Here is a 72,089-nt window from a genome sequence, read left to right on the forward strand (position 1 = left end):
ACAGTGTACAGGAGTGAGGAAATACTGGCCATTTAGTCGGATAGTTTGGTTTGAGGTAGGATCTTCTTGTGTAACACCCACTGACTTGTAGTCCCCTTTGCCTTAAACTCAGCAACCATCCTTCTACATAGACATGTGCCACAATAGCAAGTTTCAAAAAAAAAAAAAAAGAAAGAAAGAAAGAAAGAAAGAAAGAAAAGAAAGAAAAATTAGTATAAAATGTTTATTTGGGAGATAGGAAGGGATTAGAGGCAAAGAAAGAAAGGGGACAGAGAAGAACAGAAAGCGAGGGGATAGAGAAAGAAGAGGCTGGGAACACACACACACACACACAGAGAGAGAGAGAGAGAGAGAGAGAGAGAGAGAGAGAGAGAGAGAGAGAGAGAGAGAGAGAGAGGATGGAGAGAGGATGGAGAGAGGACAGGGAGAAAGAGCTCACAAAATATTTTTATGTGCTAATAAAATATACACTTCAGTTCGGATCGCTACTGAGTTACCAAAGCATGGAGATAGCTTCTCTGAGGAGGGAATCGAGGTGCCAGAGAATGAGCAGGGAGTGGCCAGGCATTATTAATTGCTCATCTCCTATGTGGTATGTGGTATGCCTGCTCTACAGGTGTTGATGGTAAAGCTCAGAGCATAGCAGAGCAGGGCTTAGCCCAGGTAAACCAGCCAGTCATGACAGGCAGAACGGCATCCCTATCCTTTAGTCATAGCTCAGTCTTCCCCCTCCAAGATGGATCAGCGAGTGCACACTAATGGTGGGCCTCATTCTTCTTAGATGGAGCATGGATCATGTAACTGGAAAGATTCAGATCCAATCTGAACAGCATCACTATCATGCAAGAACTCAAACTTCTTCTTCCTTTGGGGGAGAATGGAAAAAGGTCATCCAAATCTTCAACCCCCCCCCCTGTAATTTATGGAAAAAAAAGTAGAACATTAGAAACACACTCCTGGTGAGTTTCTACTGGTACTCACTAGAAAAAGTACCAGTAATGATTTTATATTATTTTCAATTTTAAAAAAATCTTTAAATGTTAACCAAAAGAGGATCTGATTTCACCAAAGCTAGAAAGCAACTTGTCGACAACATTGTCCTTTTTAAATCCCCAAAAGTCCATTTATGGGGTCACGTAGTGAGTGTTTGCTTCCTATTATATTTGGTCACAGTAAGGGGACCTTGGGAATAGAAAGGTTAGCACTATAAAAGTTCTGTCATCAAATATGGCAAACCCTGGTGGAAGAGGCTGCAGTGAAAAGAGCAACTTGTTTTTGATGCAGTTCTGTGAGGGGACATGTTGGTCACCACATTCAGCCCTGAAAGCAAAGGAAAAAGCAGACCACCAGGCCAAAGAACTGGGCGATGATAGCCTTTGGATCGACTCTGTGATAGTCAACAGCCAGGTACCCAGACAGGCAAGTGGCTGCTGAGTTCCAAGAGAGAAATGACAGAGGTTGCCAGGAATTCAGGGAAGAGATAGGAAGGGACAGCACTGGAAGAGAAGCTGAAGCCAGAAACAAGTTGCAAAGCTTGATTCTTTTACAGCCATGGAGAGGTGCTGAACTATTTAGAGAAGATGCGCTACACGTCAGAATTGCTCTTTGGGTACACGACTGAAGATCTGGATGTGGATCAGGAAATGTTTACAGCAGGATTCGTATGACGAGAACATGTCCAAAGCAAAGGAACACACACACACGCACACAAACAAAAAGCTGAGTTCCACCATGTAAAATATGACCTCATTAACATACCCCTTGCTATGAAGAAAATTGGTGTTTCAACCCAGGTTGAACTAAAGTTTACCTTTGAATTGTTGCAAAATTGTTTAAGGGAAGTGTCGAATGGAGAGACTCTTTTATAGACAAGATTGCTATGCTTCTGCTTTTTAAAGAGAAGCTGCTTTTTTTCTTTCTTTCTGACTTCAGTGCAGTCCTGGGGTAACCATTTAAACATCAAAAATGTACTTGGATAATTACAAATATTGAATGTTAGTTATTCATTAAGGCAGACCTGGCATTTCACTGATCTTAAAATTATAAACCTGCAATGAAAAAAAAAAAAGCCTAACACATCAGTAATTTAGACCTGGCTTCTCTCCAAAGGTAGGGTTTACTTTACCGGCTTTAACTGATTTGCTCACAATGTTATCAGGCAATTTTGGAATTGTGTAGCCAAAATCTAAATGGCTTTTAATAGCCTCACAGAATTAATATGTCTTCTATAATGTGCACAATTTATTCCCTCATGCCAGTGCATTCTGGTTCACTGATTATTAGATTCTGGGATCATTTGTAGGAAAAATAGATGTATGAAAGATCTCTTGTAGATTTTCCCCTTTTTGTTTGATTTTGTTTATTTTCCTTGGGTCTCTTCTGTAGATAGTCATTCATTTCTCAAATATTGGGCACATTGTGTGCCAGATGTTGCAATGCATTGTGGGACCTGGGTGAAGAAGATTTAGTTCTTGTCTTCAAAGGATCCACCCTATGGTAAGGGATACTAGAAGAGAAATGAGATGTATTTAAAGGATGCAATAAATCCCGTGGCAGGAGCTTAACTCAGGTCTTGAGGAACATGGAAAAGCTAGCCCCAACCTGTGGACCTAGCTTCTCTGAGCATGGTTGTTTCTTTGAGAGCCTGATTAAAACCTATCACTGACAAAAGGCATTTTGGACAAAGAGGGAGACACAAACAAACAATATATGCTAGAGAAAGTTAATTAGCTAAGACTGAACAGCGGTGTTTTGTGTAGAAAATGGAAGAGGTGTGAACTGCCAACAGAAGTGAAGCATCTGACACAGGCTTTGCATTCCATGCTAAGTATCTTGGCAGCTGGGAAAGTGTCTGAACCAGAGTTCCAGGCCAGCCTCCAGCTTCCTAGGCAGAGGATGCCCTTTTTGTCTGTCCTCGTCATTCCCTGAAGGTGTTGGCATCCTGATCAAGTGACAGAGCAACAGTAGATTAGGAGAAATCAAGAGGCGAAGCCCAAAGATACAAGTTTCTGACCTGGATCTTGGCAGGGAGATCTTGAGAGGTAGTGGCCATGAAAAACTTAGGCCCAGGCAAGGTAGTACAGGCCTTTAACCCCAGGACTCTGACTTCAAGGTTGGCCTGGGACAAAACAAGTTCCAAGTTCAGGTGTGGTGGTACATACCTTTAATCTGGGCCACACCTTCTGCTAGAGACCTACATAAGGACATTGGAAGAAGGAAGATTCACTCTTCTTCCACTGCTTGCATCGACCTGGTGGAAAATCTGTTGGAACCTCCTTCTACAGAAGTCCAGTTGAAACAACTAGCCTCCTGGGACTGAGCAACTACTTCCCATGCACAAATGACCTTTGTTAGGTTATTGGACTACAGACTGGTGGCTGCCACAGTTCCAGCTCAAAGAACTCCAAAGCCTAGAGGGCCATTCAGTGCACCCCTGTGCACTGAGCATTTTTTCCATTGTGTTCCTCATTGAAGGCAAGACTTGCCCTCTGGAAGCTGTTATTTGCTCTTGAAGAAGCAGAAGAAGATGTCACTCACCAGGTTCATGAACTGTCCTAGCAAATGAATCTAATCCAAAGAGAGGAAGACAGTGTTAGGTCCCAGTGGCTGCACCTGTAGAGAGGGTTTAAAAGTTTCACACTCTTTACATGTTAAAAGTTCAATTTTGAAATCCTCCCTGGGTTCAGCATTTGAGCTACAAGTTGTGTCATCATAGGTTTGAGGACATTGGAGCTCCAGCCACAATGATTGAGGTGGTTTGCAACAACCGTCTAGGAAAGAAAGTCCGTATTAAGTGCAACATGGATGACACCATTGGCAGCTCAAACTGGCACCTGTTGGAATAAGATTGTTCTTAAAAAGTGGTACATAATTTTTAAGGACCACTTGTCTCTGGGAGACTATGAAATCTATGATGGGATGGACCTGAGCTTTATGACCAGTAGAGGGAATTTCTTCCTCCTCCTTGCCTCGCTCTGCCCTGCCTTCCTTTCCCACCCTCATCTGACACTGGTATAAATGGTCATTTTTAACAGTGAATAAAAACTTTGCTGCTATCAAAAAAAAAAGTTCAATCCCTTTAAAATATTCAATATCTTTTAAAATTCAAAGTCTTTTAAAAATTCAAAGCCTCTTAACTATGGGTTCCACTAAAATGTGTTCTTACTTCAAGAGGGAAAATTATCAGGGCACAGTCACAATCAAAAGCAAAATCAAACTCCAACTGTCCAATGTCTAGGATCCACTCACGATCTTCTAAGCTCCTCCAAGAGCTTGGGTCACTTCTCCAGCTCTGCCCTTTGTAGCACACACCTTGTCTTCTAGGCTCCAGCTGCCTGTACTCCACTGTTGCTGCTGTTCTTGGTGGTCATCTCATGTAAAAGAACAGCAGGCTTGGAAGATCCCACCATGTATATCCAAGTGGAAGAACCCGAAGGGTTATAAAATTCCACTGGATAAATGGCTGGCTTCTGATGAAAGGCTTCACATGAGTCATATAAGTGAAAAATTTGACAAACTGGCTGAAGTGCTTTCCAGAGCAGCTGTGAGCCCACATCAGTTTACCTCAGTTCCAGAGGGAAACTGACGTGTGTGTGTATGATAATAGCAGAAGAGGTTAGTGCAGCTAAGGAGGTTTGACGAGCTGAAGGAGTTGAAGCTGAGTAAGGAATTCCAGGACTTAGAGGAAGTGATGGAGAAGAGTATCAGAGAAGCCCTGGGCCATCAGGAGAGGCTGAAAGCTGAGCATCGACACAGAGCCAAGATTCTCAAGCTAACGCTTCCAGAGGCAGAGCAGCGGCAGCAATAGCAGCAGCATCGTGTGAAGCAGCCAGAGCAAGAGCAGCTTCTGAAGGAGGAAGGCCAGATCTGGCTGGGAGTCATGAAAGTGCAGAGATGGAGTTGTAGACCTGCAGGCTGGGGACAGTGTCTAGCCCAGGCAGGGCCAGGGTACAAAGCACGGGGGGCGGGGGGGGGGGGGGGGACCAGCTTGTCCTAGCAGAGATGATTCTGTCCTTGACTTGTTGGATGCAGGCTCAGTGGCGAATGTGGCTGGGAGCACAGAGAATCCTTCTATGGGCTGTGGCTCCGTAGGGGGAGGGCCTTCTTCATGGCTCCCCATGGTAGATCCTGGGGAGAAGAGCCATTCCATGGTTCTAAATAAGTTCTTTTGTCAGGGCAGAATGTGGATGCATAAAATCATACCCCACTTCTCAGGGAGGGCTTGGGGTTAAACACCTTTTGCAGGGAGGAATGTCTGGGAACAGAAGCTTCTTGGTTAAGCCCTGCAGGCCTCTGGGAACCTCGTTAGCATGAAGAATGATGTTGGGCCTACTTTACTGTGGCCATGGCTCTTTTTTTCTATTGTCTTGGTCTGAGATGTTAGGAATGTTGCCTCATGTACAGGAGAAAGGACTTGGGACTTTGATGATCTTTCATGACTGATGTCCACAAAGCTCTCTGGGGGTCTGAGGTGACTTGACCAGGGGCCTGGTGCTGGAAGCAGGTGATGCTCCTATTGTTCCTTCAGGGTCTCTGGGGCTTCTAGCCTTTGGCTCAATCTTACCAGACTTCCTCTTGAGGTCCACCACTGCTCAATGCAAGTATTAAGAAACCCATTGTAAATGATCAGTATCAAAGCCAAATCTGACATATACAGCAGAGGCCTGCTTGGTCTGGCCTCATTCAGAGGAGATGTACCTAACCCTCAAGAGACTTGAGACCCCAGGGAGTGGGAAGGGGACATCCTATTAGAGATAGGGAGGAGGAGGAATGGGATAAAGAACTGTTGGAAGGATAACTGGGAGGGGGATAATGACTGGAGTGTAAAAAATAAGATTAAAGATAATAATAAATATGAAAAAAGTGAAGCCCAATGTCCCTGAGGCGGGTTCCACTACAATCATGTCATGCTTGCCTCAGAATTCTGTTTCCAATCCTTGATGTGTACCCTCACATGAAACCAAGAAAAGGCTTTGGGATTTAAATCCCAATGATGTAATTTAAAAAAAAATCAATGATAGAACCAAAACAGAACTAAAACTAAAACAGAAGAATGGTGCTTTTAAGAATAGCTTCTCTGGGGCCCAACACTCGGCCCAGGATAAGTCCGGTTTCTTCTGTGGAGGGTACACAGTTAAAGCCTTGATTTCCTGGATCTGGTAACATGGCAAAAGATGTGTGGCGTCCCTTGTCACCATCCACCGTTCCACAGTGAACACACTTGGAAAGCAGCTTTTGCCAAAAACCTTCGGACAGTCCAATGTCAATGTCACACAGCAAGTGGTGATTGGCACGCCTCACAGTCCTGCAGCATCCAACACTATTGTGGTAGGGAGCCCACACTCTCCCAACACTCACTTTGTGTCCCAGAATCAGACGTCTGACTCCTCACCTTGGTCTGCTGGGAGGTGGAACAGGAAAGGCGAGAAGAATAGCAAGGGCCTGTGGCATTTCTCCATGAAGGTGTGTGAGAAGGTGCAGAGGAAAGGAACTACCTCCTACAGTGAGGTGGCTGACGAGCTGGTGGCAGAGTTCAGTACTGCCGACAACCACATCCTACCAAACCAATCAGCTTATGACCAGAAGAACATCTGGAGGAGTGTCTATGATGCCTTAAATGTGCTAATAACCATGAACATCATCTTCAAGGAGAAGAAGGAGAGCAAATGGATCGGCCTGCCCACCAACTCAGCTCAGGAGTGCCAGAACTTAGAGGTAGAGAGGCAGCGGAGGCTGGAGAGGATCAAACAGAAGCAGTCACAGCTCCAGGAGCTCATCTGCAGCAAATTGCCTTCAAGAACTTGGTGCAGAGAAATCACCAAGCTGAGCAGCAGGCCTGCAGGCTGTCTCCTCCCACCTCTGTCATCCACTTGCCCTTCATCATTGTCAACACCAGCAGGAAGACAGTCATTGACTGCAGCATCTCCAATGACAAATTTGAGTATCTGTTTAACTTTGACAACACGTTTGAAATCCATGATGACATTGAGGTGCTCAAGTGCATGGGCACTGCGTGTGGGCTGGAGTGTGGCAACTGCTCTGCTGAAGACCTCAAGGTGGTGAGAAGTTTGGTACTAAAAGCTCTAGAACCATAAGTGACAGAAATGGCTCAGGGATCCATTGGTGGAGTATTCCTCACGACAACAGGTTCTACATCCAATGGCACAAGGCTTTCTGCCAGTGATTTGAGCAATGGTGCAGATGGAATGCTGGCCATAAGCTCCATGGGTCTCAGTACAGAGGCTCCAGGGTTGAGAGCCCTGTGTCCTACATTGGGGAGGATGATGACAACAATGACTATGACTTTAATGAGCCTGTAGGCCCCTCTCCCCTTCGAATCAGCTTCAGGAAAAACATGTATAAAGAAAAGAAACTTAAAGTGGGGCTTTCTGTTCTTTTTGGCCTACTCCCAAGAAGATACCCTCGAGTTAGATGTGCAGCTCCAAGTAAGGAGTAAGCACAGTTTGAGCCTAGCTGCAGATGTGTTGTGAAGCTGGCGTGCTAATGCAGAGCCTCTACCTTTTAGGATTTTATGGTTTCTCTCTCTTTTCTCTTCTTTCCTTTCCTTTCTTATTTGAGTTGGAAGCACATATTTTGCCCCTCAACAGGTGTTGCTAGGTTGGCCGAGAAAGACTGTACTGTGCTCACACCAGTGACAACAACAAAATGCTGCCCTGCCTCTGATGTCCAGCACCCAGGTGGTGGACAGCCAGGCTTTAGGATGAATTTTTCCATTTGTTAAATCATGCAGTGTCCAACGAACCAAGCCGGTAGTACAGCTCTACTTGTTGAACAAGCGCCATACATCTTGTTATGAGTACCTTTCTTTAATTCTATTGACTGTGGTAATTCCATCAAGTCTGGACACCTTTTCTCTATTGCAGCAACAAACTGCACAGTAGATTTTTTTGTTTGTTTGTTTTGGTTTTGTTTGGAAGAAGTTTACTGCCACGCTGGTGCAGCTATGGAAATTGTCTAGAAAGTTTGCTTATAGTAAATTTGCCCGATTTCTTACAGGCTATGTTTGGAAACTTTTTATTATATAGTTGTTTACATACTATTAAGTCTATCATTTAAAGACCTGTACTGAAACAAATATTGTATTTGTTTCATAAGCATCTTCCTGTAATCTATTATAAAGTTGAAATTAAACATAGAGAATGTTTTAATAGTTAAAAAAATAAATAGATAACTTCTCTGAGTGGGTTTTTTTGGGCAGACTCTAAGAAGCCTGATGGAAACTTAGAGCAGACTTTGAAACATTTGGTACCTTGCAAAGACATAAAGACAATGGAGAGTGGGAAATGAAATACAAAGTGATATCTCAAGTCATGCATGCATATGTCTGCATACATGCTTGAGCAACATGTCATATGTGTAGACATGTGAGTGCTTGTTTTCTTTTGCACCATACCATTTAGGCAGAGGTATGGTTTTCCAGATGTGGTAACTGTTAGGAGGGTAAGGTATCAACCACAAGCATTCACAGAAAAAACATTTCAAAGACTTAATTTGAATATTAAGAGCAAACACAGGAAGCCTCAAAGGAAAGCAATGACATCAGCAATCTAAGCATGGGGAAGAATTCAGAGAGGAGAGACCTCCCCGGGAGCTGTGATCTGGAAATACTGTCCATCTGGGACAGGAACATGGGAAGGAAGAACTGGGCTTCCTGGAGACATCTGGTTGTCCTCTCTGTGACTCACTTGATTTGCTAAAATACAGAAAACACACAACTTAAGGAAGGAAGCGTTTGCCGTGGCTTACAGTTCAAGAGACTACAACCCATCATGCAGGAGAAGACAGGGGCAGGACCAGGGTGACAACTGGTTACATTGCATCCACCATCTAGAAGCAGAGAATAAACATGGAGTGGGGCCAGGCTATAAAGCCTCAAGTCCTGCCCCTAGCAACATATTTCCTCCAAGGAGTCTCTGAAAACAAGGCATCAATTTGAGACTGTTTAAAACATAAGCACTTAAGGGGGTACATTTCACATCTAACCCACAACAGCCTCTGATCCTGCCTTATGGGTAGGATGGAGAAACTTAAGGCCTAAATAAAATGGTTGACATGTAGGATCTGGGTGGGATGTCTTATTTTACTTTGTCTAAGATTCCTTTCTAAATCACGTTTTCTTACATTCACAGTCCTTCCCATTACAGAACCTAAGACTCTTATGAAGAGAGTGTGAAAGAAGGGAGTCCTCTTTTTAGAAAAACAAACAAAAACTAAAGAACAAAAATACATCATACATACCTTCCAAATCAATCACTCTTTATAATTACCCCAGATATCAGGAAGAACGTTTTTCTGGTTATGCAAGTTGTCAGATGCTCTCTGCCATTCAGAAAAACTCAACTCTGTTCTCTAAACACCTAAGGCATAAACGCCTTTTGTCAAGATGAAGACAGGTATCAAAAAACCCTCAGAACCAAAAACCAGGGCCAACTGGTCAACCATAGGGTTGGGGGAGGGTCAATGTAGCCCTTGTGTTTAACTGTAAAAAAACAAAACTGATCTCTACAAGTCAGAACCAAGAGAGAAGCATGAAGTTACTAATTATACACTCAGGGGTTTATTCTTCCCTAGATACGGATCCCTAACTCTCTTCAAAATGAACCAGAGTATAGTCAAAGGTGGAGGGGAGACTGGGCTCTGAGGCAGCAACTGCAGAGGTAATGAAATCCTCTTATAAGCCCATGTTGCCTCATAATGATGGGGTATTTTCAAAGCTGGGGTTTGTTAACTAGAAAGGACTCAATGCGTCTATTCACTATATTGCCTTCCAAGGAAAAGCCCCCAGTGTGCATTGAATATTTTAGTATTTTCTTAGAAATGATTAGTTTTTTTAATTGCTACAAAAAGTGTTTAGGCAAAACCTCTTTCACAATTATTCCAGTAAGGAGTAAAGTCAGGAGCTAAGCAAAAACAGTTTTACCAAATTTTTAATTTTGCTCTTTTTAACCACATCAGTGAACAAAATAATGAAATAATCTTTGTGGTATGTACAAGAGGCGAAAATGTTGCATGTTATACAAGCCAATCGTGTAATACACTTTTAAACAGAAACTTGAATTGACACTCGATGCTCTTATACACATTTGAATACAGTGTCCTCCTGGTTAGAGGCTAATGCTTGAAGAGAAACTAAAGCTACAAGTAGAAAAACAACCTCACCCCTAAAACTCTACTAGCTCCAGATTATCAAACTCAAGCCAAGGTTTTCTATCTTTCAACTGTTTTCCCCAATGGATACTTTTACAAAATTAAGATTTTGGATCTATACAGTTCTGATTTATACTTTTTAATGTTTAATAGGTATACTTTATTATATTTTTATCATATAATTTGTGAAAACATTATTTTAATCAACCAGGTCATTGAAAGTGTTATTTTAATTAATTTAACAAGCAGGGCTATGTGGATCCTGTTTCTCCTTCCCTTTACTATTTAAGTAGACCAAGATCTACAATCTTGCCCATAACTTTTTCTGTGTCAAATAGTAAATTCATTTCTATGACTGAGGTTTCTTAGAAGGCCATTTTGATACACAATGCCTACTTAAAATTTTAAGACAATAAAACCAGGAAGACAGTTAAAAATCAGTCTATCACCTACCTTTTGCTATTGTCTTTTTAGATACAATGCACTACTAGGTTCTCAGTATGTTTTCAGAAATATGATGGCATGAGATTTTTAAAAAGACTTTGATACATTACAGTAATTCTTTTAAGGTTCAATTTTGTGTTTGTTGGATGATGAATGAAGTATTGATAGTGAAGGATCTAAAGACAATGAATGGGAGGATCCATTGCTCTGTATACCATACTTACGTGCTAATGTTCACTCTCCCTCTTCTTCTTCTTCTTCTTCTTCTTCTTCTTCTTCTTCTTCTTCTTCTTCTTCTTCTTCTTCTTCTTCTTCTTCTTCTTCTTCTTCTTCTTCATCTCTTCCTCCTCCTCCTTCTTCTTCTTCTTCATCTCCTCCTCCTCCTCCTCCTCCTCCTCCTCCTCCTCCTCCTCCTCCTCCTCCTTCTTCTTCTTCTTCTTCTTCTTCTTCTTCTTCTTCTTCTTCTTCTTCTTCTCATTGGTGTTATGCCTCCATGAATGTCTATATGAGCATGTCAGATCCCCTGGAACTTGACTTATAGACAGCCCTGAACTGCCATGTGTGTCCTGGGAGTTAAACTCAGGACCTCTGGAAGACCATCCAGTACTCTTAACCACTAAGTCATTTTTCCAGCAGTGAACATATCTCACTGTTTTTCCTAAGAAAGACAAAGACATCAACCAAAAATGGCATAACAAAGTACAATAAGATCAGTGAAATACTATTGCATCAAACTTAATAAAGCAACTCAGTATGAGGAATAGAATGCCACAAATAGGCAAAAGAGTCAGGACGATCCATACTCTCACTATTATGATTCTCATAAGAATACCAAGCTACATATATGAAAAGGACCCAAGTCAGGCTCCTACAGGCTTCTTGATCTCTGTGAGCCTCCATGCTTATGAGTCCTGGTCAGTTGACTCTGTTGACTGTGTTCTTGCGGTGCCCCTGACCCATCTGGTTCCTCTGATCCTTCCTTCCCCTCTTCCATAGGACTCTCCGAGCTCTGCCTAAAGTTTGGCTATGGTACCCTGCATCTGTTCCCATCAGTTGCTAGATGAAGTTCAAAGTCTCTCTGGCCTTTTAGATGTCAGGAAGTAATATATGAGAGAGAGGAGGAGGAAAGATCATGAACATATTTCTATATTTCTAATAAAAAATTAACATAGTAATCAAAAAGAAAAAGAAAGAAAGAAAGAAAGAAAGAAAGAAAGAAAGAAAGAAAGAAAGAAAGAAAGAAAGAAAGAAAGAAAGACAAAACCCCAGTACCAAAGCTGGGCCACCCAAAGAGTGCAAGCCACTCTTCTCCCTCTAATCCAGAGATTGCTTTGAGAGAGACATGTGACAATCAAGGTGGGAAATCAAAGGCCATTGTGGTATTTGGATATTGTGACTGGGACAATGACATGGAATCCCTTCTGATAGTGCTATAAACTGATGTGTCTAGTCACCATAAAAGGAATGAGGTTAATTTACCAGAACAGAAACAAGAAATACAACTGAGCATCCAGAGGTACTGTTTGAACCTGCAATCCAGGAACTGGATTTAGTGACTAGGTTCCAAAAAACAATGATACTGTTGAAAAGCTAGCTTGAGCTAAGCTTCTCTCACTTGTGTGAAAGGATCTCATCCTCTATGCTAAGAAATGGCCTTTTCTTGTATAAGAATCACAGGTTAGGAGCAAATAAGAGAAGCTGAACTTAACCTCAGATGGATGCCAAGGTGAAATACAGCACTCGAAAAGATTTCAAGATTGCCCAATGAAATAGCAATAACTTGAGAAACTGAGGCAAAATGTAAGACAAACCTTAGGCTGTGCCTCTTGAATGTGCAGATTGCTGCATGCATCGGAAGAGTGGGGACTTTTGCAAACACTGCCTGGTGCACCATCCAGAGGGCAACTCCGTAGCATCTGCCCAACCAAGTGAGCTTTATCAGGCTTTCTATTTGCATATGATCTTTGGTTTTCTGTTGATGCTCACTTTCATTATTTGGAGAATTTAGAAAAGCTCCCTATAAATCCTAAGCCACAGAAAGAGAGGCATAGGACTCAATGTGATTGCAACAGTCCTGCATTGCCGGGTAGAGCAAAGTAAACAGAAGGCTCTGTTCAAGTTTCCTGCATACCCACCCCTGAGATCCCCAGCAGTCCTTTTTACAGGTGAAGCTTGCAGGATTTAGAAACAACAGCCCATCATTCATCTTTGAATGAGATCAGCAGGGCTTACTCTTAGACTTGCACAGAGTACAGTGAAGAATCAATTCAATACAAGAAAGATCTAATTGATATAAACATGTATCCTTGCTCTAAGTCCACACCTACCCCCCCCCACACACACACATACTCACATATGCATGCCCATGAAAGCTCACACACTCAAAGGTATAAACACACCAGCCATGATGTCAGTGAACTATCACAGTGATAACAGTTGTGGGAGAGGTAGAAAGAATTGGAAGCCATCCATAAACTTATAACGTTTCACTTGCACTTGAGTTTACACTGGTAAGAAGGAAAATGAAGAATGTCCTAGCATTCTGTCATTCCTTGACAGTCATTATTTGTAATAAATCCCCAGGAAATTTGTCCTCTTTAATGCTCAGATGCTCCCGATCTATTTGCACGATTTAGCTGAGATCTACAGATACCCCACCCTATCCTCTCACATCTTGCTTTCTGTCTCCTTGGTTGAATTGTAGGAGCAAAGTAAACAGAGGGCTCTGTTCAAGTTTCCTTTTATACAAATGAGCCATAAAATTGTCCATTAATCAGCACTGGTTCCCAGGGGCCAGTTTGCATTGTGGACATTTCCCTTTCCTTTCCTGATCCCCATTTTGTTGAAGAGATTATTCAGAAGGGGGTGGGGAATGGCATGGCATACAGTAATAAGCCCCAAAGAACAGAGTTAGAAAGGGCCAGCTTTTGTCTCTTCCTGTGTGCAGCTCCTGGCCTGAGCCAAATTCTCATCATTCAGCTATTCAAATCCCAGATTGTACTCCTGCTCACTTGAGGTATACTTTAGCATTTAAAATACTCTTTCTCTTTCCCAGAGGACACGGAGAGCCCATTTACTCAGACAAGTGCTACATGTAAGTTCTTTAGTCCTATAAACATCCCCAAGGGATGATCGTCAGGAAAGGAAGCCAGGAGCACAGAAAGACTGAGACAACAGGAGGCTTCAGAGTCCTGCATGTCAGGGCTCTCGCCCATTGAGTTGCTGCCCAGGGCATCAGTTCTGGTAGCCTCTGCACTTATCTTGAGAGGGTTTCTTGTAAGAAACAGAAGGAGGAAATCTATATGATGGTTGAGTTGTCTGGGAGCACAGCAGGTCCAGACTGCCCACCTTCTAGCCATGGCTTTCTCTGGGAAACTAGAGCAGAGACCAGCATCCTACCTGCCTCCCCCTAACCTCCAGTTGAATGAGACTCTCACACTCAAACCCAGACACTTCTACATCCTCATCAACAGACAAGCTGTTTAGCCATCAATAGATTTACTATTCATTGGTTTTGAGTGCAATAAAAAAAAGATATGCTAAAGTCAGTACAAAATTGGTGCAAAGTGTTGTTTTGTTTTGACTCTGTAGTATGGTCTGCTATCATCCTGGCCTTGAACTTGCTATGTACCTAAGGGTGACCTTGAACTCCTCTTCCTCCTGCCTCTGACTCCTGAGTGCTGGACTTAGAGGGTATTACCATTCTCTGTTTTATGTGGGGCTAAGGATGGAACCCAGGGACTTATGCTTACTAGGCAAGCACTGTGAGCCGCATCCCCAGGACCCCAAGATTGTTTTTGATGGGTCTTTCACAAAAGAAGTTCCTTCACTTGGTTCAGAGTAGCTGGTGCCTTGTAGAACCCCTCTCTTTCTTTTGCATTTAGCCCCATATTTATGTTTAAAATAAAGCTCCCATACCTTCTCTTAAGGGATTTCTTTCTTTTGCTTCACCATTTTCAAAAAGCTAAACTGTTTGTCTAACCCTGTGGAGAGGGAGACCCATGAGGATGGAATAACTGGCAAGAATCTGTATTTCTAAAAGAAAGTCACCCTGAGGTTAACTTGAATGGTTTTAAAAGTTTATCTCACAATCTTTAGGGCCAAATACTGATTACCCTCGGTAAACTAAATACGTTGTTCTGAATTGATGGGTGATGGCATGAGATTTTAAAGAAGAAGAAGAATTGAGGGGTGCAATTGCTTATGAATCTTCTCCTGAGAGAGGGGGTGGCTTCATGGTCAGCTCTCTACTCCATAAGCATTCCTCCACTATCAATGCCCATCTGAACGTCTGGACTTGCATTGACATGACTCACTTGCACCCTGAAATCCATTGCTCTCATTCAGACAAGTGTGAGCTTCTTGAATCATCAATGAGAGCACAAACATGTCTGTTTTCGCTAATGTAGCCTACCTTCCTTAATATCTCCTACAGGCTTTGGCAGTTTGGCACATGTAATTGAAACACACTGGCTTCTATAAAAATTAAAAAGAGAGAACATGCTTAAATCCAAAAGGAATTTCTCATAATCTCTCTAATATGAGCACTTGGACAGTTGACAGTCCCCACTGCCTTGCATCCCACAGCGTTGTTTATGAAGCTCGGGATCTGGTCTCATCTGACTCAGGATCTGTTTCAGTTAAGCTGTGTGAAATCTCTTGGTTTTCTTCTGTGGGGGGAAGAAGGTTGGAGTGCATGTTGGAGGTGGGGGGTGGGGCAGATAGCACTGTCCAGACTGGAAGCCAAGAGACATCTTCATTATGCATACTTCCCTTGGCATCCGTGTCACTCAGGAAAACTGTCCTGGAAAAGCAGCGGGTGAAAAAAAAAAAAAAAAAAAAAAAGAAAGCGCTGCCCTGTGTCATGGGATCTGTGTCTGGACAAGAACTTGCCAAGTCTGTTGCATCCATCTGTCCAGGCCCACTGACTTATGTGGCTTCCGAAGTAACTTAACCCTGATGTACCACTGGCTGAGCCAACTACCACTGAGTTCCTCTCTGAGGCAAATCTAGTTATCCTTGGAAACAAACGATGCATTTTAAGAGTAACATATGCAGGCCCTGGCCTCATTCTCTGGCAGGCTGTTAGAAGCCAAAAGTGATTCCTGCTAGGACAAGGTGGCCCTACTAGGAGTAGGTGAAAATCTCAGATAATCCACATTCCCCATGCAGCCGTTCCAGTAATTCTTTCCTTATTGACCTTCACGGGAGAGACCAGGTTGTTCTTGGAGAGCAGAGCAGGATTGCAGACACACTCCCGCTTCATTGAGAAGTGAAGGCAATGTGTTACCTTCCCTGGGAACATGTCACGAACCCACCCACACACTCGCAGAGACTTGCAGATGGGCCTACCCCAACAGAATTCAGGTCAGCGATTTAAGTTGGTTTCCTAGACATGAGGTGACTGTTCCATTTTTAAAAGGAAAAAAAAAATCTTTCACTCCCATATATCTTTTTTTTTTAAGAGGGGTAGTATGATTATAGAGGGGTAGTATGTTTATAGAGGGGTAGTATGTTTATAGAGGGGTAGTATGTTTGTAGAGGGGTAGTATGTTTATAGAGGGGTAGTATGTTTATAGAGGGGTAGTATGTTTATAGAGGGGTAGTATGTTTGTAGAGGGGTAGTATGTTTATAGAGGGGTAGTATGTTTATAGAGGGGTAGTATGTTTATAGAGGGGTAGTATGTTTATAGAGGGGTAGTATGTTTATAGAGGGGTAGTATGTTTATAGAGGGGTAGTATGTTTATAGAAGAAGCTGTCTAAGGACTGATGAGAAGTAAACCAGCTGAGACCCCCCTGGTCTGCCCCAGGGTGAGGATGTGAGTTCCCTGATGTCCTGGCCATGTGGTCTGTACTAAGGTCCTCAGCCACTCCCTACTGCTGGTTAGCAAGAAGGGCCTCCCAGAGACCTTTGCTGCATTACTAAAGTTAAAGACTTCACTACAAACACCAATTCTTCCTCTCCTTTTCCGACCAGGAGGTTCCTGCTGAGGCTAATCTGGGGGAAGATGGCAGCTGAGACACATCCCTCCTTTGAAGCTCATAAAATCTCAACAGCTTTCTTTGAGGAAAAAGAGATAGGAGAGAACATTCAATACTTTGTAAATATAAAATCTTGTACAAAGATTAATGTTGCAGAGAAATCATAATTTTAAGGAAAATATTAATTTTAAAAAACCCAAAAATACCACAAATATTATAAAACATAAGAAAAAAACTATCTTAATCCCAACTATAAAATTTCCCCCTCAAGTTTCAGCCATAAAGTTTTGATTGACTTTTCGTTTAACAATGACTCATATTACTTTCCATAGGAGCACAAGAAATGGTGGTGAATTTGGATCGCATCTGGTGGATCAACTTTTGCCCGAAGTGTTGAGTGTCATAAAGTTCAATTCACATTAAGAACTTGGGTACCGGGGAAGTCTTACGAATCAGGTCTGCTATAAGGCTCAGTTCCTGAATAAGCTCCAACAAAGCAGGTTATTTCTAGCTGCCTTGTTGAATGGTTAATTTTTTATTAGATATTTTCTTCATTTACATTTCAAATGCTATCCCAAAAGTCCCCTATACCCTCCCCTCACCCTGCTCTCCAACCCATCCACTCCTGATTCCTGGCCCTGGCATTCCACTGTACTGGGGCATAGAATCTTTTCAATATCAAGGGTTTCTCCTCCCATCGATGGCTGACTAGGCCATCCTCTGCTACATATGCAATTAGAGACACAACTCTGGAGGGTACTGGTTAGTTCATATTGTTGTTCCTCCTATAGGGCTGCAGACCGCTTCAGCTCCTTGGGTACTTTCTCTAGCTCCTTCATTGGCTAATTTTTTTATGCTCTTCGGTTGATAGCACTAATTATCAATGTGCTAGTTTCCATGGACTACTTGCAAGCTGGAGCTCTCAAAAAGTCATTGTCCACATGGGTGAGTATCTTGTATCACATTCACAGGAAAATTAAACCTTTCTCTAATGTATTTCTCTATTCCCTGTCTCTTTAAGTGATCCACCAGTCCAAAGGCTGACTCATTTTAATGGGAAAATTTGTTTGTTTTTCTCTGGCTGGACTTGAAATAAGAACTTGCATTGCAATTTTATTTTGGGTGGTGAAATATTTTATCAGATTCACATAAATACATCAGCATAATTCCATTCTGTAGTCTACTTATAGTTCTATACACTGCTTACAAAGCACATTCTTGGCAGAAGAGGATTTTAATTTTTGAATAGGTGGCACTAAAAATTGAATCCTCAGTTCTTGGACCTTATGCAAATGATCATGGGGATATAATTTTACAGAAACTTCTGGTCTTGTAGCTTTCACACATTGTTTTTCCTTTGCCAGCCAGACTGAGAAACAGAATATGAGACTTTTCTGGCTTCCTGCTTTGGTACCAATAGAGTTGCTGTATAGTCAATTCTATGATTACAAGGCAGGGCAGTGGTTAAAAACTGTGTAAAAATCTGTGCATTATTAAATATTTTCCACTAAAGCCACACCTATACTTGCTCAAATTAATTCCTTAGTTCAATGCAAAGGAGTTGGTATTTCGGTGATGGCTGAGAACTTGCTGCTAGAAAAGGTTCTAAATGTTGCAGCTCAAAGCTCATTAACCGTAAATTCATCAATAAATGAAACCTTCAAAGTAAGTCCATGTAGGTAACTATCATTTCAGAGGCCAGAGCAACTGGAGAAGCACAGTCAGGATAGGGGCAATACAAGGGATATACTCTTAAGGAGAGGATTTTAAAAATAACTGAGACTCTGAATAAAAGAAATTCTGTTTTCTTTGTATGCCCCAGTACAGGGGAACGCCAGGGCCAAAAAGGGGGAGTGGGTGGGTAGGGGAGTGGGGGTGGGTGGGTATGGGGGACTTTTGGTATAGCATTGGAAATGTAAATGAGCTAAATACCTAATAAAAAAAAAGAAATTCTGTTTTCAAATACCATGATCCAACAACACTAAACAATGTCAATGGATAAACTATCTCTTTTCTCTAAAAACTTTCACTGGTTTTATTTCCAAATGATTGCAACAGTAGGTATTAGATTTTAGTAATGTTTATGTGTGTGTCAACTTAGCAAAGTTTTTATGCTATTCCTTTCATTTTGTATTCTTTTGCACATAGAAATTTTACCCCAAGAATGCTCAGCAATACAGAGACAGAGACATAGCAATACATAGATGTCTGTACCTTTATACCCATTTGCCCTCACCAACCCCATTCCCAATCATTGCAAGGGCTCTGTCTTTCTAATGCCTCTGGCCAAAATCCTTGGTGCCTTTGACTCCACGGTCTTTCAATACTCCACAATGACTGCACTGGATATTGTTGGTCTTAAATGCTAAAGATACTTAGAATCCAACCTACCCTGGCCCACCCCTCCGCAGCCCTACATCATGTTACATCATCTCACCTAGACCACTCTGATGGAATCTACTCCACATTGTACAAACCAGGCCTTGTAGTTAGCAGCCCGAATCATCTTTGAAACACATCCATTGTCCTACTCTTCTCCAGGAGGAACTATTGGCTACTGATAGATGCTGGGAGTCGCTGTCTTCAGGGCATACCCATTGGTGAACCCACCAGCCTTCACTGCATATCCATACCCTCAAAGATGACCATGGTAAACCTCAGTTGCTCACCAAACAAAACAAAAAGGCATCAAAGTGGGAATGAGACCTGTGGGGAAGAGGTAGGGTTGAAAATGGTGTCGGTGAGGTAAAAGGATGAGGGTAAGCAGAACTCACTCTATACATGGATGAAATTGTCAAAGAACAATGTTATCAGTTTAAAAAGACAAGAAGGCCATATGTTGGTGTATGCTCCTTATCTGTTTGAAACTTTCTAGTGGCTGTCTACTTTTCTTTAAAATGGTGGTCCTCACAGTTCACAGGCAGGGTGTCCTGGATCCTCCTACAGTTTTACTTAATTAATGAAAGGTAAACAAATTAGAGGGGAAAATGGAACTTAAAATGTGTATGTCAGTAATACTGTTTCAAAGAACCCATCCTCAGATGTAATCACAAATGGAATCTCAAATTTACACACATTCCTCCTATGTTGTTTATAACATCCACAGTAACTGACATGGAGGCAATGTTGCATAACACAACCTGCCTCCATCCAGTGACATGAGATGACAGGACCATGCCATGCCCATGCCTGGTGGCTTGGGATATGAACTCAGGACCTCTTGATTTCATAGCAAGTTCTCTTATGCACTGAGCCTTCACTCCAATCCCTAGATATCGTATTTCTTAAATCTCTAATGATATGAGATAATATTTGTGAAAATGATAACTGAAAAATAATTCAATCATGCAAGATAATCTAATCTTTAAAATATATGCAAATACATACACATACTCTCTCTCTCTCATGCACAGGTGCACACACACACACACATACACACACACACACGTATATAAAAACAAATGTCAAAAAGAAAAAAAAACTCCAAAGAAAAATGAAGTTTACTGCAGAACAGTCCATTTGCTAAATGTCTGTTATCTTAATTTTACTTTCTTATTTTCTATATTTCTTCTATTGTGTATTTGTTTCAATACAAGATAGTTGAAAAGGTTTTTATCTTCAGACTGCTAATGAAATGAATATACAGTTAAGTTCACATGAAAATTGTCATAGCGAAGTGTGGTGGCACATGACCGGAGCCCTAGGTGAGGCAATAGGATTGCAAGCCTGCGGCCTACTTAAACAATTATATATACTACCACAGTGTATAATATGACCGTTACACATTTCCAATATTTCCCCACCAATGAGAGTTTATAATTTCCCTCACATTAAGTCCCAAGTTTATAAGAACCCATTTACCTTAAAACTTATCCATTTATTCATTTATCTATGTAATGTGTGTATGTTTTGCCCCTCTGGGTTTAGGTGTATCATGTGTAAGCAGGAGCCCTCAGATGTGAGAATGGAGAGTCAGAAACTCTGGAACTGGAGTTACAGGCAGTTGTGGGTCACCATGTAAGTGCTGGGAGCTAAACCTCTGAAAGGGTGCTGATGCTCTTAACCACTGAGACATGTCTCAAACCCCCAAATCCATCTATAGTAAGAGTATAGATGGCTTTGTATATTTTAACAAATATATATATATATATATATATATATATATATATATATATTATAGCAAATTCATAAATTTATTATATTATTTTATAATTATATCTGTCTATTATAATACATCTATAATATATAATTATACATGTATAATTATACTTGCACATATATTATATATTATATAAATCCGAAAACACTGAATGGTTCTACCTCTGGACCAAACTGAAAGGACCAACGTGTCTTCCTAGAATTCCCACTCAACTCAAGGAAAATGTGATTATGAATTGAGGTAAATCAGGCAGGATGACATAACCCAGAAGCTTCAAGGTCACAAATGCCTCTCATTTCCACCTTTCAGGGGATTTTAAAGGGGGTAGCCGTGTACACGGAGCGAGGCTGTGCAGAGAGGCTCTGCTGAACTGCTCGATGAAAAGGCAAAGGAGAAGCACATTATTGCACTTGAACTATGATGTCATGTGGAATGCATTCTGCCAGCCTGGAGGAGCAGGAAAGTCAGCAAGCAGAGCCGGGTGCTCCTCATCTGCATGCACACACATGTCCTGACTCTTTATATCCTCACCATGGGAGGATACAGAGGGAGGGGAAAAAAAGAGAGAGATACAGGAGTTAAGAAATATTGCCAAAACATGTAACTGTTAAATTGCAGAGCTGGCTTTCAAACTCAGGCATTGAATGCTATGGTCCCTTCCTTCTTAATCTCACTCCCTGGGCACAAAAGAAAGAGGAACTCCCCAGATACTACAAAATGCATTCCTTGTAGTCTGAGGGATTTTTTAAGTGGGGGAGGAGTTACATTCTGTTTTAGAAAGCTTTGATGGTATGCATGTGATGCATGAGTGCATGTGTTTGTGTGTATGTGTGTGTGCATGTGTTTGTGTGTGTGTTTGTGTGTGTATATGTGTGTGCCTGTGTTTGTGTGTTCATGTGTTTCTGTGTGTATATGTGTGCTCATGTGTTTGTGTGTGTTTATGTGTTGTATATGTGTGTGTATCTGTGTGTTTATGTGTGTGTGTGTGTGTGTGTGTGTGTGTGTGTGTGTGTGTGTGTGTGAAGTAGGAGATTTGCTAACGCAATCATTCTTCCATCCTTCTGTTGCAGTAAGGCTGAAGTGCCTTCCTCCTGACAGGAATAAGGCCGCAAATGAAACAAGGAAGCACGATTGTTCTCTTCTGTGAGCCGCTTGAAGGGCAGACGATCCTTGGTCCATCCATTACCACATAAATAATTAAATACCCAGAGCCTGCAGCCAGCCCAGGTTGGGCACTGGGTGAAGCAATTCACATTAAATATTGGGAGAACAACACACTTGGTCAGTCATTAGCTCCTCCTAGTGGCTTCTTTGGCCCTTGGTCAGGAGGCAGCTAAGGTATTGGCTGTCTTAGAGGAAACCCAGTTACTTGCGCATCTCTAAGCCAGGGGACCTGGTCACACCATGGAAAAGACCACACCCATGAGCATCAGAGCTGATTTCCCAGAGCCACAACGGAGCGCTGAGCCTTCTACTCCGGTGGCATGTATAAGTCTGTCAACCCAGATGCCTAAGAAAGGAAAGCCCAACCACAATCACGTTCTCTGCTGGAGATAATTAGAACTTCAAGTGGTGGAACAAAACAAGTAATACATGGTGACCTACAGGTGCCTTTCAGTTATACTGTGCTCCGCTCCTGCCTTGTGGAAGAGAAAGCAAGTGTCACAGGAAAGTTTAATCACATCAAATACAGAAACCAGGCCAGAGCTCTGTGGGGGTGGGGTCAGGAGGAAGCAGGGAGGAGGTAAGAGAGACTGGCTACTTCTGAGTTCTCCATTCAACCCCCCCTACTCATCTCTTCTATGGAAATGACTCCCCTTTGAGAATCAGCAGGTCCCACGCCACACCATCCATATGGGCCATAGATTTGGCAAGGTTCAGTATTCAGGTCTCCAAAGACATCTTGGCAACTCAGAGGGAGGTGAGATGCTCTGAGTCCCACAGAGAGAATAAGCTTCATTATCAAACTAGAAAGGATACCCTTGGGCAATCCTAAACTAGAATTGCCTGTCTCCAGGTAACTAGGACAGTGGCAGATCAGCAAATAAATCCAAAGGGCAATGCAAGTCAAACACTTAGGGAGAGCTCTATGTTCTTTCTGGATCCAAGGCCACTCTCAGCCGCCTAGGCTGACTTGATAGGTCTCAATCTTGCCAGTCCATGTGCGATCACAGTTAGCTCTCCATCGATTTTATTAATGATGCCACTGGACATTAAAATTCCACCTCTTCCTTACAGTGGAAATGACATAATTCAGATGGAAAGGTTTTTTTCAAAAGGCTATACAGTTATGTACTCAGCAATGCTTAGGACACAAGTGTTCCCATCACACACACACATACACACAGAGAGAGAGAGAGAGAGAGAGAGAGAGAGAGAGAGAGAGAGAGAGAGAGAGAGAGAGAGAGAGAGAGAGAGAGTGCTTGGGTTGTTCACAAATGCTTTAAGCCCTTCAAAACTAGCAACCATTCAAGACCCATTTCACTGTGGAGATTGTCTAAGAAAAAAAAAAAACCTAGGGATGCTGGAATTAGTAATAAATCTAGGTTAAATCCTGGCTTTGCCCTTGAGCAGGGTTCCCATAAGCAAATCTGGCAACATCTGTTAGTTCCAGTGCAGAGGAGGGCCACTGTCACCCGATTTACAAATCTGCCTGTGGGAAGGGGATGCCGCTATGCATTAACTGCTTAACAGAGCCTGGTACCAAGTAAACCCCTTTGAATGCCCACTGCTGTGCCCCTTTCCTCTTGCTGGCAAATGACTCCTCCCGTGAATCTGGAGTGCAGGGAATGGGGAGGGTGTGGGTAGAGGTATGTGTGTGCTCGGAGAGAATGTGAATATTCTAGAATGTTCTTTTCCTTCCTACTACTGCTTTGGGATTGCCTGGTGAGATCAGCCCCCTCCTGCCTCCAGCAACCACATCTATGGCTATCTAAACATCCTTGGGTCTTACAGACAGATCAGTGTCCACAGAATGAGCCAGCCTGTCATACTCCTAGACAGTCTCCTCCATTTAGCTTGTGTGTGTGTGTGTTTTTTTAAACCGCTGACTCCTCCCTAGGTTCCAACAATGTGTCTTTACTCACATAGGCAATTATCCCAGAAATATTTATGATGAGCCGATCGCCCTGGGATATGAGGGTGAATAGGACATCCCCAGCTCTGCTTTCATAGGGAGCCTGTTCCTGAGGAGGAGACAGACAGAAGAAGAAAGCAGGCACACCAGGCTTTAATTATAACCTGTGACCCTTGAGCAACGGCTATGACAGGGCTCCAGGAGACAACAGAGGTGTCAGTATTGGGGGTGGCTCATCACACAGTGTGTGCTGATGAAATAAAAGGAAAGGAAGCATTAGGCCAAAGAAACAGAAATGTCAGCTAAGAAGATCCACAGTAATCCTCAATGGGACCCTTGTAAGGGGGGAGGGGTGTGAAGGGCACTCTGTCACTTTCTTCTCTAGAGTCTCCCTCACTCCCACAATGCTGAGCTCCTGACTAAAGGAAGAACTGAACCACAAAGACAGTCGTGCCTGGCTTCCTCCCGTGTGTGTCTCTAGCCCTTTATTTTGTATTGGTTTGTTTTAAATTTTTTTTCTGTATATGTCAAAGTCTCTTCATAAGCCATATCCCCACGTCTCTTACCTGCTCACACCCTCCCTCTCTCCCTGGAATCATCTGCTAGTGTCCCTGCATGGTTTCTGTTGTTTTACTGGTCTCAAAGCTGCTCCCATGAGCAGCCTGGGCAACAAGATCCCCAGACTGCCTCGGCATACTGGCATTCCATAGGGTCTTTACCCAGGGTGGACACTTCATAGTCTGCAGGGTACAAAATGCTTCCGCTGGCAGTACCTCACCTGAATATTTCACAGCAGTTAGCTGGGGCCACAGAGTCGCATGCTTCTGGTGGCTACCGGGTCAGCAGGGACAATTTCAGCATTTCCTCCTGACGGCTAACACTGAGGTCCCCCGCCCTCCACAGCTGATGTTCTTTCTAGAGGGCACCACAAGTTCTCTTGGCACGTTTTCCACCTCCCTCCTTCGCCCCCCCCCCACTCCTACTCACTCTCCCCAACCCCACGCAGATCCTGTGCTGATTGACTAACGTCACTGGCTTATATACCAGGGAATCAATCAGAAGATGCCTTCCCACGCAGAGCAAAGCTCTCGCCTCCCCTCCAACAGGCTGCTGCTGCCTCTGACATTTCTTGCATGCCCAGACTGAGCCTTCGGAAACCTCGCCCCCTCCTGTCACACTGGGCCAGCCAGCGGTTCTCGACCTGTGGGTCATGACCACCGGAAAACAAACAGGTATTTCTGATGGTCTTAAGAACTGAGACACCAGACACCATTCAGTAACAAAACTGCAGTTTTGAGGTAGCGATGAAAGTAAATTTATGGTTGAGGTGTTGTTCTAGGAGCTGGGCACTCACGGACCCAGCAGCGACTGCTTAGTCCCCACCATTGGTCAACACAGGCCCTGCTGATTCTCCTCTACACCCTCTGCTGAGAACAGACTTATTCCTGATGGCTCTTTCTCCCTTGTTTGAACAGCATCCAGTTAGGACAGGCTCCTTGAAGCCCTAGGTTCCAGCAGCTCACCCCTTGCAGCCTTCCGGATAAAGGATGTTGGCCCAGCTTCGCGGTCTTTGGTTCACAAAAAGAAATCGGTTCACCAATGTCTTTACCCAACCCACTCAAAGAGCCCTCTGTGCGGATGGTGCCTGCTGGCCTGGGCACTGTCCTAATTTGATTTCTCAGAAGCTCCTCTTTCTGCCAGAGTGTGATGGGGCTCAAGGACTGAGAGAATTGATAAATGGATTGCATTTGAACCTTGATAAAGGATTTTTTTTTGTATGTGTGCCTCCTTTGAAGCCAAATCCTTCCTCTGCAGTCTAGAAAGAAAAGCATTCCACTTTTACTGTCTCGTCCCACACAGATGTTCCCTTCTCGTGTTTCTGGTTCCATTCCAGGTAGCTTAGCTAGACCAAGAAAACACCGTTCCTTCTTACCCTAAGTCTCAGCTACTACCCCCACCCCCATTCCCAGGACCTACCATCTAAGAAATACCAAGAATGGCAAATTACAAATTTACAAATCATTCTTATCCAGGAATCAAGAGCTAATACCTGTTCACACATCAAAGTATTTCCTTACAGTTTTTTGCATTATAGATGCAAAGAATAACCAACCACCTATGCTGCTGGATCTCTCTCTCTTCCTCTCCCCCACCCCCTACCCATCGCCCCCTCTGCATGTTAAAAGAACATCACTTGACACATCTTACAGCCTGCTCTGATTTCATAGTTTATGAATCTTCAAGTCAGGATTACTCTTTGATCCAGCTGCTGACCTTAAGAACATACAAGTACATTCAAACACGTTAGCGTGTTCACTACCACAACCATCATACTTAGCTGTCTGTAAGTTAGAGACGGTCTCGAGTCCAAAGAGTAAGTGATAGGACAGAGAAACTGTAAGATAAATATTGAATATAACTCTATGAAAGCGTTCAAAGTTATAAATACACCTGTACAGGATACAAATGTGTGGATAGAATCTTGTTTAAAAACGCATTATGCTAAGGGAAATAAGCAGACCCAGACATGAGTGGCACTTGTTATCTCGTTTATAAGGACCCGGTTTTAAAATTATATTTAGGTGCCTGTGTTTGCAAATGTTTATGTAGGTCATAAAACTAGAAAGGGGGTCAGTAGAGGGGAGGAAGAGATGTTAGGGGTGATAAAAAGTGGAATGCATAATGGATTCTGTGTAGAAGAAAGGCAGAATGGAGTACTAGCTGGGAAGGAAGGGAGCCAGCCTGAGAGAGGAGCCAGGCACAAAGGGCTGATGGCAGTAGGGACATGAATGAACAAAAATGAAACATAGTCATGCCACAGTGGAACTCATTAATTAAAATAATGACAAGAATCAAAAATAGAAGACCACACATTGATGTATTTACTAGGCTATATGTATACCTCAGTCTTGTCTTTGAAAGAAAGCGCTAAGTATTAACTTTGCTTATCTGTGAACACATGTTTCATGAGTATGGTGTGTTTATAGCCTGGTTATCTTAGTGCTTTAACAATCAACATTAAATTTGTGCAAAAAGGAAGAACGAAACCTCTAGGGATCATTTTCCCCCAAAACCCTTATTTTTCTCAAAAATGGCACCCCCTGGCTGGATGCTGCAGTGTGTTTAAATACTTTCCTATCTCAAATCCCTGATTTTATACCAAGGGGGTGAGGGAATGTGGCATAGAAATAAGAACTACCTGACTAATTTAGAGACAACCCTAGTCTAGAATCCCAAGTCTAAAATCTCATCTTGCTTCATGGATGTCATAAATCTAGAAACATATTATAACAATGGTGTCTAAAATCTCATCTTGCTTCATGGATGTCATAAATCTAGAAACATATTATAACAATGGTGTGTGTGTGTGTGTGTGTAGTAACACATACATGTATCTTACCCTGCTGTTGGTTTGGTTTTTTTTGTTTTGGGTTCTTTTGTTTGTTTGTTTGTTTGTTTGTTTGTTTAAGATTGAAAGACTGTTGGATTTATTTATCTTTTTTGAAAATTTATTTTTAATTTGCTTTTTACATTCCATATCCCATTCCCTGCCCCCCCCATCCACCCTCTGTCTGCTCCACATCCCATACCTCCCCTCCCACCCACATCGACATCTCCACATCAATGCCCCCACCCCACACCCACCCAATCTGACTTTTAAACTCTCTGGGACCTCCAGTCTCTTGAGGATTAGGTGCACCGTCTCTGAATAAACACAGACCCAGAAGTCCTCTACTGTATGTGTTGGGGGCCTCATATCAGCCGGTGTATGTATGCTGCCTGTTTGCTGGTCCAGTATTTCAGAGGTCTCCAGGCTCCAGATAAATTGAGACTGCTGGTCTTACTACACGATCGCCCTTCTCCTCAGCTTCTTTCAGTCTTGCCTACTTGAACAATAGGGGTCAGCTGCTCTGTCCATTGGTTGGGTACAAATATCTGCATCTGACACTTTCAGCTGCTTGTTGGGTCTTTTGGAGGGCAGTCATGATAGATCCCGTTTTGTGAGCTCTCCGTAGCCTCAGTAATAGTGTCAGGCCTTAAGAACTCCCCTGGAGCTGGATCCCATAAATGCCACACAATTGGGGCCTGTCTCTGGACCTTCTTTTCTTCAGGTTCCTCTCCATTTTCATCCCTGTAATTCTTTCAGATAGGAACAATTATGGGTCAGAGATGTGACTGGGATGGCAACCCCATCCCTCACTTGATGTCTTGTCTTCCTGCAGGAGGTGGGCTCTGCACTGCTGTTTTTGAAGGGCAGTTGGAGCCTCACATCAGTACTTTACATATCAGTACTGTCTAACCCCTGGCATTTACCCCAGCATTTTCTACTCTAACCTCATTTCAGCTTTCTCTGTGGCCACTGAATGGGGCCCCCATTCAATAACATTAGTGTATTTGTGTGGCATTATGAAGAATGCAGATTCTGGGGCCTCCTCAAGTTACATATAACTCCCGGGAACTGCCCGAGTGGACCAAGCTTGAACTGCTTCTCCAGATAACTGATAGTTGCTTCCCCTCAATCATTTCAGCAGAGCCAGCAGGCAAAATCAGGACAAGACAAGCCAGTAGGAAAGTTACAGTGGCCTTAGTACCCATTTCTTTCCTTTTCTTTGTCTGCCTTCCCTTCCACCTTATCTTTTGAAAATTAACCTAGAAAATTGTTAAGAACCTGGATTTCAAGGTCAGATGGCCTGCACTTGCTAACCAATTAGTTCACATATTAAGACTATGAATTTACATGACCTACCTAACATCTTTGTTCCTATTTCTCCATTTCCAAAGTGGGCTATTCACCAGTTCAGCCCTGTTGGCATTACTATTTGGAGGTCGTTTGGTTCTGGTGAATTTAAGGGTCTCTATCAGATTTCTTGATTATTGTCCCCAATCTCTATGCTGCCTTTTGTCTCATCAGATGTGTCTTATTCATGCTCTGAGTACCCCCAAATGTTTACAGATCCAATACTATGATTCTCAAGTTTCACAGGTTAAGAATTTTCTTATGTTCTAGTCTTTATTCAGGAAACATAGTTTCTTTGTCCTGGAGCAATACCTGTGAACTATAGACATTGCATTTGTACATTGCTATGGTTTGGGTCTTAAGTGTTGCCTCCAAAGTACATGCGTTAAAGATTAAGTTCCCAGCATGGTGTTATTTGGAGGCGAGAGAAGCTTTAAGAGGTAGGGTTCACAGAAAGTCTACTACTGTTCATTGGAAGTGTGACCCTGAAGGGGATATTTTGACCCTAACTACTTCCTCTTTCTTACTCTTTCCTGGATCTGAAGTGAGGCTCTTGATCGACCACATTCTCCAGCCATGACATGTTCCCTGTCACAAGCCAAAAGCAATAGACCCATCAATCAGGATGATCAACAAAGGACCAAATTCTCCAAAATTATGGGCCCAAATAAACATATTTATAAGTTGATTTATCTCAAGTATTTGTTATCCTAATAGAGAAGAGGCTAACACAGACATATTATCAAGCTAAGATGAAGTCACACAACGTAAAGGGCAGGCTCTGTAGAAAGACAAGGGCTCTTCTAAGAGGAGGAACACTCAGACACAGAAATACACAAGGAGAAAGTCTTGTGACACGCCAGTAGCTATTGGAGTTACACTCTATTGTCAATACCAAAGATTGTTGGCAACTGCCAGAAGGTCAGTATAGGCAAGGCAGGATCCTCCTTCTCTACCACCTTTGGGCTGAGACTGGTCCTGCCAAACACCTTGACTTTGAACTTCTGTGTGACTCCGTGTGAATCTTATTCCGTAAGTGTACACTCAGTTGGTGGCAAACTGTTGCACCCACTCTGGCAAACTGATACATAAATGGCTTGACATCATAAAATAAGCAGATGCTGATACTTCAAAGATGGGAATTTAGGGTCAGGTAATGCACAGGGAAAAGCAATCTGCGGGAAGACCTCTCAAGTGTATCGTGGTTTCATCCATCACAGTACAGTGATTAATGACAATCGTTACAACTCCATGTTGTTGCATAAAAGTTAACTTGCATGCGTTACGTCATCTTTGTGCGAGCAAGACCATGTATACATAGCACTGCAGAAATGCTTCTGTCCAAATTTGAAAGCCAAATACACTGAAGCACTAAGAGAATAACTTTATTTCTCCAAATATTTTCTTCCCAGTACACAAAATACCCTCATAGTTTTAAGTTCAAGTACATAGGCCCTTGCAAACCACTGAATGGTTGCGGGGTTTTTTGTTTGTTTTTTGTTTTTTTGTTTGTTTTTTGTTTTTGTTTTTTTTTTTTTTTTTTGCAGATAACTGGTCTGTAAGAAGTACAGTTAGAGGACCAATTAAATCAAAAGTATGGAGGAGTCAATTGTTGATTAATGTTTTGCAAAAATAATTCAAATTAAAGAAGAAATGCCTCTTGAAGAAAGATTTAATGGAGTTACACAGTTACACTCTCAAAAGACCAGAATTTATGGAATTCTGGTCATTATTATAGAATAAAAATTAAACAAATATATTGTCCCTGAACACATAAGGTTAAACAGAATACATATATCTGTAAGGTCATGCAAATCACAAACTATTTATACCACAGAAACAGAATTTCGTACTCAATCTTTCATTTTAGAGATCCAGCTGATGGCTGAGATATCTGCCCTGCTTTAGTTTGAAGAAATCCTTACCAATGATCAATGGAAGCCTAGTCAGTGGGTCTGAGTTTCACACGAGCACAAACTGTAAGAACAATTCACCATTGGCTAGTCAACCACATATACTTATGCTAAATGGGTTCCGTTCTCAGAGCTGAACCATTTTTGTCCTATTTCAAAGCTTCAGAAGATCAGAATGCAGAAGATAACTGCAGCTAGAAATTATAAGCTATGGGAACATGAAAAATTGTAATTATTTATCCTGGAAAAGGTAATTAGCTGGCAGATGCCCTGCCCTAATTAAAACACTCTGTCAGTTACTTGGCCCCATTTATCAAGATCTCCAACTTCTCCAGATCATTTTGTTGCTCAAATTATTATGTGCAAGGATATTTTTCCACTCCCTTCATTAGACTAATATGCTTCTCCTCTTGTATACTTAGAAATGATAGTAGAGTCTGGTTCCACTACCTAACATCTCTCCAGGCACTTTCCCATGAGAGGAAAACACTTGAGACATCTTTCAAGATCACCCCACTTTAATTATAACAAGTTTAAAAATATTAAATAATGATCATCTACAGTCACCCAAATAAAGACTGAAGAAAAATGAAGATCAGTCAGAAGGAGAGATTCGTGTTGGAGAAGTATCTGTTATTGGACTTATTGAGAGTTAAAAATAAAAACACCACCCACCTTGTTACAGGTCTTATGGAAAGGTGTAATAGAAGTCTAAGAGTGTCTTTAAAGTTTAATGTACCAAAAAAAAAAAAGAGTTTTTAAGACTCTTTCCTACACTGCAATAATGGGAATGCTGGATATATATGAGATCCACCAAGGGAAGTGAGGAGACACAGGAGCAATTTATGTATTCGTTTGCATTTTACATTGTGCTATGGCACAAAAAGAGGAAGACTAGTTCTGTCTTGATTTATGACTTTGAAAAGGTATGGAGTTGTGGGTTGGTGAAATCACCCTGAGAATACCAGAGTCAAGTTGGGGCATCACAGCTCCAGAGCAAAGGCAGTAGATAAATTGGAAAGAGTTCAGAGACAAGCATGGAGAATGATAAACGAATTAGAAGACATGGCTTATGTGGCAGATTGAAGCTCCAGCCAGTGCAGCCATGAGGATCGATTGCCAGAATGATGACTAAGGTGGTAACATGATAAGACTTGAGACGCATAAACAGCCAACCAGAACACAAGGAAGCCTGGGGTTCGAGGTACTTGTAACATTTGCAGATGAGTCACAGACAGGCTTTCAAAGACAAGATGGGGTAGTCTGAATGTCAGCAACAACTATACTCTCAAAGGACTTACTGCCCTTAGTCAGGTTCTTAGACCAACACTGCATGATCATGCTTAGATCATTTGATGTATCAGAGAAAGGAAGAAAGAAAGTCTCTGTGGTAACCATGGTTATAGTGCCTTCCCAGGACCTTTACTCTTTGGATATAACCTGCCCAGAAAAGTCAAATGAACCAGGATAACTGCTTGCAACAATGATGTTGGTGTCAAATCTTCTACAAGCTACCCATTATATTAAACATCTGGCTCTTTTATGTGACCCTTTTTCTTAAGGTATATAGAACAGCTGACATAAACATCTGCAGAAATACAAGCAGCTGAGGCATCTTCTTTCTTAATTCTTTTTAAGGTTGTTCAGTCCACCAATAACCCATCAAATCCCTACTCCTCAGTTTTTTCTAGTGTGTGTAGGTTGAGAAGGTCTACAACTTCCTATTTACAAAGTTTCAGCATCATGCTTTGAAGGCACTCATCTGGTTTAAAAATATACATTGACCACATTCCCTCCCCTGCTCTGCAGTGTGTGTGTGTGTGTGTGCGCGCGCGCGTGCGCGCGCGTGCGCGTGCATGCACACTCGCAATCATAGAACCTTACATAAGTTTGTCCTTTGCTTTTGAAGGGGTATTTTTTTTTTCCTCTTATTGGTTTTCTTAATTTAAGGTTTGTCTGTTGGGATTGTTTTTTGTTTTGTTTTTTAATTGTTTGTTGAGTTTTTTCGTTGTTTTGTTTTTGTTTTATTTGTTAGGTTTGGGCAGGGTACACTGTGATATTTTACATGAGTTTTGGAAATCAGAATTCAGGTCTTCACATTTGTGCATCAAGGAGTTTATCAATTGAGCTAAGTCCTCAATCCAGAAAACCATTTTATTAGGGTTAAAAGGTTAACACTTGCAGCCATCTCCTGTGTTAACCATTCAAGTCTGCTATAGCTGTGGGGAAAGAGCCATGAAAAAGGTAGAGGCTGGGCGGTGGTGGTGCATGCCTTTAATCCCAGCACTTGGGAGGCAGGGGCAGGTGGATTTCTGAGTTCGAGGCCAGTCTTGTCTACAAAGTGAGTTCCAGGACAGCCAGGGCTATACAGAGAAACCCTGTCTCAAAAAAAAAAAAAAAGAAAAGAAACAAACAAACAAACAAACAAAGAAAAAGAAAAGGAAAGAGAAAGAGAAAGAGAAAGAGAAAGAGAAAGAGAAAGAGAAAGAGAAAGAGAAAGAGAAAGAGAAAGAGAAAGAGAAAGAGAAAAAGAAAAAGAAAAAGAAAAACAGTGGTCAATAAAACTTTATTTATAGACACAATGTAGATATCCTATTATTTCATGGGCTGAACAAACGGCTTGTCTTTTGGCATTTTATTCATTTAAATATTTAAAAACATCTTTAGTTCCAAATGCTTTAAAAAAAAGTCAACAGGGAGGTGGATTTCCTAAACTAGGAGGCTGGGGAGTATTTGATTTTATTTCTAGTCATACCATTTACATTATTGGGCTAAACAACTTCAGATCCTAAATGGGACATTAAAATCTGTGAATAGAGAGAAAGTCTTTCAGCCATAACACAGTCAATAGAAATGTATGAAAGCAAAGATGAAGGCTCTGAATGCAGAAGTATGCCCTTATCAAATGGAACCTCCAGGAGCCCTCTGTTAATCAGCTACAGTCACTTCAAAATAATCAGGTGGATTTCCTCAAAATCATGAATGAGGGGAATAACAGGCGAGCAAATTCTCTACTCTCCACTCTTTTATCAAGTTGCCTTATAAAAGGAAAACAACTCAGAAAATGGCACTGCCAGCCAAAACCTCTGACATTTGTGCCACAGAAGAAAACAATTCTACAACCTTGTAACCTTCCTTTTAGGTGTTCAAGTCCTACCTGCTTCCTGTCTGCAGGCTGGATTTCCATGTGCTTCTGGGTTGCCAGGATGCCGATGAATACTTACGAACACATGGCCATTAGAACAAAGCCAGACACACAACTGAGGTTAGTTAGCAGTTGAGCTGTTCCTGTAAAGGCTGAAATACAGGTACTCTTCTATGGTTTTCATGCAACTTTTCGGATTTCTTCCCTGTGAATTGAACTGTCCATCAAATGGCTATTGTGACCCCTGTGTAAACAAGCCAGAATCTCAAAGCAGCATTCAGAAATGGGAAGGTCCTGTCAATGGGATGATTGTTTTAAAACTGATGCCTTCAGCTCAGGGAGTGACTCACAGGGATGGCAGCCTAAATGTTTATCTAAGGTTGTCTAGGAGAGAAAGGGACTGGGACCGGCTCTGGCTTCTGGTGTTGTCAATGCAATTGACAGAGGAGGAGGCAATACAAATGAATATGCATAGATATTTGTAACTAAATAGAAATGATTGGTTCCTTTCAGTTTCATTCAGCATAGCAAAAAACAAGCTGGGGTTTCCCTACTGCAGCTTTCTCCTAGATTTATGGGGATAGTTTTGCGGTTTTCAATATCTTTTAATAGGCCTGCGGCATCAAAGCTGGCAACGTTTACTAAAGTCAATAAATAACTGCATGATATTATTGAAATGTCTATGTCCCTAAAAGGTAACAAATTCACTGCTTGTGAGGGAAAATATTTCATGACACAATCGTGGAAGACAGAAGAAGAAAGATACCTGCCCTGTGACAGTTGTCAGGCTAGGTGAATTACTAGCATTTTGTAAATCACATTTGGCAGTAAGAAGTTACACTAAAACAATATTGTCTCTACGAAAGGAACTGCAGGTTCGATCATTGCTAGTAGCTGAAAGGTATGGCCCATACTACCACATGGCATGTAGTCAGATGGGAAAATATTGTCAATTCCACAGCAAACACAGACGAATTTTTAATAAATTTTTAATTAATCTGTATGTTTATAACAGTAAAATATGTTTAGTCATCCGTTCTCTAGGAAAACATATAATTTGGAAGACATCTTAAAGTTTAAGAACAAATGGAGGGATGAGGGATGCAATTCAGTCTGTGGAGTGCCTGCTTGGTATTTACAAAGCCCTAGACTCGATCCCCAGCATGGGTCCATAATTCCAGCATCCAGGAGGTAGAGACAAGGAGTGAGTTCAAGGCCAGCTTGAACTGTATAAGACTCTATCTCAAAGAAAACAAAGCAAAACGACAAACGGAATATATGACCACAGGACCCTGGATGGACCCAATAGATTTAATCTCAGAAGCTAAGCAGGGTCAGGCCTGGTTAGTACATCTGTAGGGCAGCAGTTGATCAGGGGTAGGCTTTGTAAGAACTATTGTTTGGACTCAGCAAAAAGCAGTTTTACCAGGACAGTTGGATATGGAGACAGGTTGCAGAAAGAGAACAAGCTAGACATGGTTGAAGACAGAATGAGCCAGAGAATAAGAAGGAGTCAGAAGATCATAACACATTGCCAAAGTTAGTATGAGGCCAAGTGTAACAATTCAGTCAGAAGATGAAAGAAGGCAGTTTGAATCCGTCAGCTTGAAGAGGAATTTTGAGCCAGAACAGCTGAGTTAACCATCCAGCCAGAGTTCTAAAAGAGTTAGAAAAGGTGAGCTTATTCAACTATAATCCTAGGCTTAGATAAGATTGTACGGAGGCTAGAAGCTCCCAGAACTAGGCCAAGCAAGGTTAGCAGACAGAGACAGTAAGCCTCTGAAATGACAATTATATCAGGAGAATAAAATTTACTTTTGCTATTAGCACATTTGACTTCATTTGACCCTGTGAGTCTGAGGAAGAGATGCTCTGAAGAATGATTAAATCTCACAGCATCACACAGCTAGAAAATGACAGACCGGAAGTAGGAAGGACCAAGAGGCAGGGCTGAACAGGAGAGAACAGCCACAATCCTGCCACTGTAAACCTAAGCAAGAACAAATGCAAGATAGTCACAGACACTGGTGTGTTTGAACAAAGGCCTCTGAGATTGTGTAGAAACTCTGCATCTCAAACTCTGCATCTCAGTCCCAGACACACTAATAATGAAATGCTGGTGGGAAGATGGGAATCACGTCTACCACTCAATGACTCCCTCTCATCAACGACACACAGTATTTCCTTTGCCAAGCTCCACAGAATTTTATATGAGTTAGGAGAAATCTGTCTTGGGTGGGAGCAATGAAAGGCGTTTTTGTTTCTCAATGGAGGCAAGACTTCTCCCCACCTTTAAATCATGTTTTGTTTCTCAACATGAACGTAATTTACCATGTTATACAGTGTGACTCCCTCATATACCAGTCAGAATTGTATGTGCAGGAGTGTGGGTGGGAATCTTCCATGAAGAAGTATAAAGAGTCTCAAAGAAGTAATGGCCCTGATCCCTCCAATTATAGCATCCCTAACACCATCCTAGAATCTATATAAAGAATCAACCTCTCACACTGCTTTTTTCAATGAAAAATATGCTTACTTAGTCACTTAGATGATAGAAAGACACACATGTGTTATATACACATATAGGTAGAAACATAGACATTTAGATACTGTACTGGCTGGTTTTGTGTGTCAACTTGACACAAGCTGGAGTTATCACAGAGAAAGGAGCTTCAGTTGGGGAAGTGCCTCCATGAGATCCAGCTGTGGAGCATTTTCTCAATTAGTGATCAAGGGGGAAGGGCCCCTTGTGGGTGGTACCATCTCTGGGCTGGTAGTCTTGGGTTCTATAAGAAAGCAAGCTGAGCAAGCCAGGAAAGCAAGCCAGTAAGGAACATCCCTCCATGGCCTCTGCATCAGCTCCTGCTTCCTGAACTGCTTGAGTTCCAGTCCTAATTTCCTTTGGTGATGAACAGCAGTATGGAAGTGTAAGCTGAATAAACCCTTTTGCCCCAACTTGCTTCTTGGTCATGATGTTTGTGCAGTAATAGAAACCCTGACTAAGACAGATACTTAGGGTTCATGTTTTAAGTCATAGTTAATCAGCTCTTTATTGATTCACTTCTAGCTTCCTGATAACCATTTAGCTTCATCAGGTGGCTTAGGACAGATCTAGCTCCACCTTACTTCCTCCAGTGACTGTCTCAACAGTGGGGACTGGGCTCAGCACTTCTCACCTCTGGCAAACCTGGTAGGAACTGCCCAATTCCTGGCAAAATGACCAACCAGAACCTGTCAGTCACATCAGGAAATGGAAAAAAAACAGCTGCCCCTGACGTGGAAACTTAAGGGTTCTTTGGAAATTCAGTTGTGTTGGCTGTTTTCCTGGGTCAAACAGGTGAAGGAGTGTTGTCCTGAAGAGGACACAGGTGAAGGGATGTGTTGCTAAAGCAGACACATGAAAGAATGTTTCCCACAGGTGAAAGACTAGGCAGATCCATGAAGGAATGTTTCGTTGAAGGAGATACAGGTAAAAGCCAGCACATGAAAGGACACGTGGCAAAGGATCCTTCCCTAACGACATTCAAGTACTGGTCTACTTTACATTGTGTAGTTGAGCTCCATTTGTTGGTACCCCATAGCGAGAAATGTGCCAAAAATACTTCCAGTGGCGTGCTGCAGCTTTTTTTGCTGCTTCCACTGACTGAGACTGATTGGCAGAGTGACGTCAGCTGAGACAGACTCATGTGCTGAGGCAAGACCCTCCCTTAATGATATTTGGAGGGAGTATAAAAAGGACAATGACGAAGGCTGGGCTTCGGTTGCTCGTAGAGCTAGCTGGGCTACACTTGTTTCTCTCATATCTTCACTGATCTTCATTTCATGGAGAGGCACATCCAAGAACTTTACCTGGTATCCCTCCTGGTCCCTCCTGTGGACTTGTGCCCATTTGGCTGAGGCTTGGTTGTCTCGGCTAGTAGTACCACCGTGACTGATTTGTGTTTGCTATCTCAGCTCTACCATACTAGACTGCTGGCACATCCCTGAAGTTTTTGGGAGTGGCTTGAGCTGTAGTTGCTCACCTGTGAACTGAACTACCGATTTCCTGGCAACACAAATGAGATTTGCTCCAAAGAGCCATTTCTAAACAGGCCCATTTCTCCTGTATCCTTTCTTTTCTACTACCTCTGGTGAGTAGTGGGCTAGAAGGGAGTTTAAAGTGTTTAAGAACCATCATTAAAAATAGGCATTGGAAATAATTATATCCCCCTCCTAAAATGATAAGAATTAAGGAGAAAAGGATCCAAGCAGTATTTAGAATGGCACAAAAATGATATGCATAAACTAAATAAGCATGTATTATGTAACCTGACATCCAAGTGTCATGTTGAGCTCTACGTAACAGAAGTAAGAAAAGAAAAATGGATCTCCCTCAAGAGCACACAGCTTCCCTGCTGGCTGTCCAGCTCAAGGGAAGGGTACTTACTGCCAAGCTTGACAACCCATTTGGTTTCCTCGACCATGGTGGAAGGATAGAAAAGACTCTTGAGAGATGTTGCCTGCCCTCCACACACGTACTGTGGCACAGCCACACATGTGTGCACACAAAGCAAATGAAATAAACAAGTAAATATAATAAAATGTTTAACAAGAGTCTGTGGCCCCACGCTAAGAAGTCTGAGATTTGCTCTGATGGATTGTCCCACCTTGTTTTCAATATATTTTTTTATATATTATATATAATAAATTATATACTTATTTATAATTTATTTGGGGGGGTTTAAAGAGGTTGTAAATACACACACACACTCACACATACAAAATGCTGAGCCATCTTACCTGCCTAAAACCCCATTATGAATGAGAACTAGGCTGGGCTATAATCAGTACTGGCTCCAGTTCTGCTAGTACCCGGAGAAAAGCAAACTGCCTTTTGCTAGTGTTTGCTGATTGGTGCCTACAGTGAAACACAGGTATCTGAACCCCCTGAATACTAGTTTTACTTAGTTCTACAGCATTCTGCATAAGGCAAGTGGTCAATCTTCACAGAGAAAAAAAAAATCAAAATGCTGTATGTACATTTGTGGCAGGCAAGTAGGTAGCACTTGAGAGGAAGAGGGACTGGAAGGAGTAGCCATGGATGAGTGAGCTCCGTTTGGAAGCACATGGAGTCCTTGAAACATCAACACACTTCGCTTCTGACCATTTTTCTCTAATCTCTGCATTTTCGGATTCTGAGGCAATCGTTCCTTAAAGCAGCTTGGGATCAGTGAGCACTGTAAAATCTTCCTGATTACAGATTGAGCTGCAGTTCAGAAATGCTTTCTCAAGCATGAGCTATGTGACAGGTAAAGTCAAAACACAAAGTTAAGAAATTGCAGGTCCCTCTCCTCCTCCTCCCTGACCCAAATACTGATGGGCCCAGACCACTCAGACAACTTCGCCGCACACCAGGGGCCCAGCTTTCCAGTTCTATTCTTCTCCCTTGTCAATCATTCATTTGCTTATAACTCATCATGGTGGGTTTGATTTTAAAATTAATTCCCCTGCTAATGTTCAGATGCATGGCTGAGTATTTGTCTCTGAAACTGACTACATTGCAGGGGGCAGGGCGCAGAGAGAAGACAATTGGAAAATAATGAATCTGGTACTTCTAAATTGTCATCTCACTAGGTTTGAATGGGTTCATTTTCAATCTAATAAACTAGACCTAGTATATGAATAAATCATTTTTGTAGAGATAAGCAATAGTTTTACTTTTCCAGCCAGTTAAATTCTCAAGAAGATACATACGTTTTTAATTCTGGTAGAAAAATTGCATGTACCAGAAGAACCTTGAAGGGACAGGGGTGGGGGTGGGGGAGGATCCTGTGACCGACATGGCTGGAGTGGACAACACCTCACTTAATCTTTTCACATGCTTTTTGAGGGAGGTGTCATTAGTTTGGTTTTATGGGTTGATAAGACTATTCAGGTATAGACTGGTCAGACAAACCTATGTGAAAGTCTCACATAGCACCTAGAGAAACCATGCCTCCCTGTCCCTCTTTCTCCTTTGTGCCTGTGGGATCAGGGTCAGGGAGACATGCTACCCTAAAGTCTTTCTCACTCCAGAGCTTTGCATATTGCTTCACCCCTGGCCTCTTCCTATACTTGCAACTCAGCAGAGATATGAGACCATGCATGCCCACTCTACTGCAGCAAAAGGTCTCTCTGTTCCCTCTCAGTATATGTTTCTCTTATACTTCACAGCCACTGATGTTAGCAAATAAGATCTGGTTCTTTGGTGACGCCCTTCAGCAGCTAATCAGACTGAAAACATCAAGTTGCTTTTTGAAAGCCTGTTGTGCCCCCAGCATCAATCTGAACACCTAACCACACAGGGTTCAAAGAACCATTGAGGTCAGAGGGGACATCCTGGGATTTACCTCCTATGCTAACCTGGGGCTCTTGATAAGGGATAAGATGCCACCCTTGAGTTTTATTCCCAAATCTCCCAATCCAGGTACCTATAGGGCACTCACTGTGATGGGACTCTGGCCAAAGGCAGACAGGGTGAGGGCATGAGGTGTAAGGGTTACTGGGATGAAGGCAGAGATGCTGTAGCTGTACAAAGAGGAGTACAAAGATAACAGACGCCACAAAGAAAAGGGGAATAGGAGTTCAGGAACACTGAATGAAAGTTTCTCCAGAGGCCATATTCTTAATCTGAGTTGTCAAATATTCTTCAAGAAAACTTCTGGATAGGTTCTTCAGTGTTTTATCATGACTTGGATATATTATTTTTATAATCAGGAAAAGCACAAACACTTCCCCCCTGTGCTTTTGGGATGTGAGGTGCTAGCCACTCAACCTCTCTGCTCCTGCTCCCTGGTGCCCCTCAACCTTTCCAAAGGTCTTTCAAGTATTTCAAGATCAGAGCACACACATTTAAAACAATCAATCAAACAAACAAACAAACAAACAGTAAAAACATTTATTTACTCTTTCTCCAGGTCATTCTGCATGACCACTATTATATTTGTACAATGAAAATGTGAGCATATTCAGGAGTGTATCTAACTATGTGAGATAAGCACTCACCTTTCCCATGGTTCATTTGAGCAAGAAAATGTTTCAAAATCCTTTACACACTTCATGTCTGTCAAAAAAAAACAAAAACAAAAACAAAAACAAAAACAAAAAACACCTTTCTGTTCTCCACAGGTGTTTATGGACTCGTACTGATCAAATAGTTCCTGGGCAGATCAAAGTTTTCTGACTAACCAATAAAGAGCATGTTTTTTTAGCTTAAAAAATAAAATAAAATTTAGACTAGCAAGCTGTCTTGTATTGATAGCTATTCAATGTAAATCTGAGAATTCGTTGGACACTGTTGTGAGGTATTTAAACAACCTAGCAGCAAGCAAGGAAATAATGTAATCCATCTTGCAAAATAAAAGCCTTGTTACCATGATTAAAGCCATAAACCACTAATCCAGGAGATGTGCACTTACGAAGAGGTACAGATTACATAAAGGCATGCACGTCTTTCTGTGTTTTATTCCTGTCTTGCATTTGGCTCATCTTTAAATAATTTGATAAACATAACAATATCAATGGCTAAACATAATTTTATAAACAATGAAGAAAATAAACCAGGTTGTATTAAATATTAATAGGCCATATGCTGCTTTAAAATTATACATAAAAGGGGTTTTTTTAAATATACAAATATACAATTGGATAAAAAGTGCAGATTTAATTCAACTGGGATTTGGAGGCACTGCAGCTTTAAATAAACATCTGGATTTTCTCTGAACTAAATGCATTAGTTGGTTTTTAAACCACATACAATGAATATATTTAAATAATTTTTAGGAATATGGAAAACAGAAGGATCTTATAGAAAGACAATTAGAAAGAAATGAGACTGGTTTTTCTTGTGTGTTCTATATGCCAACTCTGAAAGCAATTAAATAAAAGATTTTTCAAAATATTTTTAGCATCCATGAAAACATATGGACGACAGGGTTCACATTTCATGTATTCTCTATCTCCCCCTACCCCTAAAAAAAGCCTCCTGGTCTTAGGGTCTTAGGTCTTAGGAAACTGAGTCAAACCCTCGCGACTGCTAGGGGCTGCAAACGCCTCATCTGTAACGATAAGAATAGTCTCTGTCCCATAGATTTATAAAGATTCAAAGAGAATGAACTTGAAAAGTTGGCATCAAGTCTTCCTCACTCCAAGTTCATGGTCCCTTCTGGCTGCTCTCATTATCGTTTTATTATTATCATGATTGCTTACCAGGAATTTACTGGGCTTGTTAAAAAGCCAGTCTTTCACTTACTGTCAAGCCTCGTCTGATCCTACTCTTAAATCCAGTCGGGATAATGCATGATGGGTAAACAGACCATTTGGACAACTTGCAAACAATTCTCAATGCTGTAACTGTTGTGGATAACGAGTTAGGGAGAGAGCAAAGATCCAGAAAGCACGGGAAGAGAGGTGTTCCTAAATTCAGAATGAATTAGGAAAAGCTGTGCCGTGGGTGGTGAGACTTCACAATGTTAGTGTGGTGTATAGATAATGCAAGGGTTACTCTGCCCGGCATCTTGGATGTTTTCCCTCGTTTACAAAGACTAGAACAAGAAATAGTACAATTGGTTTGTTGCTGATGCCCACGCGCACCCGCTAAGCACTTAGAACAGCCTGCGAGAGCCTCCGAATCCTTCCTGGCTGAGCTGGTTTTGAGATCCTTAGGGATTAAGCACTCATTGACAGCTAAGCCTGGGAAATGTCTTGAGGGTTACATTTGGTACCAGTTCTTGTTAATAAATGTTAAAATACTTCTCTAGAAAATTGAATACAAATCTTGAGCAGACCAAAATCCAATTCTAAGAACGGCGTTCAAGTTGGGGAGGATTTCTGTCTGTTTTAGTGGACGACGCATAGGTCGCATTCACTGCAAAGCACATTTAAATATAAAGGCTCCAGGGATCCTTCAGTACTTCCCTATGTGAATTTTCAGTAGGGGAAAAAAAATGGGCCTTTCATGAAAAACAGTCTCAAACTACTCCCTTCCACTTGGAATTCATAATTATGCTTAATCTGCTGCTCCTCCTGGCTTGCTTACAGGTCCTGTTGGCAGGTAGTGAATGCAAGATCATTTTAATGGGGAGGGTCCCCTGGGAGTGGAGCAAAAGTTTTGAACATTTACTGGATCACAGTGGAGGAAGGCCAGCTGTTGTGGGCGGTGAACTCCCCATAGAAGCAGGGGTGCGCATGCGTGGCTTCAAATCCACAACCTGGGAAAGACAGGCTAAGTGTGCAAAAGATGGCCCAGTGTGGGAATGGGGAGACAGCCAAGCACCCCACGATCATGTGCTGGCCTGCAACAAAGCCAGACGGGAAAGCCTGGTGAGACTGAGCCTGCACCCAGCAAGGGGCATACTCCTGGGTCGGCTTTCCTTTTGTGCCCCAAGGGGCAGGTGCTAATGAGACGGAGCAGTGGGAGATGGGACAGGTTTGGCCCCAGCAAAAGGCTCATTCAGAGTTGCCCTGTCTCTGCCACCCACTCAGGATCCGCCAAGGCAGCTTAAGTTACCATCCTCATAGCATACCTAAGGATATGGTTACTCACAGACCCTCCTAGAAGTGAAAGAGGCATTTCTCAGTGCGTGCGTGGTGTGTGTGTGTGTGTGTGTGTGTGTGTGTGTGTGTGTGTTCCGTGTTTTGCTGTATTTCGTTGCCTCCGTGTATTCTTTATATTTAAACTAGATTCAAAAGGAAAGCATGCTACCAACTCAAAAGGCAGTTCTTCGTTTTCATCGGAATCATTCTCTCATTTGTTCTTTCATAGCACTGACTTTTGTATTTGAATAAATATGCTTGAGTATTTGCGGCATCAGGTCCTAATGCACCCGTGCCCTTTTAAAGGCTGAAGCGGCTGCAGATGAAATCCCTTTAGCTATTTTGCAGAAAGACACTCATCCGCAAGCTGACAGCTCTGTGCACATACTTCAGACAGTGCCTTGTGTTTTCTCTTGGAAAAAGAATTTACCAACAAAACACATTAATTTATACTTTTGATTTCCATAGTCCCTTAAACCTATACACGGTGTGTGTATCTAAGTGTGTGTGTGTGTGTGTGTGTGTGTGTGTGTGTGTGTGTGTGTGTGTACAAGCACATGGAAGCGAGCATAACATTCATAATGAACTCCTCTTGTTTTGAGGAATCCCCCCCCACCCCAAATTACACCGTGCTCCAGTGAGTGCTTAAGCATTTGCTGTGGGTTGTGAGACCTGAGGCAGCGCTTAGGTGCACAGCCTGGAGACTAACTTATGTACAGGTCTGGTAGTCTTCAAGTGAGAAGGAAATGTCTGGAATCATTCGCGTGGGTCCCCTAGCATCTTTAAATTCTACAGAGACCCACACTGGATCAATATGCAATTTAAATAACAAAGAAAAGGAAAGATCCTGATCATAGGAACTTGTCTTAAATCACCCTGAGAAACTTCCTGAAAAAAACATACAGGAAGTATGGCACAATTCAACAGGTTTTTATTATGGGGAATATTTATAAAATATGGTTAGGGAGTGTTTGTTTGTTTGTAATGATAGCTGGCTACAAGCCATACAACACAAGCAAGTGCATATCCGCATTTCTAAACAGCAGACACTAACCAACGCCAGTTAAATCTACTCCTCAGCTATTCTGGTGACTGGCATTTAGCTCCTATGTGTGTCCTTGGAACCTTGACAATTTGTTTGTTACTTTATTCCACCAATATTCATTGTCTTTCCTTTTGAGCCAGGCATGATTTGTGCCTCTGCACCCTCATCCCACCCCCAAGAAATTCACAGCTAAATGATTACAGTCAAGAAGTATTTGCACAGAACAAACTGAATAATGGCAGAGAGAAGATATAAACAGCAAGTAGCAGTTTTTATTATTAATGGAAAGCCACTGAGTTCAAATAGGAACCCAAGAGCATATGCTAGCATATGAATAAAGGAACACAGAAAACAAAAACAAAAAGAGGTAAGTAAGCTTAAGTTGGAGAGAACAAAAGCAAAAGGAAATACGAAGAAAATAGCTGTGAATGGCTAGTGCAGCCTCGAATCTGCAGCAGTGCAGAACGGATGAGGGTATCTGGGCTCTTGTTTCAACCAGCTATTTCCCATGATTCCACCTCAACACAGTCCAAATGGAAGGTTTCAGAAATCCAGGAACAATGGGGTTCAACCCAACATCCTAGAAGGACTGCATAAAGCTTGGTTTGTTTTGTTTTCTTTACTTCTTTTGGTTTCCCATGAAGCCCAGACTTGCTATATAGCCAAAGATGACCTTGAACTTCACCTGTTCCTTCTTCCCCAGTGCTGAGAATACAGGCCTGTGCCACCAATTAGTGTTGGGTATAGAACTCAGAGCCTCATGCACACGAGGCAAGTATTTTACCAGGCTCTATCTCCAGCCTTTTACACAGATTGCTAAGAAATCTATATTGTGAGCACAGGAGCAATGAGCCCATCACCAGTCCTGCAGTGACAGAGACTGCTTGCTGCTTCTTTCTGTGTTGAGTTAGTGTCAGGGTCTTAGTTGCACTGGTATTCATTGGGCTGTTGTGCCTTAAGTCCCTTTTCCTTGGTGTTCATGTTTATTTCTGCTAGACTAAAATGTAATCATCATCAAGAGTGTTCCGGACTTCTGCAGCCTGAAGGATCCTTGCTACCTTTACTCTCTGTTTCTCAAGTGTGACATTGATACAATAGCCAAAGAAGGTAGCTCTTATCTGCCATCTTCTCCTGCTGCTCTGCGGCCCTGGTGACCCTTCTCTGCCTTGTAACCATCTCTCTATAATTCTGCTGAAACACACACACACACACACACACACACACACACACACACACACACACACCTCTGGATTGTGAGCTAGCCCCAACTTGTCTTATTACCTGTGGCTTTTTATTTTTTTACTTTGAATCTGTTGAAAAATCAGCACTGGACTGATTGATCCTGCCTCACAACTGCTACTGACTTATCTCCTCCAGGGGTCCAGGGCGGGGGGGGGGGGGATCACTTCTTTTCTACTTTGTAAAGCTATTCTTTTTCTTTGCTTGCCTGTCTCCTGGCTGTTGACCCCCTGAGAGGATATTCCTCACAACAAATGGAGAGAGGACTCTCTACTTGTACAGCTATACTTGAAATATATAGAACATCCTTTGCTCATGACTCTATGGCAACAATCCTGATTCTTCCTGGTTTTGTCTAATGTACTCTATCTTAAACAAAACTTGAACCGCAGTGGTTTTCTTTCTGATCCTGAACTTGGCCAGGTAGCCCTATCTATGAACTATGCATGGCTTATTTTCTCTGTCTCCCTCCAGCCCCAGCTATCTACCAAGTTTTCTACTTCTTATCCTTACAATCACAACTCAAAAGATCTTACAAAAGATAACTTCCCTGCAGGGAATGTAAAGGATGAGCCTGGACAATTCCTTGATACCAGAAAAGTAAGGAGAAAGGTGTGTTTAGTCAAAATAGAGATGTGTTTGAGGGACATGGGTATCCAACATGACAGAGCTCTCAAGCAGACAAATCTAAAACATTTAGACCAACAAAATATATATTACTAGATGATTCAAATAATATATATTGAATACATAGAAGGGCTGCATAAACTTTGTTTTGTTTTGTTTACTTTAGTTCTTTTGATTTTGTGACACAACATCCCATGACCAGAAGTTGCTACGTAGCCAAAGATGACCTTGAACTTCTAATTCTCCTGTCCCTGCTTCCCCAGTGCTGAGAATACAGACCTATGCCACCAATCAGTGTTGGGTATAGAACTTGGATCCTCATGCACGCGAGGCAAGCATTTTACTAAATAAAATGGGAATCCAAGAGAACTCATAGATATAAAGAAAAAAAAGTCATCTCAAGGTAAAGGGAAGGATAGAATCAGAAAACAGCATTTGTAAACTCTCATCATAGTTAATGACTTGACCAATAATTAGAGGAATGGTGATAGTGAAACTTCCAAAGTTTAAGAGATAATGGAAACTCTCTGCAAAGCATCACCTCAAAAGGTACTTACTAATTACAAAGGGGAAAACAGCAATATTATAGTAAAGAAACACTAGCTTTAACCAGATGATTCAAACTCACCTCATCAGAAATGGGGCCAAATTAATCTCAAATGCATATTGACATGATACTTAAGGTTGTTTTTATGGTACACACTCATGCATATCCATACACACAAATACACACAAACACACACACTCCTATGGTGTGAATGTGCAGTGTTCCTCATAGACTTATGTTTTGTGATCACCTGCTCCCAAGGTGGTCATGTTGCTCAGGGGGATTATGGTCACTACAAGGATAGTGAGTTGTTCAAGGCCAGCCTAGACTCCAGGAATTTAGAACCCTTGACAATAAAAGAAAGAAAATAAGAAAATGAGAAAGGAAAGAAAGAAAGAAAGAAAGAAAGAAAGAAAGAAAGAAAGAAAGAAAGAAAGAAAGAAAGAAAGAAAGAAAGGGAGGGAGAATGGAAGGGAGGGAGAAAGGAAGGGAGGGAGGGAGGGAGGAAAGGGAGGGAGGAAGGGAGGGAGGGAGGGAGGGAGGGAGGGAGGAAGGAAGGAAGGAAGGAAGGAAGGAAGGAAGGAAGGAAGGAAGGAAGGAATTCTTCCTTGGCCATATCTTTCATAATCTATTTAATTCCTCTGTATTCCACTGGTCATTATTTCTTTGACATCTGACACTTTTTTATAATTAGTTTATCCGATTAAATATAACTAGAATTATATTCAGAGAAGAAAATGCTTGTTTTTTTCATTTTTGGTAAGAATCATAGCTAAAGGTCTATATTTATGATTCAAAACATCCTTAAATGTCTCACTCCATTTTTGCATTGCTATCCTGAGTTAAGTAAACCCAACACTCTAGACAACAAAAATCTAGCTCCTTCTAGATAGATTCCCCTCTCCTATTCTTGTCAAAGATAGTTACCTTACCAAATAGCATCAATAGCGTCACTTACAGGTGCCACCCAGATGCTCTTTAACAAGCCAACAGACCCCCTCAGATTGAGAAGGTGCTGTTTAAGATCTCTCCCCATGGCTTATGGAGCCCCTTGCATCCTCTCACATGTTCTCCTGCTTCTCTCTCATTTTCTGGATCTGGGTCACTTAAATAGCTATCTCCTGTACTATAGATTTTTTTTTTCTTTTCAATCTCCTTCATTCACTTATAAACTCATTCAAATATTGCCTCCAACATTCCCCGATTCACTTAAATAAACAGCCTTTCCTTTGCTACTAAAGTATTATAGCCCCTTAATCTAAACCATCTGAGACTAAGCTGCTCTTTAGCCTAGGATACTTTAGCTCTCAACTGTTGCTGGAGATGCCATGGCATGTGTATTTCCAAGCCTGTCTGACTTCCTACAAGAAGGGACTTATAGTTGGAGCAGGAATTTGTTGAATACTTTATCCTTAGCCTAGGCACACAGTTGATGGTTAATTGATTTTTATGAAATAAATAAAGAGCTTACCAGAAATAGTAAAAATGACAATAGAAAACACTCATAAATAAAACTTTGGATGTAATTGGTCTTTAGACCAGTGAACAGCAGCAGTCAGTCAACTTTTTCTTGATAGACGGTTTGTGATGAAAATATGTGGACATTGTCCATAATCAATATTTTCTAGCTTAGACAATGCCTTACTCAGCAAAGCAACTTTTAAATCTACCATAGACTTCTCGACTCATGAGTTATAAATGTATGAATTGTGCTCACAGGTGTCCTATGAGAGCTCACTGTTCCCAGAAGCACATTCACAATTTACCTCAAATGAAGAAACCTTTGCTAGCCTGTTGCCACAGACCCACTCTGGTCAGCAGTAGCATCCCACACTGGTCAGCCTGACCTTGGCTAAGAACTGGCCACAGGTGGTCAACCATTCCATGGTTTCCATCAAGGTACCAACCTCACTCAGCATGTCCCTGGCATTCTGTAAGGTTTGTTCTTTTGCCTCCATAATTTGTAATAGACAGAGACAGTTAAAGTGGAAAGCATAGCAACGGCAGAACTGCCTCAGAAGGTAAATAAAAAGGACTGCTTTGTCTACTCTATTCTCTTTCGGAAACATCCCCTGCATCAGTGAAAAAAAAAGATGAAACATCTGTGCTTGTTATTCTAAGTCCTCGCTTCTAGGAAAGGCAACGGGGCTTAATCCCAGAGACCTGTTCCTTTACCTCTTTCCTGCCCCTCCATTCATTTCATAAGAAAAATGTTTGCCAAGCTCTCATATGCTATTATGCTCATAGTCAAGATGATACACTGTTACCCTAGGAACCAAAGTGTCATGCAGGGGGGAAGATGATTTTAGAACCCCGCAGACTTGCTTTCTAACCATAGTTTTACTATTGTGCATGACTTAACAAGTGACCTTGGTTAAGTGATGTAATCTCACTGGCCTTTCAATTCCTCTGAGGCTTTAACTTCTGTCTCAGTAGGATTTGGAGAAGATTAAAAGAGGAAACAGATGTTTGCCACCTAGCATGGAGTCTGACACAAAGTCAATGTCCATTGATTAGACTATGCCCATTGTGTTAGCCTGGACTATACAAGGCATATGATAAATATTTACAGAACAGAGGAGCAATCAAATCCCTGCAAAATGTGAAGGGCCAATGCTTTCCTCTTGCTACGAAGTCCCAACCCACCCCATCTCCTAACTCCCATTAAGAATCCCAGCAAGGATTTACCAGTATGATTGAATTAAAATCACATTATGCTTCCTCAGTTGATAATGAGCATTATCCAAAGGATTATAGAGATGAATATTTACAGAAAGAATAAAAGAAAAACAAATACATAAGAAGAAACTGGATAATAGAACTTTATTTGGTTCTGCTAGCCAATATCTCATACCAGTTGGAAAACCTAACTTCCTAGCAGGTGGCTTTTCCAGGAAAAAAAAAGCAATATTAATAAAATTTAATTGACAATATAATCAAGTGAAATTCCAATTAATATATACATTAAGGCCCATCTATCACTTTATTTTATTCTAAGTTGTTTGATACTTTAAGAAAATGTCTTAAAACTGAACATGTATGCCAACCTGGCAGTCACTCCTCCCTGCCCTATTGTTTATGGTGGAGACTTATGGTCAAGCCCCCAATCCTACATTCTCTCCTTTAGTATAGACATAGATGGAATACATTTCCCACCTTCCCTTGGAGTTGGGTATAGCCATCAATCAAGGGTTAGTCAATAGAGAAGAGAAATATAGTCTCTCTCACTTTGAGGTGTGGTCTCCTGACACCTCATATTCTAGCTTTTCTTGCCTTGGGCTTCAGAAATGGAGACAACCTCAAAGTGGCTCTAGAACCTTTTATCTGAAAATGGCTGCACATTTTTAATACTCAATCCTTGGATGACCTCAAGAACCATCAATTCCACCAACATGTTTATGTGCCTTACAGTGTGTGTGTGTATAAACTAAACTGCTTTTGTCCTGAGTCCTGATGCAGACGATGGCCCATCTGTGACAAAAATTACCCAGCTCTTCCAACATACTGCTGAGAAGCAGTCTTTCTGTACCAATCATCCCACACAGAAGTGAAAGGATGGAGGACTCAACCAACATCACTGTGAACGTTCAACAGATGCAGAATTCCTAAATTATCTTTCCTAAAATTCCCTACTCGAATTTCTACCAGTCTTTGCTTTCTCACATCCTGTGGTTTCTCGGTGTGCCTTGTACTGAACAACTACTTTAGCTAGCATGGACAAAAATAATACTCATTCATTCATTTGTTTCTGCATTTCCATCATCAGTGTGAAAAAGAGCAAGTGCTTAAATATCCTTGTATGTAGCACATGCCAAGAACCCACATATTCTTCACACCATAGGAAAAATTGCAGCAGGGCAGAGCCAGTGCTAGTTACTCCTGAATACCTAGCATGCAAACGTATCCAGGGAAGGCATTGAGTAACTGTCAAGTTCCTTGTGAATAAAGACCCTGAGAGTCATGGGAAGTACATTCTATACTAATAGCATATATGGTGCCTAAAATGTGTGCAGCTATTCTGTGGGCTGCTCAAAGAATGGGATTAATAGGAAAGAAACAAAAGAAATAGCCTCTTCTCTCAGTAATGAGCTCTGGGGAAGGCACAGCACAGCAGGAGGACTGAGCTGGACTTTGTAACCACAGCAAAGGGCAAGTACTGAACTAGGAAGCCCATGTGCCTCCGGTTCTGGGCCTAGTGCCCTTGCACACACCACTCCTTCTGCTACAGTTCTTAAAGGCTATTTTAAGATTCAGCAGCCTTTAAGCCTTTTTTTTTTAAGAAGCTTCCCTAAGCCTTTTTTGTTACACAAAGAAAAAGCTGTTTCTCCTAAAATAAAGAGTTGCTGAAAGCCAGAAGCTTCTGATTTAACAGAAAAAAAAAAAAAAAACTCCAAACTCATCGATTTTAATCAACACTAAAGTGGGAGATCTCAGAGTCTTAGATTCGGTGCATTTCTTAACATCCAGTGTTTTAGAGAATATTTAATTAAATCAGCCAACCTGGAAAAAATATGCAAGGAGAAAAATACACAGAAATGTTTTGAGGCTTACATAGAGAATCCTTTTGTTCATTGCAAAAGCTGAAGGTCCATGGGCTTAGAAGCCAAGAAAAAAAAAAAAAGTTCATTCATCTTTAACTCTATGCATGGATATACTGCGCATATTTTTTACCTGGTCATGTTAATTCATAACTGTCAATCAACTGTTAAAAACCTTAATTATGTATGATGACATACAATGTCACTGTTTGCCACTTAAATAAAATCTTCATTCTAAGTTCGGATACCCTGCTCACTGCGTGTCCAGAGTTGTATAATTGTTATAAAAGTGATACACATACATTATGCACAAAATTCAGGAGAAACAATGAATTAAGCAACATCAATTATTGGTAAGGGAATTTAGATTCATTTTCCAGTTTTATCAACCTTTCTGGAAGGTTTCATAATGTGTTTTCTACAATAGAAATTTTCTGTGATAGCATTTAGAACTTCTGAAATATTCTGGGTTTTGTACAAGAGCACGACATTCATAGCTAGAAGGCCATCTGTTCAACTTCATGGCCTCATGCAAACACCACCACACTTCCAGTATGTTTTTAAAAGCAAACGTGATTTTGTATAACCTGTTTACATGTAAATATATTATTTTCAAATTTTTGCTCAAGGAATTCCAATTATTTATTGAATACCACACATAAAATGGATTTTTTAAAAATATATTTAGGTTGCAAAATAAGGGCTAGGGATGGGTCGCATGATGGAGCACTCTCTGCTTTGTACATGGCTCTGTGTTTGATCCCCAATTCCATACAAAGGGTGATATGGCTGTATAGTCTTATCTCTTTTTCTAACCCATTGTCTCCATCTCTCAGAAGTTTATGGTCATCTACTTCTTGTCTGTATTTCTAGATTTTCATTATACACACACAAATGTAAAATTCATTGCTGCACATTTGACACCATCACAAATTCTACCAATTCCTTATGGTCCTTCTTCCTATCTATATGAAGGAAAAATGATGGATATCACCTATAAATTCTAACAATGTTCCCCAGATATCCCTCTCTAAACAACAAAAACATTCGTGCCTTATTATATCATAGAGAAGAGAAGGAAATTACTAAGAGAAGATCAAAATGCTAAAAATCAAAAGATGCTATGAAGGCAAAGATTGATATATAAAACGTTGAGTTAAAGACAGAACAGAAATGTTGGCAAGCTGGATGCCTTGACAAAGACAGATCTTTTCTCAGCTGCTGACTAACCTTGGTGGGACTGGTGAGATCAGCCTAATTTATGAAGTTGAGGGAGAAACAAGAAGAATGTTTCAGAAGTCATTGGACTCCTATTGGATGGTCACCTTTCTGGTTACTGATCATCCGTTCACTTCTAGGTGTGATGACAGATCAAAGAGAAACTCTTGGTGGCACTCCCGTGCTGGTGGGATGAGTTCAAATCCTTGAGGTAACTAATGAGGACAGTCCTCTGTGTGGAGACTTCTTAACTAGTTTACACGATGATCTGTGGGGAAAGAAATCTGTAAAGGGAGACACGAAAGAGGGTGAGTGTGGATGGCGTGCTTAGGGTACAAGGTTAAAGAGGAAGAAGTTGTGGATTGACAGAACCTTGACTTTCTTGGCAATGAGTTAGAGCAGTCCTTCTCAGCCTTCATAATGATGCAACCTATAAGATGATTCCTCATGTTGTGGTGACCCCCTCTGACCATAAAATTAGTTTTGTTCCTACTTCATAAATGTAATTTTGCTACTTGTTATGAAACATAATGCAAATACTTTGGGAGATAGAGGTTTGCCAAAGCGGTCATAATTCATAGGTTGAAAGCTGCTGAGTTAGAGTCTTCTGAGAATTTGATGGAAAGACCCTTTCTCAGGTATCACATTTTTCCACAGAGGAAAAGGAAGAAGAAAGGAAAATTCCCCAAGATGAAGAGGAAAGAGCAAACAGATTTCCAAGAAGGAGAAACTTGCAAGCCCACCAACAATGGAGGAGTGTTCTTCCACTATGGAAATCAGTTTGACAGTACCTCAGAAATTGGACATAATACTACTGGAGGGTCCAGCAATACCACTCCTGGGCATATACCCAGAAGATGCCCTAACATGTAATAAAATCACATGCTCCACTATGTTCATAGCAGCTGGAAGAACCCAGATGTCCCTCAGCAGAGGAATGGATACAGAAAATGTGGTACATTTACACAATGGAGTACTACTCAGATATTAAAAACAATGAATTTATGAAATTCTTAGACAAATGGATCCATCTGGAGGATATCATCCTAAGTGAGGTAACCCAATCACAAAAGAACACACATGATGTGTACTCACTGATAAGTGGGTATTAGCCCAGAAGCTCGGAATACCCAAGATACAATTCACAAAACACATGAAACTCAAGAAGAAGGAAGACCAAAGTGTGGATACTTCGGTCCTTCATAGAAGGGGGAACAAAAATACCCATGGAAGGAGTTACAGAGACAAAGTGTGAAGCAGAGACTAAAGGAATGACCATCCATAGACTGCCCACCTGGGGATCCATCCCATATACAGTCACCAAACCCAGAGACTATTGTGAATGCCAACAAGAGCTTGCTGACAGGACCCTGATATAGCTGCCTCCTGAGAGGCTCTGCCAGTGCCTGACAAATACAGAAGTGGATGCTCACAGCCATCCATTGGACAAAGCACAGGGTCCCCAATGAAGGAGCTAGAGAAAGTACCCAGGGAGCTGAAGGGGTTTGCAGCCCCATAGAAGGAACAACAATATGAACTAACCAGAGCTCTCTGGGACTAAATAACAACCAAAGAAAACACATGGTGGGACTCATGGCTCTAGCTGCATATGTAGCAGAGGATGGCCTCGTTGCTCATTAATGGGAGAAGAGGCCCTTGGTCCAGTGATGGTTATATGCCCCAGTATAGGGGACTGCTAGGGCCAGGAATTGGGAGTGGGTGGGTTGGTAAGCAGGGGGAGAGGGGAAGAGATAGGGGGTTTTTGGAGGAGAAACTAGGAAAGGGGATAACACTTAAAATGTATATAAAGAAAATATCTAATAGAAAAAAAAATAAAGTAATTTTTATAAATACATATAAAAAAAAGAAGAAGAAACTTAGCAGCAACCAAAAATCCATCCACTTATCTGAACCCATTTAGGAATGAATATCACTGGGAAGAATTCTTGCCTACTTTGCTACATTGACTCAAAGCTGTTCCTGGAAAAGAATGATGGAGATGGCTCAGTGAGATGGCTCAGGAGAAAAAGATTCCTACTTCCAAGACTGATGACCTGGTATTAATCTCTGGGTACTAAGTGATGAAAAAATAAAGCCAAATCCTGCATGTTGTCTTCTGACCTCCACACGCGCTCCATGGCACATGTGTCTCACCCACATACATGCGCATACACATAATAAAGAAAGTAAGAATAAATTTTAACAAAACCAATGGGTAGTTAATAAATAATGTCAGACATCTTTTTATACAATATGTTTAAAATGTTTTAAGTGTGTAAATATAGCTAAGCAATAAATGAAATAAATTTAAAATGTCTTGAGCTGTACCTCCTACCCTTTCTATATGACAAGTTTTTCTTTATATGGATATTACTTTGTGTGGAGCAAGATAATGACTTTTGTTTTCTATCAGATATGAAGAACAGAAAACAGGGACTGGAGAGATAGCTCAGAAACTAAGAGCGTCTTCTGTTCTTGCAGAAGACCGGTGTTCGGTTCCCAGCACCCACATCAGGCAGTTCACAACTCCAACTCCGGGTAAGAACATCCTCTTCTGGACTCCACCATCCCTATACTCACTGGACACATACAAGCACAGCACACAGAGAAAGAAACATAATGGGAATTAAAGTAAACATTGAAAAAATAAAGTAAAACATAAAAAGATAAGTCTCAAAAGACAAAACTCTATCTTCATTATCTGTTATACTTGAGAAGTCCATTCTAAAACTTGCTTTTTTTAAATTAGATATTTTCTTTATTTACATTTCAAATGTTAACCCCTTTCCTAGTTTCACCTCCAAAAATCCCCCATCCTCTCCCCCTGCTCCCCAACCTACCCACTCCTGCTTCCTGGTCCTGGCATTCTCCTTTACTGGGGCATAGAACCTTTATAGGACTAAGATTCTCTCCTCCCACTGATGACCAACTAGGCCATCCTCTGCTACATATGCAGCTAGAGCCATGAGCCCTACCATGTGTTTTCTTTGATTGGTTGTTTAGTCCCAGGGAGCTCTGGGGGGACTGGTTAGTTCATATTGTTGTTCCTCCTATGGGGCTGCAAACCCCTTCAGCTCCCTGGGTATTTTCTCTAGCTCCTTAATTGGGGACCCTGTGCTTCGTCCAATAGATGGCTGTGATCATCCACTTCTGTATTTGTCAGGCACTGGCAGAGCCTCTCAGGAGACAGCTTTACCAGGCTCCTGTCAGCAAGCTCTTGTTGGCATCCACAATAGTGTCTGGGTTTGGTGGTTGTTTATGGAATGAATCCCCAGGTAGGGCAGTCTCTGGATAGTCATTCTTTTAGTCTCTGCTTCACACTTTGTCTCTGTAACTCCTTCCATGGGTATTTCTTTCTTCATGTTCGTTCCAAATATCACCATTCCAAAAAGGCAGAGTAACAAGGGAGGGGAAGTATGAAAAGTTTAAAAAACAGAACAAAACAAAAGAATAAAGGAATTATTTCCTTTTTGCCATAATAAATAACTCCAGGGCCTTAAAGTAATCTACCAAATGCACATGTTTGGTGGATTATATTTGTGATCCTCCTACCTCTGTCTCCTCCTCCACCACTTCAGAATAAACTACTACATGTGCCACCACAGTTGGTAGTGGGTTCCAATTTTAATAATATGTCTAGCTAGCCATGAAATCCCTCCTTACCTTCACCAAGACTTGAGAAATAATCAATGAACTATATAATAGGCCACTATGGTCTTAAGGCTCAAGCTGAGTCTGTATGACAGCCACAGTCCCTGTGAGATATGCTGTCTGGGAATTAGATTTTCAGTTCCTAAGTTGCTTGATGCCATATTGGGGACAAATAAAAATATAGTTGCAAAGGCAGGCTGGCTTGTCTTCAGAACAGTTGGAACAGCTAAATCCATGACAGAAACCAGCACTAGCTTCAACAAATAGTAACATGACAAGAGGTTTCCCTGTTACTAAAATCAGAAGAGGAATACTGGGTTAGGGGCACGCCTCAATTTGAGGACTTTTTTCAGAAGACTCCAAGAGGGGAAGGGGGCCTGTGAATTATTAAGTTGTTCTGTTTCCTAATGACATGGAGGTCAGGTATTCACAGAACTGCATACAAGTCCAGAGGTATAGTGGAAGCTCCAAGAGTAATATACTCTGAAGCTTTGTCTCAGAACTAAACAGTAAGGATACTTATAGTTCCATACCCACTGTTCAAGGATAACATTTTTATTTCCTCTCTCCCTGCATCCAGTCTTGAGAAACACTTCTCCTTCCCAAACAATAGAGCTGTGAATCTAAATCCAATCCTATGCATAAGACCTTGTTGTGTTGCTTGGAGGAGAAAGAAAGATTTGGTGATGAGGCTTTAAGAGAGATGAGAAAGGGCTCAGGTTCCATCTTACCCAGGGTCCTAGGGATCCTACTGAACTATTCTGACCAAGTACAGAGACGGAGAATCAGAGGCCAAAGTTGACTGTTTTTCAGAGGTTTCCTGCAGAGCCAGGCATCAGGTGAGCTTCTGTAGGGCCTTTTGTCAGAGTGGAGTAGAGCAAAGGTCACTTTGAACCCTGCTCGCACACTGTGATACTAGAGTACCTAACACATAGGAAGCGTTGGCGGCATCTATCAAAGCCTGAGTCACCTAGATCGCAGCAGTGAGAAATTTCCTGAGGAGTACGGTTAGGTGGTGAACAAGCACGGTGTAACCTTCCTGATGACACCACGTTGGGCTCATGGGAAGTATTCCTTTAAGTATGACTCCAAAGTACAGGAGGTCTGTTGCATGGCAGGTGACCCTGAAACTCTGTTACTTGGAAGCTTAACTGATTGACATAATGAATATTTGGTTCTTAAAGACGACTATGGACTCTGAGACACGGGGAACTGATTATAAAATTCACCATTTAGACCTATTGGATATTCAAAAGGTTACCTGAAATAAGAAGTAATTCCTTGGCATGTAACTCTGTTTCTATCTTGTTTTAATAAGCTACCTATAATATAGGCATCATATACTCATTAAAGTGTAAAGACTTAAATATTTACATAATATACAAAGTATCCTATTTAACCCCAATTTATGCCTTAATTATATCCCATCATTAGATAAAGGTATCTAGTGATAGGAAGCATCTGTAAAAAAGGAAACTCTCAGTCAAAGGTTGCATTCATTGCCAATTTTTACTGAACTAAATTACCCAAAATTATGAAATTATATTCAGTTAGTTCTAGAGTTCAGAAATGTAAATGGTCTGCAAAAATGCACTTCTCAAGGCTCTAGGCAAAATCTTACTTCCTCTCCTCCCCTGGCTTTGAAAAGCTGCCCACATGACTTGGCTTATGGTCTATATCCAGCAAGAGACTCACTGTAACCTCTACCACTATCTTTATCTCCCCTGCCTCCAGTCCTGCTAGCATATCATCTTCTCCACTAGAGGCTACCTGCTCCTTCTCAAGGGTTTCTGTGAGTAGATTCCTCTCACCTGAATGATAACAGAATGTTATCATTTTGATCCAGAATGTTGAAGGTTCATGGGTTGGAGGCTGGGTTGAGGTCATTGGGGTTATTATACCTTCTTTTTTTTAATATTTTTTATTACATATTTTCCTCAATTACATTTCCAATGCTATCCCAAAAGTCCCCCATACCCTCCCCCCCGACTTCCCTACCCACCCATTCCCATTTTTTTGGCCCTGGCGTTCCCCTGTACTGGGGCATATACAGTTTGCGTGTCCAATGGGCCTCTCTTTCCAGTGATGGCCGACTAGGCCATCTTTTGATACATATGCAGCTAGAGTCAAGAGCTCCAGGGTACTGGTTAGTTCATAATGTTGTTCCACCTATAGGGTTGCAGATCCCTTTAGCTCCTTGGGTACTTTCTCTAGCTCCTCCATTGGGAAGCCTGTGATCCATCCAATAGCTGACTGTGAGCATCCACTTCTGTGTTTGCTAGGCCCCGGCATAGTCTCACAAGAGACAGCTACATCTGGGTCCTTTCGATAAAATCTTGCTAAGATATGGGCACAGGGGAAAAATTCCTGAATAGAACAGCAATGGCTTGTGCTGTAAGATCGAGAATTGACAAATGGGACCTCATGAAACTCCAAAGCTTCTGCAAGGCAAAAGACACCGTCAATAAGACAAAAAGACCACCAACAGATTGGGAAAGGATCTTTACCTATCCTAAATCAGATAGGGGACTAATATCCAACATATATAAAGAACTCAAAAAGGTGGACTTCAGAAAATCAAATAACCCCATTAAAAATGGGGCTCAGAACTGAACAAAGAATTCTCACCTGAGGAATACCGAATGGCAGAGAAGCACCTGAAAAAAAATGTTCAACATCCTTAATCATCAGGGAAATGCAAAACAAAACAACCCTGAGATTCCACCTCACACCAGTTAGAATGGCTAAGATCAAAAATTCAGGTGACAGCAGATGCTGGCGTGGATGTGGAGAAAGAGGAACACTCCTCCATTGTTGGTGGGATTGCAGGCTTGTACAACCACTCTGGAAATCAGTCTGGCAGTTCCTCAGAAAATTGGACATAGTACTACCGGAGGATCCCGCAATACCTCTCCTGGGCATATATCCAGAAGATGTCCCAACCGGTAAGAAGGACACATGCTCCACTATGTTCATAGCAGCATTATTTATAATAGCCAGAAGCTGGAAAGAACCCACATGCCCCTCAACAGAGGAATGGATACAGAAAATGTGGTACATTTACACAATGGAGTACTACTCAGCTATTAAAAATAATGAATTTATGAAATTCCTAGCCAAATGGATGGACCTGGAGGGCATCATACTGAGTGAGGTAACACATTCACAAAGGAACTCACACAATATGTACTCACTGATAAGTGGATATTAGCCCAAAACCTAGGATACCCAAGATATAAGATACAATTTGCTAAACACATGAAACTCAAGAAGAATGAAGACTGAAGTGTGGACACTATGCTCCTCCTTAGAACTAGGAACAAAACACCCATGGAAGGAGTTACAGAGACAAAGTTTGGAGCTGAGACGAAAGGATGGACCATGTAGAGACTGCCATATCCAGGGATCCACCCCATAATCAGCTTCCAAACGCTGACACTATTGCATACACTAGCAAGATTTTATTATACCTTCTAAGAGTGAGGTCTGCCCCACTTTCTGTGCTTCTCTATGATAGGATCCTGTTTCTAAAATGTTCTTCATTCATTCAAGCCTAAGACAATGAAAACAGCTGGCTTTAGACTGAAACTTCTAAATTAGTGAGCCAGAAATAAATCTTTCCTGTTTTGTTTTGTTTTGTTTTATTGAAGTTCGTCCTGGGTGCCTTGTCATAGTAACAAAAAGCTGATGGACACAAGTATTCTTCCAATGTTAAGATCCTTCACTCAATGCCATCTGCATAGTTTCTCTGTCATGCCAAACAAGGTATTAATAGGTTCTAGGAAAGGACTATGGATGGCATGGGTATCAAGGAGCAAGAAAGCATCTTATTAATTTTACCTCAAAGAAAACAAAGAAGAAAGGGTTAAAAAACAAGGTGAAATACTGACAGACCAGATGAGTAAAATGGAGCCCAACTGGAAGTCATCCCAGTCCAGAAGGCCTGCCTTTACTGTGACAACAGTCATGTTTGACAGCGAAATGTACCTTACAACTATAACATAAGCCAATTGCCTATGGTTCTACCTCCAAATTTCCTGTGATGGTTTAAATATAATTGGCCTAGTAAGTGGCAGTATTAGGAAGTATTGGCCTTGTTGGAAGAAGTACGTCCTTGTTGGAGAAAGTGTGTCACTGTAGGGGTGGGCTTTGGTATCTCTATGCTCAAACTCTACTCAGTGCAGGAGAAACCGTCCTCTAGTGCCTGCAGAAGAAAATCTCCTCCTAGCTGCCTTCAGATCAAGATCTAGAACTCGTGGTTCCTCCAGCAGCAAGTCTGCCTACATGATGCCATGTTTCCCACCATGATAATAATGTACTGAACCTCTGATACTGTAAGCCAGCCCCAATCAGATTTCTGCCTTTATAAGAGTTGCCTTGATCATGGTGTCTCTTCACAACAATGAAATCCTAACTAAGACACTTGCAAGAAACTCTCTGTGGACCTAGCTAACTATGAAATTTTCTTGCACATCTGGGACACAGTCCACACATTCAGCTTTTGTTAATGATCTACCATGTTGATCACCTGGCTCCCGTAAGTGCTTTCCTAGCAGGAGAATACCATCCACAGCCATGCATTGAACACAGTCTCTTCCAGGCACTACTTGAAGCATCATATGCCATTAATTTTTTTAATTAGCCAGTAACCCCCAGAGATATTGTATCATATTCATAATTTTACCTTCAAAATTCAATTTATATATTGTCCAGTCATTAGAAAAGGCCACAGGAAATGAACTCATTTGGAGCCCCATCACTGGATGGTTCAAATGGAGAGTCTATCTGATAGACTGCTTGGCTAACAAAAGTAGACAATGTTTGTGTTGTGATGGTTGAAGAAAATGTCTCTTTAACTGAGAGGGAAGAGCTTAAGTCAGGGAAGTGAAGAGCAGTGTCATAACTTCAGGTATATTTAAAATTGGGACTTCAGTGCCTTTTCTGATCCTCCCAGTTTGATACAGATTTAAGGTTGGTTACCTGTCTTATTTCCTCAGATACATCAAGGCTTGCTCCTAGCAAACATCAGCTTACTTGTTCGTTGACCCGAAATCCAACCTAAGGGTTTCCTTTCCATACACTGACTCAGAATGTTAAATACGGCCCTAAGAAAGTCTCTCAAGAGTTCTTGGCATGGATACTAGTGACTGTAGAAAGGCAAGAAGTTGAGAGAAGATGCCATGACAAAGAAATGGCATGAAATTGACCACAAAGAAAATAAGGCCAAGTTGGTACATGAGAAGAATATTGGGAAAATGTTTTGATTAGATGCAATTAAATTTCTAAATCCTGTTCAAAATGGTAATAGGAAGGGCTGCCCAGAAGGAAGAGCACTGCATGAAACCGACCTGCATTTGACCCCAACCTTTGTATATCCTCAAAGAGTAATGATGCAAGGCATTCTCTCAATAGATGTGGGCTTTGCAGGTACAGATACCTTTATTTTTTTAATGGAGAATGTCATAGATGGATGCATACATGATTTAACCAAATCCATCCTCTTGTCCCTCCATTTCTTTCCTATACACACACCATTTCCCTTCCCAACTTCAAGTTCTCTCTCTCTCTCTTTCTCTCTCTCTTTCTCTCTCTCTCTCTCACCCTCCCTCCCTCCCTCCCTCCTTCCCTCCTTCCCTCCCTTTCTCTTTCTCCCTGCACCCCACATCAACTTAGGGCTGCCTCTATGTTCATAAATGTGGGACCATCTACTGAAGCATGGGTACCCTTTAGGGACCACATCCCTAAAGAAAACTAACTTTCCCTCTTCTATCAGATGTTCTACTAGCAGAGCCTGGTCCCTATCAGAGTTAGGGAGAGGCATGCTTCTAATTGGTCACTACTGGCACATCTACTATCAAGGATAAGGAAGGAGCATACAGGTGCATTGCATCTGTGCTGAATGGCTGCGCATCAAGCTAGTAATACCTTTTCTGCCCTTAACTACCAACAAATAGGTATATTCTCTCAGGGACAAACTGTCTTCTACTTGTTCATTCCATTGCCCCAGTAACTAGAGCAAAACTTTGTAAGCAGGACATCAGAATGGGAGCTCCCACTACATCACCATGAGTATTGCCACAGAAACAGGTCTAAATTCCCTATCATCATTCTATAGAACACATTTTTCCCCTAGAGATTAATCAGGTAGTTTTGCAGTAAACAAAGTTTGACACACTCTCTTTTTTTGTACAGAATAAGAAATAAGGATTTTTATACATATATTTTGAAAGGGCTAAGGAGAAATCCCAAAGGGCAAATAATATATTGTGACAAAATTATGTAAGATTCAACTATCAATGTCCATGAATAAAGGTTTATTTGATGCATAGCTATACTTATTCATTTCTACATTGTCTGTTACTCTCATGCTACAATGAGCAGATTGAGTATTTGCGACAAAGACCATGAGTCATAGGAAGTAAAATGTATCTACTCTCTGCCCTTTTCCAAGACAAAATTGTTCTCTCTGGTATTACAAAACATATCTGCAAGGAACTGGGGATATATATATAGCATGTACAAGATCCTTATTTGAATCCTGAGAACCACATAAGCCAAGAATAGTGTCTTAGATTATAAATACACCACTAGAAATGTGGGAGTGGGAGATTAAAAGTTCAAGGTCATTAGCCACATAGCAAGTTCAAACCCAATAAGGAGTCCAAGAGATCCACTCCTCAAAAAGCAAAAGCAAATGAATGAAGGGAGGGAGGGAGGAAAAAGAAATGGTCAGTGACATGGTGTAGGGCACATTTGAGGAGCTGGTGCTGTCCTAGAAAGCACTCAGCATAATTTATAATAGTACAAATTATCTTCTACTTCAATAACATCAGCTATATATTTATATGCAACATGGTAAAATATTACTTGATACGTTTGTAAGAAATATGATACAAAAGCACAAACTATGATCCTTGATCTTCCACTGAATCATTGAGCTGCTTGAGATAAAGCTATGAACTCTCCCTTATTGCATGAATGGTGCTATCACAAAATAGATCTCAGAGTGGGAGTTTATTAGGAAATGGGACTTTTAAATGGGTAGTGTAGATTAAGGGGTGACACATAGGTAGCTTATAATAATGTTTAGTTGCTATCTTTATAAAGAGGGAATTAGTACAAGATAGATACCAGGGATGCAAAGAAACCAAGAAAACTCCATGAGTTTGGAAAGTTGGCTCAGTGGTTCCAAACACTTATTGTTCTTGTCAAGAACCCAGGTTAGATTTCCAGCACCTACTAACTCCAGTCTCAGGAAATCTCAAGCGCTAATCTGGCCTCTATGAGCATCAGATACAAACATGGAACATAGATATACATGAAGATAAAACAATCATACATATTAAATAAATAAATAAATAAATAAATAAATAAATATTAAAAATAAAGGAAGAGGCTACCTGAAAACATAGCCAGGCATCTGAAGCCAAGAATTTCATCCCTCAGTACATCCTCCAAGTCTTTTTTATGTGTGTTGCTTTGCTTGTGTTGTAAACTGTCTTTTTAAAATTAATTAGTTAATTAATTAATTTACTTACTTCCTAACTTACTTATTCACTTTGCATCCCACTTACTGCCCCCCTCCTGGTCACCCCTCTCATAACCCTTCCCTCATCCCCCTCCCCTTCTCCTCAGAGTGGGTGGGTTCCCCCCCCTTTCGTATCCCTCTAACCCTGGCACTTCAAGTCTCTACAAGGATGGCCCTTCCTTTCCCACTGATGCCAGACGAGGCAGACCAGCTAGAAGAACATATCCCACATACAGGTAACAGCTTTTGGGATAGCCCCCATTCCAGTTGTCCGGGACCCACATGAAGGTCAAGTTGCACATCTGCTACATATGATTGGGGAGACCTAGGTCTGGCCTGTGTATGTTCTTTGGTTGGTGGTTCAGACTCTGAGAACCCCCAAGGGAAACTTAGTACTTGGTACTTAGATATTGACTACTCACAGGGCTCTCCCTGACCTGTCAGAATGCAAGGAATTTCACTCCCAAGACCTCACCCAACACACATATTCTTTTTCATCTTTATTCCAGCTCTCCCTTTTCCTTCCTCATCAGCAATAATGTGGGGCTCTCCTATTTTCTTGCCTGAATATTGCATGGATAACTTTGATCAAAGGTCTTTTGATGTAGACTTTTGTAACAATCTCTTCTCGGGTCATTGTATTTTCTCATCTTAATTTAGAAAGACACTTCTTTTCTTCCTTGAAATGAGCTGGCAAATCTTTTAACTATATGGTACTTCACATGAAGCTTCAGAAAACTTACATATCTTAAACTTTTCTAAGGGGACTTAGTTCTATTGTGGGCTTAGGTATTCTGGTGGAGGCTTAGTGCATAGAAGCCCAGTTTGTGGACTCCAATCCTGGCTTGCTGGGACTTACTGGTGATGGGATCTTATCTCTGTTCCTCACCTGTATAACTCAAATAATAGATGTGTGTACATTTTATTATTATTGACAAGACTGTGCTAATTTAGGAATTAGAAGATAACTTGGTCCAGGATAAGGTTTACGATGATTGAATTTAATTTGTTTATACTGCCAAATCCTCACACAACATGCATGTTCCTTCTGCCTCTTTATTCCCAGCTCTTACTTTTCCTTCCTGGTCAGAATATACAACACTTCTTGTATATACACAGAAAGGTGATTTATATATCCTTATGCCTCAACGCCTGCCTTCTCAACATGACCCTTGTACTGGCAACTAGTTTTAGCTAAAGCTATTCATATGGGTTTATCTATGCTATATTGCATTAGGTCCAAGACAAAAACTATTTTATCCCAAACTACATACTCTAATGTATAAAGGCTGGAAGATAATGTCTTCTAGCACTTATGGAGGACATTCACATTACACAAATCTTAGAAATCATCTTCATATTTAGCACATTTGCGGAGTAACAGCACAAATGCCTGTCAGTATCAATCAGCGAGAACATTCCTATGTGTTCTGTTCATGTGTAATTTAAGATGACTGATCAATAGGTTTGTAGATCTCGGAGGGGGGATTACATTCATCAAGGAACACTTTGCGAAGGCAACCAGGAGTAATAAACTTAATATAACATGCTTGCCAAGCTCCTTTAATTAGGTGCCTGTGAGCCATGCATTTCTCCTCTTTTTTGATTTATTTCTCCTACAGTGGTAATTTCCTTAGATAAAGTAATGGGAACAGTTTGGGGTGGGATATTCGCGAATACTCTCCTGACAAAGAAAGGAACTGATGGGGTCTTCAGAGACAAAGAAATGAAGCCTTCAAGTGAACGAGAGGAGTTCTGAACTCATAGTGAACCTGTCAGCTTTTTATAAGAATGTGTAAGACTTGTTCAAATTTCACAATTGAAATACATTTCCACTCAATTATTAAGCTTCGATGTTTCATCTTCTTGAGCTGTATTCATGACTTCTCTTTATAAGTGAAAAGAAAACTATGGTTTTAAGGAGAATTGTGTATATAGCTCTTTGTCATATATTGTACATATCTGTTTGAATGCTGTTGTCCTTAAATGAAGATATTGTTCTGGTACTGTTGACCACATAGAATTGTTGTCAAGTTCAGATGTGTTTTTTACAGAGATGGACTGAGTTTGAATGCCACCTTTACCTCCTAGCAGCCTTAGGCAAGTTACTCAACATCTCTGAGACAGGTCTCCCTCGCCTGTGAGGTGGGAATTAAATGTATCTCCCTCGCCCTATTTTAATGACATAGTGAGTGATGTTTAAAGAATCTTACAGTGCCTCTGAAATGTGACAAGTGCTTTGGCAGGAACAGTCTCTGCAGGCAGGGAAGGCAATCCACCTCTGACATCTTAGCTCTCCATAAGGATTAATGAGGTGACTCAGTGGTTGAAAGCACTGGCTGATCTTCCAGAAGACCTGGGTTCAGTTCCCAGCTCCCACATGGTATCTTCCAAAATTGTGGGATCTTTTGGCTCTGGAGGCATCAGGCACACTCCTGAGGCACATACATACATGCCAATGAAACACTCAGACACATAAAAGTAAATACATTTTTAAAGAATCTAGTTTATTTCAGAAGCATTCCATTGGTTTTTGAGTGGTTTAGAAGCAGTTTGACTAAAACAGAAAGGTCTGATAGAGATCAAGTATGTCCAGATCATGAGTCAGTGATATCTCAGACAAAGTATTAAGAGAACTCTTTAGCACTTGGATGTATTCAACAGATATTTCCATGCAATTCTATAGGCTGATCTGGGCTATGGAGATACAGAATAGCATGGAGACAAGGCTCTGTTGACATACTTGTCCTTTCTGCTTTGAGCTGGGTAGGATAGAAACTCAAACAATGACTGTTTTGCCCAGAAGCTTCATAGATGAAAGAAAGGTGTAAACAAGTGGGATTATTTCAGTATTACAGAGTGAACATTGTCATAAATAGAATGTTCTGTAGGAAAGAAGAAGGAAAAGCCCACAGCAGGGACTCCCCTAGTAGACTGGATTGTCTCATCATGGTTGTATAGTCTGAGAACACTTGTGGGGGAAAGGCTCTGTTCATTGTGACTACTCACAGTGTGTGAAACTCTACAAGAAAGTAAAGAATAAGACATCACCATCATCAGAAATGAGCGTGGATGGTAGGGAAGCACATAGCTGGCCTACAAGGCAGAGCCTTTGTAGGAGGGAAGATACACACAGCCTCAAGTCCAGGAATCCACAAACCATATTGTATAGATTAAGGGTGCAATCTTTGGAGATACATTCTCCTGGTTCATTCAGCTACTAAGTCTCTTACCTGTGCCTTGGTCCTAAAGTTTACCACACCCCAGTTTTGGCTTATAAATTAGGGAGAAGTGATGAAGAGAATTAAGTGAGATATCAAAAAGGAACTACTGAACATAAGATGGCACCCACGACATGGTCTTAGCTTGAGTTTCTATAACAGAAAGAGATGGGCAGTTCAGAAGGCTAGAAGTCCAAGATGGTGGCATCTCTGATAAAACCACACACACTTGCCCTCGTTGTTATGCCCTCTGTCTATACCAGCTGACCTTCTAGACCCAACTGCCCCTACGCCTACTCCTACAATTCAGTCAGTAATACATGTTGGCACAGCATTGTTGTTCATTGCATATGTCTCTGCCCTTCCTTGTAGAGGACTCTAACCTCCCTTCTTCACATGACAGGGAAGCAGCCAGTCTGCCAGCTTTATCTGGAATAACCCAAGAAAATGACACCACAAAGACCACCTCACCCTTATGACTGCCAGGCTGGTGACAGGCCCTTTCCACTCCTGGAGAGCACTTATAAACATGCATTGCTTACTCCAAAGTAAAACATGGGTGAGTCCTGGTGCAGCATACTGACCCTGGAGTGCAACCGCCTAGGCACAAATCCAAGTGGCACCAATTACTTGGTCCAGCCATTTACTTCTTTGTACCATAGTTTCCTTGTCTACAAAGAAGAGATAAAAAGTTACGATGCATATAAACTGCTTAGCATGAATAGTTGGCACAGTCATTGTTGTTGGCATGTAATTATCTAAGTCTTTGCCAGACCTTTTAAAGTCAGTAATAATATACCAGTTCATATTTGTATCCCTAGTACCTAACACAGAATCTGTCAAGACAAATACACACACACACACACACACACAGAGAAAGAGAGAGAGAGAGACAGAGAGACAGAGAGAGAGAGAGACAGAGAGAGAGAGAGAAGAGAGGAGAAAGGAGAGAGGAGAGAGAAAAACACACAGACACACAGACACACAGGGACAGAGAGACAGAGTGATAGAGTCAGTCAGATAGACAGAGGCACAAAGACACACACACACACAAAAACACACAGAGAGAAAGACACACACATACACACAAACAGACACACACATAAACTGAAACACACATAAAAGATCATTTCAACAACAGAATACTTTACAAAGGTATTAAACACTTTGTTTTGTGCCATGGTCCTTGTTGACAGTATGAAAAGTCCACAGATTCATCCTCAAAACAATGCTTTTAAATATACACAATGAAATGTGTCTTGTGTTACAAAAAAAAATCCAATTATACTGAAATAAAGCCATCAGGAATATGTGAAAATAAATTTGTAGCACAATAATATTGTCTTTCTGATTCAATAACAAAATCTAGCAGAAGATCCAGCTCTAGTTATTTCAGAGGAACAATGAGTTTAAACAATACTGAGAGAGATGGAGAACAATAAAAGCATGCTGGGAAAATCATCACGGGCCCTGTTGCCAAAGCCAAGGTCAAAGCTAGTACTGTGAGGGTGTGTTGTTTTGATTAGCAGTGGAAGGGAATGCTACATTCCATTTAGAGAGTGGTGCAAACATAGATAATGTTTTCCAATTTGAGACTCCCCTACCTCCTAGTTAAGGTGTATGAGCTTAAAGCTTGGTTTGTGAGAGTCCCTGAAGTCCGCTAGCAGAACTGCATTGTGTCTAGAAAAAAGAGAAGGCTGCGCTTTCTCATCCCAGAAGCTACCCATATTCAGCTCCCTCACCAGAGATGGGCACTGCCTGACTGTCTAGCCTGCTGGAGTTCCCTGAATGGATGGTGATCCTTCAAAAACAAAGTGCTTTCTCCAGGCCTTTCCTGATACTTTTCCTTCAAACACAGTCCAGTTTAGAAGCCTCCTTCTTAATGGCTTAATTATTGCATTCAGAAAAAGTAAATATGATACTTTGGCTTTAGTTAGAGAAGAAATATGTCCCCTTTGCAGTGCTGGCACTGTGTCGAAGTGAGAGGCAATTTGCACTAGAGAAAGCTCTTTCTCCTTTGGGCTTGAGCCAGGCAGCTCAATAATGCTCCTTTTATCTAAGTAGATCCTGGGCTGTTGCCCTGTTAACATTCAACCTTTCCTAAAGGCGAATTCAGCCTTTGAATGAAACACTGAAATTAGATAGGATTCCACATTCCCAAGTCCTCTCTCTTCAATGTCAGCATTTTGCATCATTTTTTTTTAGTGTGTATTAACTGCGCTGAGTAAATGGTTTCATTATGGCATTTCCATACCCACATGTATTGTTCTTTGATCATATCCATCCCTTCTGTGATCCTTTCTTATCCCTCACCCCCCATTTCTCCTCTTCCACATACCACAGCCCTCCTTTCCCTGGTGTATTTTGTTTTCCTTCTACTACATATATGAGAGAAGTCCCATGATGCATTTTTCTCTGAATTTGGTTTTCTTGCTTATTTTCTGGGAAGCAGCTTCACAAAGTAGCAGGCTCCATTAGATGACAGTTTATGTTACCTCTGGTTGGTTTGTTTGTTTGTTTTGTTTTGCTTTTGTTTTTCTCACAAACAACACGATTTTGTTCTTTTGTATGGTTGAATAAGCTTTGTGTACAGCACACTTTATTTATCCATTCATCTGATGATGGACACCTCCTCTGGCTCCACATCTTGGCTGCTGTGAGGACTGCTACAATAACGTGGATGTACAGTAACACTGTGGTGTGACTTTGATTCCTTCAGGTTTATACCCAGGAGTGGTACAGATGGGTCGTCTGTTAGTTCTATGGTTAGCTTTTTTTTTTTTTTGAGGAGATTCCACCGTGATTTCCACAGCAGATATCCTAATTTATATTCCTACTGACAGTATATTTATGTTTCTTTTTCCTTCAAATGTTGATCTGTTGGTTTACTTTTTTTGTTGTTTTTCATTTTCCTGGTGATAGCCACTTTGACTGGGGTGGAATAGAATCTCATGGTAGCTTTCCATCTGCATGCCTGTGGCAGTTAAAGATCTGGAACAGCTTTTTATATATTTATTGGCAGTTTGTATTTTCTCTTTTGAGGCTTATGTATCCCACTCATTTATAGATTTATTGATTGGATTCTTTACTCTTTTGCTATTTAATATTTTGAATTCTTTATATATTCTAGATATAAATCCCACCCACCCCCTCTCATTAACCCAAAGGCCAAAGGAAGGCAAAGGAGAGAGTTAGACTAATAAACGTCTCCTGTGCCTGTAACTTCATTGTTGGGGGAGAGCTGGAAAATTATGTGGATAATTCCCGATTGATCTCCTTTCAAGACCAGGGCAATGAGAGGAGAGTGACTTTATTTTAATTAAAGTGGCACCTGGCCTGAGAGAAGTGGGAGACGTTAATGAGGTCCTCCACACAGGGCCACCTTGAGTGCCTCTGCTGCCCTTGACTGTACAGTGAGGTGGCACATTACTTGTCATTCTACTGGGAGATCTCTGCTAGCTCATTCGTGGAAAGTGCTTCACAAGCCAGTAGGCTCCATTAGATGATGGCTTTTGCTATATGCTTCCACCATTTCACTTTGCCAGAGACGTATTACAGAAGAAGCAATAAAAGACAAAGATGTGAAGAGGAAGTGTAAGTCCACTGTGAAAACTTTTTGATCATTCAGGATGGAGTTTCAAAAAACTAAGGAACATTGACATTATCATATTTAATTTATTTTTTAAATGCTAGGATTGTTAACATTTAAAGAGGTGATGATCCAGGCTCTTCCTGACTCGACTGAAGACTGGTATTGATGGTCTCAACCATCCACTCACCCAGAGCAAACTGCAAGTGCTAAGTGTTACAAGGATGTCTCCAGTTTGAGAGTCACTATCACATGCTGGGGAAGCTGCAGAAAGCTGCTTTAACTCATCTGCTCTTTATTATTTATAAAACAGCTAAAATATCAAACTAAACCAGGCCATTGTTTTAAAGTATTATTAAACTCTGTCTTCTAGAGCCTCAAGAGCTGTGAAATCCATAGACCAGCTCAGAGAATTAAAAGTTTGTATATTTACAAAATGGCTAACCCCTAAGATCCTAGAATTAAAAAAAAAGAAAAGTTTCAAATTCCACAAATGATGAAAGGCAGAAGTTTGTCCTCAATTCTATTCTAAAGCATTGTAAAGATGTTTCTATTTACACGCTTGTGTCTATCCTCTCTGTTCATTAGCTTTTCGCTCTGAATAATGTTTTTGACTATTAATTCAGTCAATAAAAGCAGCTCAATCATTAGTTTTGCTATATTATTTATCTTGCACACACACACACACACACACACACACACACACACCCCTGTTATTTGAAATAGTGGAGCATTTTATGAATAAGTGGGTGAAAGCTCAATACAACTTACAGATGTGAGTAGTTTGCAAGCAGAAACTAAAGGGCTAAATTAAATTTCTATCGGCCTATGATTTGAAAGCCCTAGTTTTCTTTACGTCACGTTATTAAAACTTAGTATGAATACATGGACCAAAAATGCCATATAAATTTGATTCTAGAAATTACAATCTGAGGCAACAGTATATATTTGAAACATCAATATCCAGAGCTATAATAATAGCTATTTTTGAAGTATAAAACTCGATATGTAAGACTCCCATAAACTACAGTTTATGAAGAAGAGAGAGAGCACAGGGGTTCATTCTTAGAGTGGCTTGCGGTGTCTATTCCGGGATTTTTTCCCCCTTAGGTTTTCAAGAAAGGGCTTCTCTGTGTACTCCTATATGTCCTGGAACTCACTCTGTAGACCAGACAAGCCTCAAACGCATAGATAGCTGCCTATCTCTGCCTCCTGAGAGCTGGGATTAAAGGTTTGTGTGACCACCACCCAGCTAAAGGTATCTATTCTTTAAAAACAAACTAAGTGGTTGTTTCTCCTGAAAATGTAGCCTCTTATTTGTTCCAGGTCATCCTCAGGACTAGCCACATGGCTGGCCAGGGGCAGGGTGATAGCCTTTGCTGATCCAGGGCGGGGGTGAGGGGGTATTATTTTTACAGCCTCTCATTCAGTTTGCTGTCTGTCATCACAAGGACTTAACATTGGGAATTGACAGGTTTCAAATATTGATAAGCAAAGGCAAAGGCAGGAAGATTTAGGAACTTGGGACTGGTCCAAGATAGCCAAACCCTGCCAGTCTGTAACATGAAACATGAAAACAGGCTGTATTATGAAATGTCCCCCAAACTGCTCTCTTCACGTGACAGAAAATAAAATATCTGAGAAGAAGGTGCCCATTTGCTACTTTAACACATGGCCATCTTAAAAGTGTCAACTTCCCAGAGTAGAGT

At 41.3% G+C, this 72,089-nt stretch overlaps 1 pseudogene; it reads left to right on the top strand.

Moving 5' to 3' along the window:
* On the top strand, positions 6,081-7,903 carry Tfdp1-ps (transcription factor Dp 1, pseudogene; annotated as a pseudogene).
* Positions 7,904-72,089: the final 64,186 nt, after the last annotated feature.

Source organism: Mus musculus, chromosome 1 (genome assembly GCF_000001635.26).
Source record: "Mus musculus strain C57BL/6J chromosome 1, GRCm38.p6 C57BL/6J".
Taxonomy (NCBI): Eukaryota; Metazoa; Chordata; class Mammalia; order Rodentia; family Muridae; genus Mus; species Mus musculus.